Source organism: Grus americana, chromosome 11 (genome assembly GCF_028858705.1).
Source record: "Grus americana isolate bGruAme1 chromosome 11, bGruAme1.mat, whole genome shotgun sequence".
Lineage (NCBI taxonomy): Eukaryota > Metazoa > Chordata > Aves > Gruiformes > Gruidae > Grus > Grus americana.
Genome location: NC_072862.1, coordinates 12332131 through 12404219, shown reverse-complemented (window position 1 = coordinate 12404219; position 72089 = coordinate 12332131). Strand labels below are relative to the sequence as shown.

Genomic DNA, 72089 nt, shown 5'->3' with positions numbered 1-72089 from the left:
TCAGCTGCCACACTCAGATACTTGCCCACTGTCCTTGACATGAGATCCAATCTCTCATAAGATGTAAGGGTGGCTGATTTTTTCCTCTGTGACCCTAGAGAAGGTTTCAGCACTCTGAGATTGATGCTGCCTACAGGACTGTACCTGCAGTGCAGTCACTGCACCTTGCACGCCCCTCCACTCTCATTTATAATAGCCAGTATGGACCATATTCCATTTTGGAGGGTTCCCTCAGGAGCGTCCTTGTGAGTCTGGGGCTATCCCGAAAATTGTCAGTGCTCCAAGTGCCAACAGTGGAGCTGGGGCAGGGTCGGGAGGAGGAGGGGATATCCCACGAACCATCCATTTGGAGGCAGGAGGAATCAATACCTTCCAGCCCCTAGGTGTTAGGGTGACAAGCTGTAACAAATGCAGCAGATGGGTATCTGGTAGAGAGTCTTTAGTAGGCTGGCTGAGTGCCTGACAAACCACAGGGAGAAAATCACAGTATTAAAAGAAGCCCCACACAGAAACGCACTGAAATACTGCCAGCAAAACATCCGACCAGCTCCCGAAAGGGCTTCCCGCACAGCGGAAGTCAAACCTGCTGTCTCTTGCATCCGCTTCCTCCTTTTTTCCCAACCCTGATGCCATGAAAGGGCCTTTGGTGAGCAGCTCACCAAAGCAGCTGTCTCCCACCGTGTCTCTCCTCATGTTCTAGCACCTGAGGGACAGAACAAGCAGCATCCAGGTTTTACATGGGCCACGTCTGGAAGTTTTTAAAAAGAGGAAGAGAGAGAGATTTCAGCAGAACATATCTGTTAACCAGCTTCTTCACCTAATTAGCTGTGGAAAAGTCACCAGATGGACACAGATTTTAATGATGGCTTCATTCAGAGTCTTGGAGGAGTGGGTTGGATATAAGAGATAATTATCTTGACTTTTAGATGTAAAAGGCTTCTATTTTATTCTGCTTTTCCCCCCTCTAGTTCATTTTTAATGAAAGAGAGGAACAGTGAAATTCAAAACATCAAATAAAAAAGGAAGGTTGACAATCCATCGTTTAATCTCTGCTTAGTGCCAGCCTGGAGTGACATTTCTAAGGATTGGTTTGATGGGAAGCTTGTTTGTTCATAAATTGCCACAAAATGGCATTCTGGGTTTAGCCAGGGACTTTACCCCTCCTCCTGTGCGCTGGGGGGGAAAGTTAAAGTGATCTGATTAAATGCTACAGGGAATGGTGGTGTGTTTTCATGACACAGAAAGAAATATGGATGGGAAATGCCTTTTTCACACCCATTCTCTTTCCTACCCTTCATGTACCTCTGCTTGTATGCTGTGTTCAATAAGGGGCATCAAGATGAGATCATGAAAGCCCATCCACCGGTGTATAGCTACCCCAAATGTTGATAAAGACCTCAGGGATGCTAACAGGACCCTCTGTTAGCACAGAGAGCAGAGCCTGTGTCTGCAGAGCAAGAGAGCTGTCACCACTGGTGAACCGGTGAGGGAGGATGGAGAAGGCAACCAGAAGAGATGGATAAGGTTACCAGAGGATAACTCCTCTTCACGGGTGCAGTGAACAAAGTTAACTTCCCTGCGTGCCATCTGGCTCCTGCAGCCTGTTTCTGTCTGGCTGCGGGTGGGAGAAAAGCCATGAGCGCCGAGCAGCTGTGGGCACGAGGGGCAGATTTGTAGAAGGTTTTCAGGAGCTGGGATTAAAGAAAAGTAAGTTGTACCGAATCAGCACCAGCCCACTGAAAATGTGTGCTTTAAATGAATGCTATGTATAGGTCTGAGGTATGCTCAGAGATAACATATATGGCATGCCTGTAGTCATATTGATTTGGGTTCAGTTGGAGCCTTGCAGCTGATGGCTAGAAGGGGATTTCAATGCAAACCTTATTAACGGCATGGGCACCCAGGCCTGAAAAGGGTGGACACCCACACATGTCCCAGGGAAATGCCTTTTCTGACCTCTGATCTGATTTTTTGAGGGAAAACTGTTCCTTTGCCAGCAAGTCCCTCTCTCATCTCCACCAGTATTCCCTGAGAATCTGATAGAAAAGTAGGAACAAAAACAAGAATCAAAACTTAGCAAATTCCCACATTTCTTTTGAAACCCCTTTGATGGCTGAGAATTTGCAGTATATGGCTATCAAATTTGGCTATTGTCATTCAAATTGTATGCAGTATCTAGGGACAAATTCTGCTCTCTAGTATCATAGTGAAGGGTGCGATAGTAGTGCACACTGATGGAATGCAGTATATATAAACGAATAGAGAAACAAAAGACAAAAAGCCTGTAGTTTCTGAGAACTTATACGGGCAGATGGATAAGTGGATCATGTTATCTGTAATTGAAATAACTGAGACCTCTGAAGCCCATAAAAAGAAAAAAACACTTGAGAACAACATTGTTGGAGGGGCTTTAGCATTCACTCCGCCTGGGTAGCCCACGAGACCAGCCTTTCACACAGTGCTCCAGCCCTCTCTGTGCAGCTTGATGTGCAGATGAGCAGAAGAAAGTCTGCAGAAGTAGAAGTTGATGGGGAAATTCAAAGGAAGCTACTCAGAGCTCTTGCTATGCCTCCCTTTCCTATCACATTTTCAGTAAAGAAGGAAAAATAAAAACAACTTCATTATTATTGTTACCGCTATTGTTGTTACCATCATTTTCCCAAGTTACCAGTAGTTTTGTTTGGAATGTGGTGCTCTGAAATATTCAGGTCTAAACTGTTTCTCCAAGCTTTTGCATTAACTTCACCTGAAAGTCTTCCTCCCAGCCGGAGAGGAAAGGGTTTGTGACAAAACCCTGTGTCCTTAGGTAAAAATGGCACAACCCCTTGACTCAGTGAGCTGCTCACGAATCACAAGAGAGGTCCTGGACCAGTTGTAGCTGTACCTAGATAGATAGATAGATGTAGATATGGACATATACATACACACTTGTGTATAAAGCTGTTTGACGGATGCTAGAAGGTACTAACATTACTTTAAAAGTGTACAGGAAAGCTGGGATAAGAAAACAACTACCCTGTAAAAGAAATTTCAGGGTGTAATTAGGGATGCAGAGTAGAATCAGCAAGTGTGGAGCTAAGCAGGGGCCCTTGGGCTTGTACAGCTCCTCCTATAAGAAGTGCCATGTTGAACATGGACCCTCACAAGCTGGTAGCCTCGGTGTGCCTCTCAACAGAAAGTTCTCCCTTTCACTAGCGTAGTGTTTCCTGGTGATTTACTGAGGACCTTAACACGAGGTCAGACACCATTTCCAAAACCATCAAATTATTTTGGCATCATGATGTGACTAGCTTTTTCATTCTAGTTTTCCCAGTGGCTCTGTTAAAGTGTGAAGCTGCTTTCTGCATTTCAGACAGAAGTAAGTGTGGTATTCATCATTTTGAGCTGCTAGTATTGAACGCTGCCTTTGCTTTCAGAGCACCCTGAAATTTCAGCTTGTTTGTGTATTTAACTAGCTGATTAAAAGCAGGTAGAAAAGTCTCTGTGTTGCAAAGCTCATTCAATATTTGGAGAGAATCTTAAAAAGAAAAAAATGCCCAATGTGGAACATATATGGCTTCAAGCTTTAAAAAAAGGAAACATTCAGAGGTTAGTGTGGGGTCTTTTCTGTTAAGTACTGAGCATTCTCTGGATTAATTCCTTGAATGATCAATACAGCCAAAGGAACTGGGTGTGCTGAGACCTTCCCTAGCAGTGCTCAGACTCTTGCAGGATCTGATCACACATTAGAAATGCCATGGTGAGGCCAGGGTGACCAAGCCATCATGAGGTTACAGCTATATTATTAGTGATGTCGCTTAAAGTGGGTGATGACCCAAGTACGTTCTTGTTTTAGCTGTGCTTTAATAATGCTCTTTTTTTCCTTACATCCCCTATTTATTTACATGGAGTGAGGCCATCGGAGTGACAAGCTGAGTTAACGAGACGGTTCATCATTTCCTCTCTCTGTAATTTTAATTCAGCAGATTGCTGCCTCGCATCTGCATGTGTGTCGGTGCGTCTCACGCTCCTCTGACACATCACCTTTCCAGGGCTATCATTTTTCATCTAAGATTATGGACAGGCATTTGGAAAGTGGTCTCAACCAGCGAGGCGAGGAGAAGTCGGATAATTTTTATGAACCAAGGGGTAGAGTGATCCATAAAATATATGTCAAGTTAGAACCAGCACTTCACTGTAAGACAGACACCAATTAATGAGTTCCATGGGTTTGGATTTAATAGAGCAGAAGATTTACCAGCCTTTAAACGCTTAATACCAACACCATTTATTGGGTGAAATCGTTTGTCAGTGGCTAAGAGTTTCCTTCCTGACTTCCCTAGCCCCTTGCACATGGCAGCAGTCCTAGCTATAGAGATTGACAGTGGTATGCTGTTCCTCATAAAAAGCTTCTTAACCTTTCCCATGGATGAAGCATGAGTGGAGATGCATTTTCTGCAGGGAATATGAAGAATTAAAACCAGCACAGATATGACTCTCTGCAGCTCTGACTGGCTCTCACTGAGCACGAATATGCTCCAATGAGCTCCAATGACCACCAGCAGTAGGATGAGCATCAGGTAATTTGTTTAGCTTTGTCAAGTGCTTCCTCCTCGTCCTGTTCTTCAGAAGTCTTTTCCCCAGGTTACCTGCTCTTGGTCATAACAGCTTAAACTGAGAGACAACCATCATCCTTAGTGCAGAACTATCATCTCACATGGGATATGGAAACACAACTGATGGTCCAGAACTACTGGATGAACCCTATAAAACTTGATAGGAACGGTGTTGAAAACCATAATTTCTTGTTTCCAGATAGATGCTTCAACTCCCCATGACTGCGACATGTCAATAGGGAAAGGGATTATGCCCAGGTGGCACAGAATTTATCCAGGTTTATATAAAAAATCTTTTTTCTTGGGTGTATGCAACAGTAAGAATGACTTATAGCAAGTCCATGAATGCGTCTTCACTATCACCATGACATAAAGTGCACTGAGCTTAAAAATTTATCATGTGTTCTCTAATCTTCATAAACAAAGGGATTTGCCATGCAAGATTATCTTAAGAGCATTCTTAAATTACTAGTTATTCCTTAACTGCATTATGTGTGTGAAAGGCATGACTATGTGGTTTCTCAGATAATATTATTCCAACATAAGAATGCAAAGAACTTTAAAAAAACCCAAAAAACAAAAAACAAACAAGCAAATGGAATGTAAATAAAAGAGAAGAGGAAAATATTTGGACTTCTGAAATTCCTCCAGGGTTGTTTTATGTGTTTTAGAATGCATTATATTTCTCCTGAAAAATTTCCCTTGCAAGCAAAAAAAAGGAGAATTTTCAAGGATCTGAGGCTGTGTAGGACTTTGAGCAAAGAAAATCATGGTCATAAAAACACTGTCTGTTTTGCAGTGACACACAGCTGGAGAAGACTCTTCCTTGGCACTTTCCTTTCCTGTCATTACTGTAACACCATACCAACTATCAAAGGAAAGGTTCAATATGAATTCAGACCACAGCAAAAGGTTATTAAAATAAATCTCTATCTGAGGTGACTCAAAGTCCAAATTTACAGCATTGCAGAACGAAAGATAATGCAGGGTGCTTCCATAGCCAATGATGTTTGTTTGCGGCAGATTCTACAAAACTTACCCAGCAAGTCTCCTTGTGCAGCAAGGTGTTTAAGTGCAGAGAGAGGAGAAGCTTGAGGTATCTCTGCATCAGTTCCTTTAACCCAGGAGGGATCTTTTGGGAAGAACCATAATGGAGATGAATCTTGTTGAATTTCATGTCTATGTTTGTGTAAACCCCACTGATGGAAATGAGAATGATGGCTCCTCCCTAGAGGACTTGAAAGCAGCATATCATGTTCAACATTGTTGTTCCTCAAAGAACTGTAGAAAATCAGTATTGTAATCTAATGAATTTGAGAGGATGTCTCCTGAAGGGGTAAATTACCATACAGAATGTGTTCTTTTATTATAAAGCTGTAATTTTATTTTACTGTTCTACTAATGATGTACAGTGAGCCGTGACTGGGGGAGCCCCAAGAAACATAATGATGGTTGTTTATTATAGCAATATTTAATATATTTCATTAATACAGAAATGTTTTCACTGAGAACAGTGGAAATTCTATTGTAGGGCACGATAAAAAGAAGCCATATCTATGCCATGGCTATGCTAAAATATACGCCATTAATTTCTTCTTGCTTTTTCAAAACCAGTCTCAATTCAAAAGGTTGGTTGATCTCCTCAGTAGATAAAGACGACTCTGAAATGTTTCTTAAGGGTTTGCTCTAAAGGACCAGAATATAACTTACTAAAGCACAATTGGAAGTAAGACATACTTTTTGAGGACTTGGTGGAAAGAAGCCTTTCAGTGAGGCTAGTGGTCCAGTGGAGAAGGTTTGACACTGAAGGATAAGGATGCCTTTCAGAGCTGCCTGGTGGCATTGACCTGCAGCACCATTTGGTCCTTCCATTTGACTTCATCTCTTGATGAGTGAATTGCTGCCAGGGAAGCTCACTCTGTGCCATGCTTTTCAGGAGCGAGGATGCTCTTGAATGATAGCTCTCTTCACTGTTCTTCATATTGTTTCACAGAGCTCTGCTCAAACTGAAACTCCCAAGGCCAATCCTACTCGCTGGCGACTGGAGGCGAGAAATGAAATATGTGATGAAAAAGCAGCAAGGGATGGGGCCAGCTTGGCCAGGCTACCAATCCCACAGGTCAGCTCTTCCTTCCAGCATCTCCAGCTCTGCTCTGGCAGTTGTGCCATAGTGGAGGTCCTGCTGTAACAGACCTCCTGCGGCTGTGGCACTGCCATTGTCCAGCCTTTCCAGCCCCCTCCATCTGTCTACCTGCCCTTCCCCCTCCCCAGAGGCAGCAGAGATTTTGGATTAAGAATTTCTGGGCTGGGAGAGTATTCAGCTTGCAGGAAGGGGTTGCTGGGTGGGTTGATGGCAGCCTATTCATTCCTTTTGGAGGAATGGCAGGACTGCAGGAAAAGGGGTGGCATCAGCGGGCTGTGCCCACCTCAAAGCAGTGGAAGGAAGGAATGGCACTGGCACATTGCAAGAAGCGGTGGTGCTGGAGTGGAGTTAGTTAGCAAGTGCTGTTAATAATGACAGCCACCTGTTTCATTAGACATGGTTTCGAACAGAAAGGATGTGGTATGCAAATTACCATGCAAAGCAGGCTGGCAATGACCAGACAGGGGCAGGGAGTTGCCAAAGGCTCTGATAGCAGCTGAAGCAACAGATGTGTTGCACCAAAGAGTGCCAGGAAGGGAACAAATGGCCATGGCTGCACTTTCCCCTGGGCAAAGGAGAACAGTGAAATTGCCATTTGGCAATATTTCGTTCAGGTCTTTATATGGGTAGTTGCCCTTGATTTGCAAGGCTGATACATTAGGTGCCCTCCAGTTGGCACCTGCCATATTAGCCAGCACCTAAAGACATGTCAGCATGAAGCTCAGACATAAAAATTTATCCCAGTCTAACTCACGGAAGGGACAGGAACTTATGGTGCACTAACATGTTACTTGCATAAATTGCATCTCATTGCTTTTTATAGCATACTTATATGCTATAAATTTTGTAAGAAGAGAGAGAAAGGGAGCTAAATAAGATTGAATAAATGCAGAAAAAGAAGTTCCTTTTCCTTCTAGCTGTACGAGAAGAGCAGTTGCTTCCTTTTGTCTGGAGGTATGAGCAGTAAGGATGAGCAGTGGATGAATTTCAAAAAATTCAAAGCCTTGGCTTGATTCAGATATGGCACCCCTCAGTCATATTGGCCAAGAAAATATGCAGAAGCCAGCCTGGCTGAATATCGTATGCCCCTGGAGCTCAGCTCTTAGTGAATGTGAACCGACTGTTGAAGGAATTTAGGATGAGACTTGACTGAACCTCTGCCAAGATTTGTCAAAGGCTGAGATTTGAAGAAGGATAGCCTTTTGAGATTAAGAATAGCTAGGCTGTGTTTCTGGCTCTGCCTCATACTCCTGGGGTGACCCTGGGCAAGGCGTTTAATCATGCAAAAAGGAATACCAGCTGTATCCTTACTTTACAGGGCTGCAGGGGTGTTGAAAGGACAGATTAATTAAAGTTTAGGAGAGGCTCGAACAGAACAATGACAAGCCCTACATAAATATCTTGTTGCTAGAGCTAATGGGAAATGCAAGCTGCAACCCTGTGTGAATTTCTGACATTACAACATTTGGTTTTGAACTGTTTGGTGCAAAATAGAAAGCTTTGGCAAAATAAAAAAATTAATAATTTCTATTAGGAAATATCAGCATGTTTCATTTTGGTTTATTTCAGGTACTTCCTGGTTTTTGAACTCCTTTTCCCAAGATAATCTATCATACCAGGGCTCTGAGGATGCCTTGTGTAGTCAGAGGAGAAACTCTATCTCATCCTGACAGAGGTAATTTGGCTACATATCTGTGTGGTAATATGCAGAGCTCCTGAACACTGTCTTTTTCAAATCACTACAGAAGTTCAGGCAAGAATCTGCTGCTTGTGAGATCAATTTAAAATTTAGATTTGATTCAGCAGATCATAATATTTGATTTGAGGTCCACCACCCTATCTCCTACAGGTTTTTCATTCTAAGTTTCCCACCTCAGTAAAATCAATGTATATTTAAAGATGGGGTTTTTTTTTGGAAACCATATGTTGCTGCTACAAGAACACATTGATGTCATATTGCTTGCTGGCAATATGTGTTATATAGTGACTACTTCCATTTTCCAATTCATGCTAAAACCCTTTATGCTGCTCTATCAGTATATTAGAATAGAAAACCATAGAATTCCTTATGAACCTAAGCTGATTTATAATATCACATAAAAGGTGAAATAGGAGGGGTTTTCTGCTTTCAATATAAACACGGCAAAAATTGTTAATTCAGCCAAGTATTCCACCGGCTCTGTAAATAAATCCCAAATCCCTCAATATAAAATGAAACGGATAGGTTGTTAATCCATTAGAAGAAAAATAATTGTCTTTTTTTTTTGTATCCACGACAGAAGTCTGAGGTTTGATAGATGCATGAGAATCATATTGTAGGAACTATTTTGCTCATCTGTAAGTTGGTTGGGGAAAGTGTGGTTAAAAAAATGTGCAGAGAAAAATAAAAGAGATTTGTGGAAAGATGAGGAAAGCAATGTTTCACATAGGAAAAAAAAATGGGTATTTTTCTACATTTGACAGTGACTTCCAAATTACTCTCAACTTTGCCATGACAAAATTACTCAATTTCCCCCCAAAATAAAAATTCAAATCCTTTTTGAAGGTAATTTACTATCCCATAAAAAAGCCCCAACTAACAAAATCACATTAGTAGGACCTTCTTGGAAAAAAATGATTTTTTTATGGACTGTCATCAAAATGCATAATATCAGGGGGAAATATGAACAGGAGAAATCAAAGAACTGAATGTTTTGAGTGAAGTAAGAGGAACTTTATGAGAATTTTCCCACAGTTTCTCTGAAACCCTGTGATCTATCCATTTGGTTGTCCATCCATCCTGAGTTTCCCATAAAAAAGCAGCAAGTTTTGGAGCTGCTACGTGTATTAAGCTAACCTCTGTCACATATTCTGGCAAAAAATTTGTTCTTTGTGGGAGAGGTACACTAAACTTTGTATGCACTACCCGCATTGCCACCACTTCTGCTCTTGAAAAGGTTCGGACAGAGCTGTGCGTGTATCAGAATTGGTAACGTTCCCAGAGCAAGAGCAAATCTGTCCTTATGAGATTATATGTTATTTGATGATTTTATCTTGCCCACATGTAGATCATTACCTGCATGTATATTAAAGGTAGTTTTCAGTGTTGCTCTTTCCCTTAACTCTTCTCTGAGACCCACCGTTAGCATGCCAGGCACGTGAAGGTGTATTTCAGCACTCCTGGATGGGTGCAGAAGCATGCATTGTCCGTGGAAGGATGGCCCGTGTGGCTGATGGGGACGGCAGCAGGAAACTCTGCGTGGCTGATCCATGCGAGACATGCTCTCGCTTCAGCTGAAGTTTTTACATCAAAAACGGCAAACAAGCCTCTTTTCTTCAGAGGTGATGGTGAAATTCACAGTGACTTTAATGGGACTGAATTTTCACCCTGCAAATGTTTTAGAGGTTACAATTTCTTCCTGGATGTGTCCTGTTTTTCACACTAAAACTCTTAAACCAGATTTCTCCTGGGAGGCCTCTGACTCCTACATTAGACTCTTTCTCAATCATAAGCTCCAAATCTTGCTTCTGACCCAAGACAGTATCTCATTTTTTAGCTGAGGATAGAGGGAAGCCTCCTTCTCCCCATATGCAGGGGCACAGGGATGCCTTCCCGGTCTCTGCAAAACTGCACAGCTCCCAACACAAGAGACACCAGCCTCATTTACATGCCAAAATGATAAGAAGAATCAATAGAAATCACAGCAGGGCTTGGTTTTCTGTTCTGACAGGCCAGAACCTACAACAACATCCCAGGGTGGTGGGAATAATATTTGATCACCCTCCTCTCCCACCTGTGACAGCATTCATCCGCACATCTGGCGAGCCTGCCGCAGAGACGTAGCACCTTCCACCAGCCTGGAAGACAGAAGCAAGGTGAGGCCCCGTCCCCCCACCCATGTCTGTGCTGACAGCGATTTCGGTGCTGCTGATGGTTGTCACATCTGCACCCTCTGCAGCTGATGCCTCGACTTCTCCCCTTCCACCCGGCTTCCCCCCTTCCCTGCTCAAACTCATCCGGAGATGGGAGGGAAGGTGATTGAAAATTCCCTTTGAAATCTTGTCTGTGAGGCAGGGATTTATCAAAGCAACAAGGTTGTGTGTGTGTGTGTGTGCACCAGCCCTGCTATCACATCAAACAGAACAAGAAGAAGGAGTTTCAAAGGGGCGCCCTCGTTCCCTCTTCCCTATTTCTACACGTGTACACACGCGTGCACACACATATTTTCCTTCCTTTAGAAACTACTGGGCTTCTTCTGGGGCTGCTCATTAAAGCCTGCGCTGGTGGGGGGAGATGCACAATCCCTCACCGCAGCCACAGCATTCAGGGGGTTAACCAGGTAAAGCACTGCACCAATTCCTGCTCTCGACCCGGAGACTAACGTGACAGCTGGATGCAGCACAAGCCAGTGGCTCAGAAATGGTCCCTTAAAAGGCCAGGATTACCCACAAAAGCACGTCAGCTCCCTGGCCTACAGACAAGAGGGTGTTGTCTTTAGTACATGTGACAGCTGATAAAACAGCCTTTCCCATGTGTTCAATAAAAGCAACAGGCTCGGAGACCCTTTCAACACCTTTATCCCGGCTGTCAGTTATGAAGCCTCCTGATACCGATAAGACACAAGTCAGGACAAATATTGCCCTGTTTTCTGAGGGGTGAAATAGTGGTGTATGCAGTGAAGTGACTCGAAGCCAGAGTGACAGGACAAACGCACCGCAGAGCTGGGAGCAGTGCTCCTGCGCGTATTCACAGAGGAACCTGAGTTTCTGGCTCAGAGAGACGGAGAGATGCCTGGCTTAATTTATGGGCTCTGAGTCGCTCCATGGCTGGGATCAGGTGGACTCTGGGTTCAGCCCTTCTACGGGGTGATTTGGCCCCATTCTGGATCTGCCTGCATTAGCAGTGGGTGACAGACGAGGTGACTCCAACACAAGTAGGCAATGATACCAACATTAGGAAGTGACAGAGGCCATATTTGTAATACTAATATCATGTTCCCGGTCTTGATGATGCTCTGCCTCTGGCAGCCTCCATCCCTCCTCCCAGAGCTAGGGCAGTGCTATGCCCACCCCCACACTGTTCCAGGAGTGGTGAGGGAATGTGGGAAGCAATTCATGGTCCTCCTCAGCCTTCTGCCTGAGCACTCCTTCCGTGCAGGAGCAAAGCATTGGTGCAGAGCTGCTGGACATATGGGGTGAACAGCAGGTGTGCTGAGAGGGAGAGGGGTCTGATAACCCCTGGGAGGGAGTCCTCTGTGTCTTACCCCAAACTGGGCTCCGTACTGCCTGCTGATCCACTGACTTAAGAACATCAGGCTATTTAGTGCTGGTATTGCAAAAGACCAAAGTAATACCAGGATGCTTAGGGCTCTAATCTCAGCCCATGTGGCTGTGCTGAGCTAGCTTCACCTCACAGTGAAAGCCTAACTGATAGCTGCAAAGTGGCAGTAGATCAAACTGCCCTGGCCAGCTGGTGCCCAGGGTATTTACCCAGGAGCTCCGGCCAGCGCTGCTCAGTGTCCCATACCCAAACATGAGGACAGTATTTCTGCAAAGCTGCAATCACAGCCCTAATTGCAGGGGGATGTACCCACAGAGAGGTGGTACGTAAATCCTTAGAAAGATACTCTGCCCTGGAGAGCTCTGGCTCTCTTTAGAAGAGGTAGGCAAAGTGCACTTCATTAAATGGGGCACTCGGCCTCTGAGCTGGTGACACAAGGTCACAGAAGAGGTATGTGACAGGGTAGCAATCCAAACCTCCCTGCCCTGAGCCTCAACCACAACTTCCCTGATGCTTTCTTTGATAACTTATTATCTTACTAGAAGAAATACAAGTTCATCTCCCTCCTGCTTTCCTACAGCTGAATACTTGCTGGTTTTGGAGTTTTTCACCATGGCCGTTTGGGAAAGCACTGGTTTAAACAGGCTCTGCCCTGTCAGCAGTGCTTGGCTCTGTGGCAGATGCACCCGCCCCGACAAATCCCGCCGGAAAACCCTCCCGCCGCAGTTTGACCTATGCCCGCAGGGCAATGGCGGCTTCAGCTGACGGGAGACAAAGCTGAGGTCGTCGGCCAATAGGGACCTACGTGACCATATATGACCGCAGGTCAGAGGCGAATGGGGTAAAATGGAGTCCCGTGAGGAGCCATTTTGGGTCGGTCTCCCTCAGGGCAGTGGGTCTGGGGTTCTCCCCGTGTGTTGGGACATCACCTGCAGTTCATCTTCTGTATGGATTGAGAGGCCTCATCTTACACGGGTGAGTGATTTTGTGCATTTTGGGTCATCAACCACAAACCTTAGGAGCTCTTAAGTCAGCAATGTGGTACTAATTTCCCAAATGATATCCTGAACCTGTGGATTGTTAATGTCTGTTGGAGCCAGAGTGGTTTCAGTTAGAACAAAACTTAGTTTTTCCCCCTTCCATCTTGTAAAATAAATATTTCTGATTGTTTGTTTGTTAACTGGACTTGCCTAGTTCGTGTGGTTCTGTGACAGGCTCGGCCTGAGCAGGTTTGGAAAAACTGTGCTGAACTCCTGCATCACTTTGTCCCAGAGGCCCCATTGTGTGAGACTTATGGGAGACAATGCTGCCTTCCAGCCAGAGTATCTCCTGCTGGGGGCACAAGGAGGAGTAAATGGGTACCACATGTCCTGTGTTCTGACTTTGAAGACCTCTCCCTGTGTGCAGCAAATTTTAGCACTTTCCTAGGCAAATAGATAATGCCTAAGGTGAGTCAGATGTCCACATATCCCTTGCCCCAGCTTTCTCTACTAAAGCAAAAAGAAAATACCTTTGGTAACTCCTTTGCTGCAACTCTGAAAGAGCTAAATAAAGAGGGTGTGTGTTGAATTTTGATGGGTGGTAAAGTCTAGAGGGCCATAAGGTAAGGTCTGCCTGAATTGTACCTGATGATGATTCTTTTTCCTGCTAGCATACCAAACTGTTTCATGGATGATGGCTGGTGCATCTGCAGATGCATAGACATAGCAAGGCTGAAAAGCAGCAGCCAGTGGGACTACTGCTGTCATGGCCAGGATCTTCCTTGGCTTTGCCCTGTGGCCTTTTGGTGAACCTGCTTGCTCTGTTCTCCGGCCTCTTCAAAGTTTTTCATCTAGCTCATTAACTGGGCTTGGTGAAGGGGGTCTGGAACTGCTTGAATAGAGAAAAGAACTTTGTGTGTTAACCTGCACAGCATTTGTATTGCATGAGTGTAAATCAGTAACATGTATTTGGGGCAGCACTGGGCTTCAGTTTACAGAGATAGCTTTCTCTCTATTGTGCATAATGCTCATAGAAATTTATTGACAGGTCCGCAAGACACTCTGAGCCTCTTAACAGAATCAGAGGCCTCTTTTTATAAATGTATCTCATTTTTATTTTTACGTGTTTGAGTGAATTTCCAGCTTATAAAAGTGAAGACCTTCTCTTCAAAGTTCACAAACACACTCACTAAAGCACAAAACTGCAGTTTCATTCCCCTCAGGAATGAAAGGCTCAGACTGCTGTCTTTCCTGTCCTTCATCACTCATCGCCACCTCTTAAACTCTGCTGATCAGTCCTGATCTCTGACTTCTCGGCTAATGCCTTCCTGGGTCTCTCCCCTCTGCTGTGTGCAGTCCTGCCACACTGCAGGACTCTCCTGTTGTGAGTCAGACTGAATGCACCAGCTCAGTTCCTAAACAGGGTCCAGTTCAGAACCACCCATTTATACACATATAGGAATAATAGAAGGAAAACCTGGCTCAGTGTGGGTAGGGAAAACTTCTCAGAGTGGGAATAAGGCAAGGATGTGAGTCTCAGGTAGCAATAAGTAGCAATAAGCAGATGTTTCCCTTTAGGACCCAATGGTTTCAGTCTCTCCAGGGTTCGTCATTGTGTCTTAGTTTCTGCCGTGCCCATTATCTTTGAAAGACATATCTATCTGGGAATGTTCCTCTTCTCTTCAATCCTCATTTTTCTTCCTGGGCGTGGGCATCCTCCCTTAAACTTCAAGCACCTCTCCTTAGACCTCAGTTTCCTAACTAAGATTATTTATTGATAGCTTCTTTCTTTTCTTTTTTCTTTTTCCCTTTTGGCTCCATGGCTCATCAATTAACTGGAGAGGGTATCGATCAGTAATTGTGTCAGGTTTCCCAAAGCTTTCTGGGAAATGCGGCGGCTGCTGCTGTTTCAGATGATTGCATATGCTCTGTCTTTGATTCACAGAGCACAGCCAGAGAGAATTCTCACTCAATGTGACTTAAACGAGCAATGAGCTCACAATTTACCCTTAGGAGGGTATTATTTGCAGCTCTCACTGGATGGGTGTTTGACATTAAAAAGAAAACAGAAGAAGCCAGAACCTAACAATTAATTCCCACCGAGCCAAATGGAAACTTTAAATTGAGGTTCTATGGCAATCTGACATATGTTAGCTTATAGCACTAGGCTACCTGGCTGGAAGGATATTTGTATCTGGCAAACTAAACTTACAGTAGTAACATGATTTGTACCACACTCTGATTTCACCTTCCTCCTTCTAAAGACTCAGTAAATTAAGTTCATGTTGGTGGCACTCTGTGCTGTAAAACTGCTGCTGTAATCTCTACTGGGTCTCCCACTGCTAGCACAGCTCCTAAATTTCAAAATTGTTTGCTTAAAGAGAACAGGTATTGATTAATAAGGGAGTCTTTTTTGAGTATTCATTTGCTTTTCTACATGGTGGATAATTCTGCCCTAGCAAGCTTGTAATCCCCAAGCCTGGGATTGGGAAGATGGTGTTGGCCTGTTCAACATGGACATGTGCAGGTGCTCACCTCCTTTCCTATGCTGAAATCCTATTGATTGGAGTTGAGGAGAAAACAACATGACATTGCCTTTACTTCTAGGATGATGTACATGGCCTTACACACCACAATACATCTCTGGCCTGAAAGACATAGTATCCATCTCACTGACAAATGCCAGTGTGTGTTTCAAAGCAGTTAAGAGTGGGTGGGTAACGGAGATGACACCATTGACCTATCAGCAAATAGCCTGAGAAAGAGCTGCTTTATATATCTGAATACAGTAGATATTTCACTAGTGCCTCATTTGCATTATACGGTGATCAGCTGCCTCCTGCTTGCTACTATGTCAATAAGTTCAGCTGCATTGAGCTCTTCAGTGGTGTTCCAGGGAGGGCTGGGCTGCCTGAACAGTGATGGGAGGTCTGGTACCTTGGGGAGTCATGATGGCTAGTTAAGAAGGTCCATTCCCCCAGACAGTCTGGAGTTCCTGCTGTCTCTGGCTGGTAGGTGATGTGATGCTGCAGAAGGGGGCTAAAGAGAAGATGCAATTTTTTGAATGCCAGTATTTTGGCAGGTAGAAGAAGAATTGCTTTGGGTGCTCCTACCCAGCCTGCCTTCTGCCAACAGGAGAGCTTCATGAAGTCTTTCCTCACCTGTGTTCCTTGCTAAACATCCCTGAGTGTTCCTGCTGACTTAGGATGAGACTTTGCCACATAGTTCTATGTCTAAGACCAACCTTCTTGCTCTTCAGGAAACTACTTCAGCAAGAGGGACTGTTCCAGCTACTCAGACTTTGGTCTTTAGCCCCTTACATAAAACTTCAGGGAGCATGTGCTTGAAATAAGCTGCTGTCACCACTTGTGCAATGTTTCCACCCTGAAGGGTAAGGAAGAGGAAAGTGAAAGGGCTGCAGGAGGGGTTGGAGGGGGTTTGAGGATCTCATCCACAGTGAAAGCAGAGAGGCTAATGTGAGACCTGCATATTTTACTCTCTATCCCAAACCAGCTCTCCGTTCTCCTGTGTTTCTGATATTGCCTCCTAGGGCTGTTCAAGGGAAGGTGAATTCTTTGCTGAAGTCCAGGCCTAATTTCATACTTCAATGGGAGTAATAAAAAGCTTATCAGATGGAGCTTGTTTTCATAACACCCCCTGCAAGCATATGTCCAGCACACACACAAACACAAAGGCTTTCTCATTATCCCCAGCTTTGTACTATCCAACTTCTACCATTGTTTTTTTTCTCACTGTTTGTACATTGACCTGTATTCAATGCAGCATCCCTGCATGTGTTTTCTCACAGTAACTGTTGTACATGTACCCATACGGATTATGCATGCACCAGATCTTCACAATTCCTTTGCGCCTGGCACAAGTTCAAATGAGTTGAATTGGAAAGCGATGGCTTTTTCCCCTCTCATCACTACATGTAAATCTTCATCAGGTTGGTGACTTTCCAGCATATCACACCCACTGTTTGTGTTTTGTCTTGTTATTTTATTATCTATTAGCTCAGCAGATAATAAATCAGTCTTAGAAAGAATTAGCACTTTGCCATTCTGCCTCACAGAGCACCTTTTTTTGTTTTTATTATTAAAATGACTAGTATTTCTTTCCATGAAAGGTCAGCATGTGAATTTTCTAGCCACCAGCAAAGCGTCTTTTGTAATTCTGCACACTGAGCATCTTCACCAGCCTGTCAGCTGCTGCTTCTAGCTGCTCCTCTTGTGCTGTGGACTTTCACACTGCTCTGAGAAAGCTTCTCAGCCCAAAGATGCCACCTACTTCCTTGTGAACTACTCCAAAATCGCTTTTGAGCCCATCCTGTAGTATGAGTGGTTGTTGTGAGAGATAAACCAGCATAGAGGGTTAGGGATGTTAAGGGTGCCAACTGAATGAGGAGTCTCCTGATGAGGTGGGCTCAGTTTGGGCTCTTCTAACTGTGAAGGTTAACCCTTGGTTTTCAGACCTGATGCCATGTTCAGGCAGTATTTTCCAAAGTTCAGAGCTGCTGTCAATGGATTGAAAGGTAGTTTGAACAAAGAACTGAGTTCCAGCAAATAAGATATAGAAGGTTCAAAGTTGGCCTATGTAAAAATTTAGTCTGTAATTTTAAGACAAAAGCAGAATCACATTAAGAAGCTAAGCTGAAGAAGCAGCTTTATTTCTTCATAGCATCCTCGTATATATGCTGAAACACATTCCTCCCCCATCAATCACAGTAAAAAGCATATTTGCTTAAAGTAGTTGTGAATGAAAGAGATGTGATGAAATCACTGTCAATGGTCAGGCTGGGAATTCATCAAGATGTCTACTGATCCTCTTAAAAACGTATCATTGCCTATTGAATTGTGGAGCCTAATGGAAGGCAAATTAGTCGACAAAGTTGGTTTTATTTTCCCAGAGTTATAGACTTCATCGTATTTCCAATTCGCTGCTAAACAAAGCTATGAGCCTACCTTTTGTTCAATTCGAAGCATTTAATGACTTCATAAAAAAAACCCAGGCTGTTGAAATTTATATCCATAAGTTGTCATCTTTGCCTTATTTTCAATTTTCCTGTGAAGTTATTAAAACATTATGTGATCGTAATATATTTATGGGGAGGGGGAAATGAGGTGTAACTCTGAATGAGGCACAATGATTTGAGAAGAACTGTAAAGCATCAAGTGCCACTAACTTGTACAGGGGAAGTTCTGTGTGTGTCTATACACTGAGTGGAGTTTTGAGTACATATATTCCATACTTGTTGCACAGAGTTTCTGTTCTCCCAACCTATATAAATATTAATGAGACTCAAAGGTATCAAACTCTGCTCAACAAGTTGAACTTAGACTCCCTTTTGCCTTTGAACTGCTTTGCCTTTTTCTTTTGGATACTGCGTGACAGAGGATAGGAGTTTTGGAGCAAACTTGATGGTAGTGTTTTGCTGCTAACAAGCACAGAGCCCATTATTATTCCCTATGCCTTTATTCACAGGGGAGAAAAAAAGAAAACTATTAATGGACATAAGTAGCTTTCTAGGCTTCTGTTCTGCTCTGTCTTCTCTTAGGTTATACTGCACCTTCCCTGTGGTATCTGAACTTCTGGCCTGTTTTGTCAGCTGGGTGCAGAGCCAAACTTACCTTTGTAAGTAGGATGCTGAGCACATTGACTGTACCAGCTCTGGACAGGGATTTTCTTTCTGCTGCATATCTGCAGAGTGTTTTGTGCAGGGCTCCTCACCTAGGTCTCCTGTGGCTGTGTTAAGAGCTCCTAGTATGGCACCAAAGACAGACTTACTATTTAGAGAGACCGTTGCTCTCAGTCTCTAAGCTTTCTCTCCATAGAAAGAAGTCAGTGCAATGTCCAAGCTGAACACAGACAGGTCTGAAAGATGTCTGTATTGAAATAAAGAGACCCCAGTGTGGCACTATTTTGAACGTATTAATCATTTTAGGGAAAAGCTGGACCTGGTATAAATCAGAGTTAACCCATTGTCTTGAGCAGTGCTACTCCAGTCTCCAGCGGTCGAGAAACGGTCCAATCAACCTGATGGCATGTCAATATGAGTGATAGGAGGCGTATGTTTCTGTGTGCTAAAAGCAGCACAACACATTGCAAGGGATACGAAACTGGAGCGGTTCTGACAGAGTCACATATGGCTTCACATATATAATGTGCAAATTCATCAGTCAAAAATATTGAAACACTTCATAAGGATAAAGCTCTGCTCCTATAAGGGCTGCAATCCCACAGACTTAAGGGGAGCAGAGTGGAATCAGTGCCAAGTGCTTGCAAAATCCTCCCACAGTAGTGTCTTCAAGGGTGGTCACATGTGAGCAACTTTCATCTTGGGAGACCAGAATTCGTATCTGCCTTTAGTCATATCCAGCTGAGTGATTTTACCCATCTTCCTCTGTCATATGCATAATAGCTTCAAACCACCCTGGATCAGGAGAAGCTGTCCATGCTCAAGCATGGAGAGAGGCCTTTTGACAGGGTGCTATGGAGCTGATGTAAGGGACACCAAAGGTTGTTGAAAGCAAGCACAGAGGAGTATAGGCAGAGTTAAGCCTCTGTGCCAGAACAAGGGCATTTCAGGTCAGGAATGAAGAGCCTTGGCAGAGCTGTGTGGGGAATCCAGCAAGGTATCTGCCTTCAGGATTCCTGTCTCCAATCTGCACTAATATTTGGCGCTCTCAGGGCTGCTACATCCACTCATTAAAAAGATGCAAAGAAAATATATGCAGGAATTTTTCCCTGCTAGGTTTATCCCAGCACCATTAAGCTTCATGTTTGCACATCCAAACAGCTCTGCAGCACCAGGAAATGAGTGTCTGGGCCCACCAAAAGCCTATGTTTGTCTTTCTGGGACCAGCATATACCCTGTGCTTTGCAAGGCTTATTTCGATTCCTGATTTTGGGTTGACAAGACGCATGGGGCTCCAGAGTGTAGCTCACTGCATAGACCATGCTGAACTGACAGGACAGATATGTGGGGGCATTTGCTGGTGCATGGAAGAAACAACGAAAAACTTTAGCTACATTAGAACTATTTAAGATAATCCTGAGAGTCCTTCTTACAGACAGCTCTGCTCCTGCTGACTCTAACTGTGTAATGCTAGAGCAGAAAGCCAAGCCCAGCATGGCTGGTAGGAGAGGGGTTTAATTATTTTCATTCTCCATTTTCATTTCAGCATTCCTAGTAATTTGCGTTGTCTTTGTTACCAGAACAAGGGAGACAAAAGATATTTGCCTTGTAGATTCCTTTAAAAAGCAGTTCTTGTGCTAGTGAAAGCAGCCTGCCTGACAAGCTGCTGAAACTAAACCCCACGAATCCACGTAGGTTTAGCACGGACCCAGGGTGACTCTTCTGGACCACGACCCTCTAAGAGTGACAAAGGAATGCATTCCTCTGGACCAGTCCTTAGTCTATTTGATAGGGCTGCCAACAGCAAGGTCAACGCAAGCCTAGCCTCAGGCATGTATTATTTGCTGTTGTATACCATTCCCTGGCAGGAGCTGAGCTGGACCACTAACCTTTTTCCCCTGGATCACAAAAGATGCTTTTGATGGAGTTAGCTCATGGTGACGGCCACAGCAGCTGATTTGGAGGCAGGAGTTGCAGAGTGAACAGCTCTGTTCTGTTGCTGAGCCTTGGTGCTTGATAAAACTGCATCTGTATGTCGAAAAGGAAAGCACATTACTAACGCTAATGGAAGGGTGTATTGTTTGAGATAGTTCCAGACACCCAGGAGACCATCGTATTTTCCTGTTGGAGTTAAACTGATGGGTGTTGTTCCAGACTACACACATGGGAATGCTCTTTATTTTCATTTCCAGCTCAGAAAGCTTGTGCCTTCCATTTTCTCATTGGGAAATCACACTGTTTTCTGTACCTGCTTATCATAAAATAAGAGCCTGATTGCACAGCATAGCTTTTGTTCCAAACTGCCTGTAAACTTAAGAGTAGCAACTGCAAAACATAGTGGTACGTCTGTGTCCTAACTGTGTGTCCTTTCTGCCTATCCTCTGAGCTGGCCGTAAACAAACAGGCTACTTTCCAGAAAACCACATTACCAAGGAATTATTCCTTCAACAATATTGAGCAGTCACTGAGCCTTTGCTCAGAGATACAACCATGTCTGGGAGTGAGGAAAATAGGTAGGTCTCAAAATTGGCACAGAGGAGGTTCAGCATTTGGAGTAAGAGGTCATATAAGAATCCATGTGCATGTAGGTGAATTTACCTGTACCAGAAAAAAAAAAAAAAAAGAGGAGCCCCATCAGAACTGTTCAGAGATGGATCTCTTTTGTTAGAAAATACTAGGGGTTTAATGCAGAGTTTACAGCATTAGTCCGTTGCTGGAGACAAAATATGGCTGTATACATTAAAAATATTGAATATGGCTGGCTACTGAGTGGATACACACAACTGATGTAGTCAGAATACATTCATTATTCTGGAAACACAGGCAGATTTTGTGCTTTGCTGCAACTTGCTGATGCTCTGCTTTTCATTCCATTTGAACCTGTTTTCTTTCATATTATATATTTTTTGAGTAGAGTTGGCTCTGGTGTTTTTAATGCCCTTAGCAGAGTTTAGAGGTCACTGTAGCAGAGCAACTAGTGAAGACAGCAGAATTCCAGCAGCAATTGAACTGCTTCCATGAACTGTTCATCGTTATGTCCTCTGGACATCTGTTGTGCTTCCTTAATGGGGACTGTTGGCTTTGCTCTTCAGGGACAGAGCAAAATATTCCTGAGTTCAAAAATACTCTGAAGTGCTAGTTAAGTCAGATCTAAGCACAGATAACACAAGCAACAAAATAGTTTGTCATGCTTTGCAGTTCCTAACATTAGTGTATACCTACACCAGCGAAGAGGAAACTCTATACTGATTATTGACTGAAATTCCCTTTGCACCTCTCAAACAGTGTGAGTTTCGCATAACCTTAAATCCTCACAGTCCCAGGTGACAATGAGGAGGAAAAAGTGTTGGCAATGGGAAGGTGAGAGAGGAAGTCGGAAGGTTGTGTCAGGCAGGAGGTTTCTGTAGCATGGTGGAGCAGCTGTCTGCAGCACAGGGAAGGGCAAAAACTGGCTCTAGCTTGACTGCAAAAGCCAGAGCCTCTTCTGAGCAAAGAAGCATGGCAACGCCGGGGAAAAAATCTTCCTTGGTGAGGTCCCAGCAACAGCAGGTCAGTGTGTAAAGATGCTGGGTCCAGTGGCAGCCATGGAGCCACTATTTCATAGCCATGTCAGATGGGACCAGCCAAGATCTTTGTGTCTCTTGATACAAGGGAAATGTAGGAACACAGAGCAGTGATTTTGCCCAGCATCTTCTGCACATGCCCTTAGCCAGGCAGGAGGTAGTTTCTGGGGAAAGGACACTATTAATAGTGCTTTCCAGAAGTTTCCAGCAGCTCTCTGAGAGAGTGAGTTGGTCTTTCACAGGAATTTTCTGCTTGAAAATGTTAGAGGGTTTTTTTCCTACACCATGCTGCAGGCTCCTGCATGCTATGTTGTCATACTTGGCAGGAAGATGAGGGGTAAGGAAGTGTTAAGTTATAATGTAAATTGAGTTTATTGCTGTCTGGCAGAATATTTTGGCAGCCTTTTGTGACAAAGCCTCTGCCACAAACACTTTTTTATGTTTGGAACCAGGTCAAACCATTACTCTGGGTGTCTGCAGGGACATGTACAATACTACAGCAGCTCCTACTGTCAGAATACGGATGCATCCCTGGCTTCCCACTGAATGCACTCACTTCCGATAATGTTAGAGTCCACAGGCTTTGCTAGCAAGAAAGCTTATTGGGGAGGGAGGAGATGACTGATTCAAAAGGGTCCATGTTAAACAGCTGTTCAAACCATAATGTTTCCAGTTTCTCAGTGCTTCAGTATAGGCACCACATCTTTCTTGAGGCCATCAAAACTGTAGCATAGATAATTGCTAATCTGTCAGTCTGCTAACTTCAAAGCTATTGAGGAAATCTATCCCAGTCTGGCCTTCAGTAGTTCACATTTGGGACTCCTGTTGCCATAAGTCAAGTTTTGTGTCACAAACCATCACATAAAGCCCTAATGATGTGATACCCAAAGGGCACAAGGGGAGGATGGCCAGTGGGTCTAGCAAGAGGAAGGACTCATCCCACATGTCCTCCTAGAAGGGCTTTCCAGTTCAGCGTGTCTCTGTAGTGTCACGTGAAAACATCCATTAGGTTATAATGAGCGTTCCTGTCATGATCCATTCTCTGTCATTTCAGCTGAGGAAGGGAGGGACAGAAGGATGGTAGTGAACTGCATTTCTTCTTTTCTTTCTTTGGTCCCATGATAGTACCAGTTAAAATTAATGGAGCTATTGTGGGTGTGCAAGCGTAGGAAAGGATTTATTTGACAGAGCTGCAGATGGAAGGGTTAACTATATGCCTAAAATGGCTTCACTACTCAAATATTTTCTTGGAAAGCTTTGAAATGGTAAGCCTTTGTAGTTGTTGGGGTTTTTTTAATTAACATTGATCATTGGCTGTACCAATTAATGCAATTACTTGGTCCAAAATAAAACATCCTATCAGATCTGTATCATATGCTAGTCCTCTCAGAAAAACAATTTAGGCAGAGCCGACTGAAGAAGTGGATTAGCCAAAGAAAACATTTCTGTTAAAAGAAATTATCATTTGGGGTTTTTTTAGAAGAAATGATACATTGCCTGCATGCAGAGTCATAACCCATTTCCTTTTCAATAGGAACTAAATATGTTTAATCACTAGGCTGTCATATTAACTATTATTTTTATTTAAAAAACATGAAGGAAACAAATGTTAAAATACAGGAAATTGTTCCAACATTGACATTTTTCTCTTGGGATACAGGTAGGATTTGAAGTTTCAGCAACTTTGGAAGATGGGGGTTCTGCCATGTATTCACATCTAGTTTTTCCAGTTAATTTCAGTGATCAGAGAAGTTTATGGGTGCTGTTAGTTTCCCAGTTCTGCATCCAAAGGATACATTGGAACACAGAGACGTGACCTGAGCATAACCTCCCTCTGATCTATGAGCTATATTAATATGACAGTGGGTGGTGGGGATTTGTACGCTTGGATCCAATTTTTTTCCCTCTAAAGTGCTAATCCTTCACTTGGAACCCACATATAAAAGACTTGGCTTTTCAGGACCAGATCATGTGTTTTCCAGGACAGTGGATGCCTCAGTATATCTGCTGGTGGGAATTTGTTGCCATCAAACGTGAAATGAGAGCTTAATTCTGGGTTTGCCTGAGGGCCAAACCTTTTTCACAGTTCCAATCCACATCTGAATACCACCACTTTGATCTTCCCTGCTTCATGGACTCTAGTCTTTTATCCTTAAAAGAGGTTCAGCCAGGTTTGTGGTGGAGATTACACCTCACTTCTTTGTACCTCTATTGCACAAGCATCACATCCCACCATCTCCCATCTGTTCCCTCTCGCTGCTTGGTGGAGACCGTCCTAGGAGGGTGTCCCATCCCAGCCATGTGAGACGGTGCCCTCCAGGCAAACTCAGAGACAGCAGCAAAACAAAAATGAAGAGAGAGAAGACCTCCAGATTCAATCTCCACCCGACATTTCCCAGATTCATTAGCATCCCAACATGATGCCACACAACTTCTGAATGTTCCTCCAGCACAATAAGCACAGCATGCTCCTATCTCTACCCCTCACACAATGCAATGGACCTTCTCCAGAGCTGTTCCATTTTGCTGCTCCTCCTCCACTAATGGTGAAGGGCTGGCTTCTCCCAGGGCTTTGCCAGACACCATGTGTCTTGCTGCAGCTTCTCACAGACATGTGCCTGCTTGATGTGGTTACCCCTGCACCCAGATGAGGAAGCCCAGCAACATTTTTCAGGCCAGCACAGTGGTTTTCAGCCTAGAAGGGCACATCAGGTCAAGTGGAACACTGCAGATGTTGGCAAAACTGGAGGAAATTAATAAATAAAAGTAATTCCCTTTCCCTCCAGTTCTTCCTCAAAACACTAATTAAAAAAAGAAAAATTCTGGGGTTTATATATTCTTTTTACTGGTTTTAAAACATTAAATAAAGCTAAAAAAACAAAGTGAAATATTACTTTACATGTCAACTTTTCTATTCACCAAAGCTGCTATGAGAAAGAGGGGGATTGGAATGTATCTCCCAAACCTGTTCTATAAGTATTCTTCACTATTGTCAGTGAGCTGAAATACCATTTTTTTGCCACTGATCTTTAAAGATCACCTGCGTGATCCATACCCTGAGCTTTGGCATGGGACATAAAAAGATGGGTCTGAGGGGTTACCTGCGGTCTGTTTTCTAGGTCACCCCTCTGGGGCACGAGGCACAGAGGAGTTTGACTTCTGTCAAACATGCATTTGCATCCAAAGAGAGAGATCACAGAAGGAGCACAGACAAGAGGTGAGCTTTGTGCTGTGGGGCATTTGCAAGCAGATGAGTGGTGCCAGACCTAGAGGACAGAAAATTAGGGCACGCACTTGGCAAAAGGACTGCAACACAGAAAGCAAATGGCACCAGTTCAGCTGGAAGTCTCTGGGGTTGTGAGGAGTCCCAGGCTGCTATGTGACTCCTCCAGCAGCCACTGCCTCCAGGGGCTGGAAGCTGGGATCTTTAAAAGAATCAAAGTGAATTAGGGGGTCAAAATCAGTGGAAATGTGGTGTGAAGCAGACGCCTTTGGGGCTGCTTGCAGGCTATATGAGATCTATCTTTAATAGCTAGGAACTCCCCAGAGCACTGACCAGGCTGTTGCTCTGTTTGAGATGTGCTCTCCCTTGGGTATAAGTTGCAAAAGTACATGTCAGCAGCCGGGTCTGAATGCCACACTCAATACCTGCACCACACCATAAGAGAGAGAGTTTAAAAGTAGGTCACAGCTCACTGTAATGTAAACTCTTTCTTCTCAGGTGCATCAAGGCATTCTTTCATGTGCTACTGAGGCAGGAGCAGCAATTCCTGAGCATGTTGAGCATCTGTGATCCATCTCCCACAGTACCTGCTCTGGGGACTCTGGAGAGCTGGAGGCTGCTGCCTTTGCTGCACACGGCAGGGTCTGGCAGGAGAGGGAGGATAGCAGGTGCTACATGTCACGGCACACAGAGCTTGGGTGACAGTCAGTGGCATCAGATATATCAGCTTTCAGGTCTTAGGAAGCCTCTCCATGCTTTTAGCACTGCCTGGTGCTGGTGCGATATCCTGCAGCTCACAGAGCAACCCTGTGCTGCTTTACTTTCCGTGTCCTGGCTGCACTTTTATCTCTCTGCCCTCATCAGGTGCCTTCTGACTCAAGCACATGTGTTTTCCCATGGGAAAATGCACTTTTTCTTAGCAACAAAGGCAAGGTCTGAGATAAACCATCTCAGTACAGCGAGATTAGCAGGGAGGTTGAGAGAAAATAAATGTGTGGTCATCACCTAGTGTCAGAAGCTTCAAGCAGATAGGAAGTTGAGTGCTCAGTTCACCATTTTTCTAGACAAGAGGTGAAAAAGACAGAAGTTCCAGTTGTCCGTTACTTGAAGATACGAGTTCTTCACCTCATCCCTTTGTACCTGCAGTGAATGGATGATGAAACCGGGAGCTTCCCCTGCACCTCTGTCCTGGTTTTAGCTGAGAGGGTTGATTTTCTTCATAGTAGCTAGTGTGGGGATATGTTTTGGATTTGTGCTGGAGACAGTGTTGATAATATAGAGATGTTTTTTGTTCTATGGACTTATTGTTGAGCAGTGCTTACACAGTGCCAAGGCCTTTTCTGCTTCTTGCACTGCCCTGCCAGCGGGATGGCTGGGGGTGCACAAGAAGTTGGGAGGAGACACAGACAGGACAGGTGACCCAAACTGACCAAAGGGATATTCCATACCATATGACGTCATGCTCAGTTTATAAGGAGCTTGGGGGAAGAGGGAGAGGTGGGGCGGCGTTTGAGTGATGGCGGCGTTTGAGTGATGGCGTTTGTCTTCCCAAGTAACCGTTACGCGTGACAGAGCCCTGCTTTCCTGGAGATGGCTGAACACCTGCCTGCCCATGGGAAGTGGTGAATGAATTCCTTGCTTTGCTTTGCTTGTGCGCACGGCTTTTGCTTTACCTATTAAAATGTCTTTATCTCAACCCATGAGTTTTCTCACTTTAACTTTTCCAATTCTCTCCCCCATCCTGATGGGGGGGAGTGAGTGAGCGGCTGCGTGGTGCTCAGCTGCTGGCTGGGGTAAAACCACGACAACCTCTAGATAGAAATCCCACCCACTTTGCTTTCAATATCACCAAGGCCACTGATCTCGATGGTTCCCAATGTTCTTCCCTAAGAATATGGAAATTTGACCGTTACCTACATTGCTTCCCTGCAAAATTACAGCCAAGGGCTGAAACAAGCAGATCATGAATGAGAGGTGGAGTCATTAAAGCTCACCAGAAGAGGAGGCAAATTTGCCTGTTCTCCACATGATGAAAGAATGGAGCTGGTGTGAACATTTACCATTGAAACTGGCTTTCTGAAACAAACAGTTAGCACCTAAATAATTCTGTTCACAGGAAATATCTGCTTCTTATGGAAGATGTCAGTTTTCCAGATAGAGAAATACATAAAAATGTCAGATGTCAAAATACATCAAAGATATTTCCGCTGAACTAAAACTGAGGTGCGGTTGTTTGCGAAAATTCAAGCAGGGAGAAGTTAGACTTCCCTGACTCCATTGCTGAATAATACCTATCTCTCCTACAGCAGGCTTCATCCACAGAGTGTGTATAACTGTATCCTCTCCTTTATACATACAGGAAAAAAGCTGAGATATCAGAGTGATGAAATTAGAGTAGAAACAGACCTTGAGTATTCTGGATAAAGTCGTTACCATTCAGTTGGCTCTCTTGAGAGCCTTCGGCCCCAGTGAGATTGGCTGGCATCTCTTTCTCACTCTACAGACAATCAGCACTGTAGGCATCAGGATTATCCCGCTAAAGAAACACTTTCATTCAGCACACTGCTCATAGTAAATCTAGCAAGTGTTGCCCTTTCATTTTCCCAGCTGTAGGCACGTGTTGATCGTTCACCAGCTGCTGGTACCTGTGTGTGTTAGCATGGGGGCAGACAGAGAGCATTAAATGGGAGTCCTGCATGATGCTACACCAGAGAGGTTTCTTCTCTCCAGCTCCATGCCAGCTTCATGGAGCAGCACTGTGCTCACCGTCACCCCCAACCTCAGCCCCCTCCGAGGTGGCCTTGGAGATGGGTACCAACAGGAAGGATGCTCTGGGTTTCTCCAGGAAACCTGCCAAATCGCACAGGATGAATGCAACCTGGAAAAATCTGTTTACCATGATGTGTTCGTATAGCTGGAAGGATGGAGCTGCTATTTCCAGCAGGTCTTCCTGTAAATGTAAAGGGGCATCTCAAAATGCATTTCAATGCTCTGCTCTGTCTCATTTTCACCTGTGATGTGTCATCTCTTAAGTGACTCCAAGTTAGCAGACACCAGCACGAAATTTAGTTTGTGAATGCAACTTCTGCAGTTGCATATGCCAGTTAGCCACACAATGGCCAGCGGGACTGGTTTAAATACATTGGGGTATAATTCTGGCCCTAACTGATAGCAATGACAAAAACTGCCCTGGATATCATCTTGATCATCAGTGTGCACAGGTTCTCAGTCTGAGGCAGGGTGAGTTACAACACAGTAGGTTTATCACAGTCAGAGAAATCCTCCTCAAACCAGTGAATTGTTTCTGTCCTTCATACACAAAGGAAATAAACTTGCACCAAAGTCCCACTAGTTTGTCCAAGGTTCCGCTCTTAATACCTCTGCTGTATAACACCTGACAAGAGCTTCCCAAGTGGCTGCCTACCCAAAAAAAGAGAGGAGACATTAGCAAGTACATACCAACAGCTCCACAGATGGGTACTTGGATGCAGGTCTAAAGATTAGAGAAATAGCGTCATCCATAGTCGACCAGAATTTCTCTTTCACAGGCAATAAATATTGGATTATGTATTTTGCATCATGACTGCCTTCTCTTTTCCTCTCCTTTCTTTTTTTCTTTCTGTATGGTAAGGAAAAAGCATATGATGAGTGTGGTATATTATAACTGAATATTAATCTCTTCTATTCAGTCAGTGCATGCATTCATTTATATGGATGATTTGCTAGTTTTGTTTGAATACATACACACATTTAACAGTGAGGTTTATTATGAAAAATGCCATCAAATTAACTCTTTTAAAAGATGCCAATATTATTGGCAAGAATTGCATTTTATTTTCTTTGTAAATGTGCTGCTTCCTTAGACATTCATTTCTTTGGAAATCCAGTACTTTTCCAAATGCAAAGACACTGGTGATGAGCAACTGTCATTCCCACATTAAAAAGCAAAACCAAGCCTTGATCTTTCTACAGCAGATTAGGGAGTGAGATAAAAATGAGATGAAAGCCTCAAATGTCTGTTCCACTAGGTTCGAGGCATTCTTTTTGTTTTAGTTCCGCACTCTGCCTCTTTAATTCCCGCTGGCTCAAATGCCAATTTTCTGCTATGTTGGCATGACTGCCGAAGAATTGCTTCTGTTAATAAACTGCACAAAATAGCTGAGCAATTAGGCAATTAAACTGTTTTAAATTTAATTTAAAACCCTGGCATTTTGCTAGGAGTACTTTTTTTTTTCTTTAATCCCATCTTTTTCGTGTGGTAGGAGGTAAAGGGCAAGTTGGAGGGGTGGGAAGCCAGCGTGGTGACAAGGGAAGAGTCTGGTGTGATCAGAGTTTACTCTGCAGATAAGCTCCCACTGCAGATAAGCACAAGGGCTGTCTGCTTTGGGGAGCACATTTCAGCCCTTGCCCCTTATTAGAGCAAGTCATTTTTTCCCAAACATTTAACACACAAACAAGCTTAATCTGATTTCTGTCCTGATCCCAGATGGGTATCAGGGCTTGTAAGCAAATGATTTCAAGAGCTGCCTACCTGCTCTTGGCTGCTAATTCAAAATAAAAAGGAGCAGTGGAGAAAACACAGGAATTACTATGCCGAAGGGTAAGCAACCTGTTCTGCTCATCCCCATGTGTTCCCACTGCATTCAAGGGCACTTCTCCAAGTTACCTGAACCATAGGAAAGTTTGTCCTTTAGTTTATTTGACCTGTGCTTACAGAGATGCATTTTTTTGCTACAGATCAAGTTTGCATTTTGATAAATGCTCTCTCACTGACTTGCTATCGATGATGGCAAGGGGATTTATACTTGCTGGAGATGGCCCAAGAGGAGAATGGTGAGAAAACTTCCTCCATCATGCCGTGGCTGCAGTCCTGAGCCCAGCATCAGCTGCCTTTCTCTGCTGCCAGCCAGAGCCCCTCCTGGGCCACTTGCACGCTACGGGCCACGCTTTGGCAGCCCATGCCCATCTTGCTACATCCTTACCCAGCCCAGCCCTCTACTCCTGGACCACCATCCAAAATCTGTTCATGTTTCTCTGTTCCAATCCACAGCCCCAACCCATCCCATTCATGGACCCAAGCAAAGTTCTAATCATAAATCTTCAACTACCCAGCAACATCCCATCCCTGTGCACTGCAACTGCTCTTCCACCCTCACTGCTTTGCACCATGCACCTCAGCTGATCCTCAATGCTCCTACATTTTTCAGAGCAATTTGTCCTCTTTACTTCTTAATGCATTAGATCTCTTTTCTTAGAATAGTGGCTGGAAGAAACAAAACATTCTCCTTAGTGCCCTGCTAAAACTTTCCCCTAATAAAAACCCACTATGTTTTCTGAGCCTTTTTGAACTACCTCCGTTTGGATGAATGATGCCACAGCTAAGCGAAATATAGCACAATGTTGTATACCCTGCAGTGCTGACTGTCTCCTCAAGGAAAGCTTATATTTCCGTGGTCACGTAATGGCTATTTTTAGTGAACCAGTCATTCTTGTTTTTTTCCTAGTCTTTGAAATTAAAAATAATGGAAAAAGAATTAAAAGAATTCTTCTAAAGGTTATAGTAGTCACACACTGTTTGCAAAATTCAAACTGAAACTTCCCCCTCTGAGCTAATTTGGGGATATCAACATTAACAATATTCACGTCATCATTGCAATCAGGCTCACATTATCATTTCCACTTAATACACCATGGGGACCAATCCTGTGGTAGCTGGGGAAATGTACGATAAGTGAATTCATTATTTCTGGTAAGATTCTATGCTTAATCGAGATCTCCTGTTCTGCACAATGAACGCACTTGTTACCCTGAGAACAGACGAGTCATTCCCAGGAAGTTCCTTGCTGCAGACCTGAATGTCTCTGCACCTTCGTGCTGTGGAGGAACTGTCAGCAGCGCAGGCTATGCTGGGGTGTTAATAGAGATACAAGGGCTGGAAGTGCTGGATGAGTTGGAGAAGTGAGACGTGCCATGGAAACAGGCTACTCGTGGCAGTGTTTTGTTAGTGCAATGCAGTGAATTGGGGCAGCAGCAAGACTTTCATTTTCTGCCTTTTGGACATCTCAGAGCACCATTTCAAAACCATTTCATTTTTTGTCTCCATATATTAGCATAGATTGCAATATTCATTTCTGTCCTCTCATCCCTCCTGACATTGACTTTCCACCACTAGCTCTTTGGCTGTCCAGTCTATTTTGACAGCAGGGTCTTCAGAACAGCATCTCCCTGTCTGTGTTTATACAGTGCCAAATACAAAGGGAAACTGATTTTTTGCTGGACCTTTAGCTGCTACTGTAATGTACATAATAATAATATTACATCTTTAAACTATCTGTCCTGTTTCAACGCATCTGACAACCTTCTAAGAAAAAAAGAGGTATGTATTATGCAAATGTGAACAAGCTCTAACATCAAGTGGACAGCACATAATTCCAGATCATCTTCTGAGTGTCACAAAAAAATGAACTGTCACTGGCATGACATAGGGAGGGATAATTAAGATAATGGCTTGGTCAGTATGTTTGTACATCACTTAGCAGCCATCAACAGAATTACTGCTCAAGGTAGACCCCATATCACTCCTCAAGTCTCCTTGCCAGCAACATGTAGTCAGGACTGTGGAATAAGAGAGTCTAGGCTTTAGCATTGTACATAAGACAAGATTTTTCAGGCACTGTAACTCTTAGAAGGCAAGCATCAACTTTCCTGATCCTACAGGCAGCATCCTAAAATCTTTGGGTGGCCAACACCACAGAAGGAGAGCCATGGTCTGGCAGTGGCTCACAGGTGGGAGGTGACAACAGTTCTCCATGGGGTACCAGCACCTTGCTGGGTTGGACTGGACACATTGCTGCACCCTTGGGTATGACAATGATGCCATCCTCAGTGATTAGTACTGGTTTATTTCTACCAAGCTTCGGGATTACTCAGCAGGGCCTTTCTTTTGGTCAGGGGACTCAGCTCTGATGTGTTTCAAGAGCCACATGTTGGTCACGAACCACACATTGGCCATTTCTGCTTTGTTTTGTAATATACTGACTAAAGGAAGTCCCAGGAATTTAGTTGTTTATTGTAGTTCCTACAAATACCAGCAGAGGTTGTATTGAAATGTAAGATAAACACGTATGCAAATAATACATTGACTCTGATTCAGTCACAATGACTTTGCCAATAAATATACAATCATTTTATAATACATTACATTTGTATATTTTAAACGACCTAATTGATAGGAGCATGAAAGCATTAAATTACCATATAGCAAGACAACTACACCACACTAGACATCTATTAACATACTACATGTCAATCAGTGTTTTACCAATTAATGGCTATCTAATTATCTTGCTATAATGAGCTTGTTAAATGCCAATTAAATGGCAAGATGTCTGAATGCATTAATAAGAATGTAATTACACAGTTATTGGTGACATAATTTTCACATCATTAACTAGTAACTTATCCTTATTGAGTTTAATAAGTATATTCTTTTAATTTCCCATTGATCCTGAATCAGGATACAATCACTGGTCAGTTAAGACTGAATGAGATGGCTATAATTATCAGGATCATTATTGGAAAAGTTTCATGTCTCCAATGTTATAAATAAGCAATAACTGAATAATGCATTGGAGGAAAAATCAACTGAAAGTGTAACTACACTCTGTGCAAACAGAGAATAACCTATGATAGAGAATCTTCTTCTTCCAGACAAGAAATGCACCACTGATAAAGGACCAGCTTCTGAACCTGGACATTGCAGTTTGTTTGGACAGCAGAAGGTCTATTTTCCCCTATCAAACTTTGCTACTAGTGTGCTCTAACTGAAAAGAAACCACGAGGAAGGCTGAGTCCTAACCTGGCATGTCGTCCCCAGGTGAGGACACTCCGGGACACCCCAGGAGCTTGTGGGATGGGATGATGTCACCTTGCTTGCTCTGTATTACTCTCAGGGAAATGGTTTCTGCTGCCTTTTGGTGTAGCTAGGGAGGATGAGGTGCAACAAGAAACACACAATGTGCTCCTGCATGGAGAAGGGCAGTACAGCCTGGTGAGACCAGCACTCTGCTGGGACTCAGGAGACGGTGGAGTCATTCCCAGCTCCACCTCATACCTACCCTGAAGTTTGGACAGGTGACTTAATCTACCCTATCCTCTCGTTTTCTGGGACCTGTGAGAGTAAAATGATCACCAGTGATACTGAGGTATCCAAATCCTCCAGGTCAGGGGCTGCACAAACACTGGTGTCAGCAGCAGCTCCCCACAGAGCAGGTATTAGAGCAAGTTAAAGCTGTCCACAGGAAGCTGAACTGAGATCTTCTCTTCAACCATTAGGGTGTAATAGCTTGTATGAAAGAAAATAGCCATTCTTCCATCCCAAATCTTTTGTTTATGAAAAGGAAATAAATCACCCAGTGCATTTCCACACCAGGAAAAGCTATTTAACCAAGCGAGCATGTGTGAGCCATGGCAAATGCACAAATAGTTCTGAGTTAATCTCTTCCTTCTCCCTCTCATCCCATTTTTGCAAAAGATTTGGCTCATACCATATCTACTGTATTTAAAATAAAGAAAGAGATTGACTGTCAGTTACAGAATTAGGCACTGAGTTATGTGTATAACTAACTCAGCCCTTGACTGCAGTGACTTAACTAGCCACCCCTCATTAACCTTGACAAGTGCCACAGGTCCCAGGGCAGCCCAGCATGTGTCCTGCATCCCCAGCTATGTGTGCATGGTGCGTCTCCAGTGGAGCTTTGCCAGTATTTCCTAGACACCAGGAGACAAGAAGACGCTCAGTGGTCCATCACAGCTCGGCAGAGCGCTGCAGCCCGCACGTTTAAGTGTTTTTCTGAACTGGGGCCAGTGGAACTACCTCATCTTTCCTAAGGATGTAACCTAGCCCTCTTATAACATTTCTTCTTTCTCTTTTCATCTATCTTTCTGACTCCTTCAGTATTTTATTAAGAGAACCGGGGAGGTCTGCTGAATTCCCCTGCCTCCTGGGATTTATCTAACAGGAACGTGTTGTTCCTATCTTGGACAAGTAAGATGGGCAAATGCATACACAGACATCACAGTAACATCATCTTCTATTGATCTCTACTGGTCTAGGCATAGTGTGGATGTGCTTTGTTGGTTTAAAGAGTTGTTTTCAGTGGATACTTGTCAGATTCCTTCCCTCCCTCATTTTCATCTCCTTATGAGAGCGACGGTTTTGTGTGAAAATACAGAGGTGCTCTCCTTTTCCTCAACAAAACAAAAATAAGAAAAAAAAAGAGAAACTCTCCAACCCCTATGCAGCATTTTTGGTTTTTGCCCTGAAAGCAATATGAAATTGCACTGAGCAGGTATGGTAATAATCAGCACTGACTGGAGTAATGATGTGTCTCCTGCACTGAAGCTCCTGACAGCAAAATCATGACCTGCTCCCCACAGGTATCAAAGTCACTAATTACCCATCATGCACTCAGGATCGGCATTCATTAGAGGAACTGACACTGTGTTATTCAGTCAAGGGGAATCTCTTTCAAGTCCCTGCACTTTTCCCTTGGATAGAAAGAGACTGCATCAGCACAGGCGCCACGTTTGCCTTCTGTCATTGGGCACCATGCTGCACCTCGCTGGCTGCTGTGTTGCACGGTGCATGAGACTCGAAACCGAGGATCCAGCAAGAACAGCTGAAGGATCTGCTCTTGGCAGTGCCTGGAAAACTTTTAGTACCAGAGCATGGACAAGCACATTTCTAAGTTCTGCTGCTGCTGCCCACCTGGTTGAGCAAAGCCAAAGGGTCTAAATCTCTTCTCAGCAATGTCCCAAGTGCTGCCATCTAGATCCAGGTGTCTCCTTTGCCTCTCAGATGAACAGACCACCTAAAGAAAATGGGTTGTTCCAGATGTTTTTTCAGGGCTAAGCTAATCAAGAGAGTTCTGTTCTAATGCATACGTAGGCTAATGAGATGACTGATAGGGTCCATCTTACTAAATTTACATCCAAAGGTCCTTGATCTCTGCACGGACCAGATTTGCTTGGAGCCCTGTTTCAGACCCATCTGTGATGGGATTTATACTTCTGCCTCATACCCATTTCCCCATTACAGCCTTTCTCCTTACCTTCCAATTTTTTTTTTCTAGGTTGCTATTTGCTTTTACCCTGTGTCTTTGAAACTGAAAATGGTAGTTAGCAATTAAGACTAATTATTTTATTGGCATATTATCTCTACAGTGGCACTCACCAGAAGAAAATAATAAGGAGTCAGCACTGGTAATGTTAAACAATTTATAGGTTACGTAGTTCGGAGAGACACTAGAGCCCTTCTTTACACTGAAATATCCAGCACTGATCACTGTTATAGCCAGACTATCTTGCTTGGGTGAACCATTAGTGTATTGTAGCATAGAAATCCCTATAGTGGCTATAAAACATATTTATATATCTATAAAACCAGGATGCTTTGGTCTACTGAAAGCACTTAGATACTTTGATCAAGAACATATAGAAGCTGGATGTATGGCGAAAAGAAAGAAGACATGCTCACGTTTTGAGATCGGTGTTTATTTTCAGTTGTCTGTGAGGAAAGCCCATCAGTTCGATGATTATCTGAATGTATGTGGAACATTTGTAAAAAGCTGAGAGAATTCCATTATGTGTAAGCTGCTTAAAAAAGTGGCTCGCTTAAGGTTATTACATTGCTGCTTTGGGTTATTTTTGTTTAATTCAAACTCTGCAGTGGGCGAGACTCAATTTCAGTTTAAACAATCACTTCAGTGCCTTATCTTTCTCATCATCTTCTGTACCTACAAAATTTTCAGTGTGGGATTCAGATAAATAAATACATGATTACACACACACACTCCCTCATCATTTTCTCCATGACATTCTGTTTTCTGTGAATAAAGAAAATGTCTTTCAGGGTGTTTTTTTCCTTCTCCTTTTAAGTGAATGTTTTCCAAAGGGCCTGTCTGTCCAGAAGAGATTAACTCTCTTGCCTTAGAATGAGGCCAAAGCATAATTTTTACTGTCAGAAGCTCAGTTTTGAATCCACAGAAGTTTCAGTTCAGAAATCTAAGAATACACTTACAAAGAGGCTTCTCTAACCTGCTCCATCTGAAGAAAGAATTAAAATATTTACCCATTGACCCAAGAAGGTGCTTCAAACAAACAGCCCTATTGATGAAATGAATAAGATAATGGGGACTGTGATTTTGCCCCACACTCTTGCCCATAAGAAAATGCACATTTGATAGCTTTGGAATTAGCTTTGCCTCAGTCTGAGTCCCCGCTGAAAAGGCTGCATGATGTTTCCAGGCGTACCAAATGCAAACTCCGAGCATCCAAAGGAAATACTGCAGCAACATTCTCTCTGGAAAAACTGTTCCACCAGAAGAGTCAGTTAAACCCTTTCATCTGAAAGGACACCCAACCACATAATACCAAATCGATAGTAATCAAATGTGAACAAAAAAAGAGCTTTCAGAATGAATATTCTTTTCAAAGTACAGAAAACAGAGTATTAAAAGACGTGAAAAAAGAGCCCAGTCTTTCCCTCAGGAGAGCCTTCATGGAGGAACCTACTTCTGGGAATATGTTTCTTTCATCATTCTATTTTCATATTCATATTCTTAAGATTTCCTAAGTCCATGTTAAAAGAAAGTGACCTTTTCTGTAGATCTCTTTCAAACAACAGCTTTCCTATCAGTCCTGCGAACTCACTCTTTCCACTTAGGGCAAAGCGAGTGCCTGGCAATTAAAATTCAGCCCAAGCCACCCAGTTTCAGGTCCTTTGCAATGTCATGGCAAAAGTCTCCAGCCACTGTGGTGTGTATATTTCCTTTCTTCATGATACATCTTTCCATTTGAGGGTGGCAAATGGCTGGGGTCTGTGAAACAACACAAAATTGTTCTCTCAGGCATGTTCTTCATTCCCCAAATTAAAGGGGAAGTGCAAAAGTTTAATTGTACTTCCCTCTGCGTCCCTCCTTGCAGAGCGGTGGATTGGGGTAAATTGTGAATGCACTTTAATTCTGCCTCTTATAAGCTTATCACAAGTCTAGTAGCTCATTACGCCCTCTGTTTTTTCTCCCGAGATGCTATAGAAATACAACAGTGTAACTAACACTTCTCCTCATTTAGAACCGCAGGTGGTGAAGGTACGTGTGATTTCATTGTCTTTACTTGGTAATTACAGGTCTGTTCCTATTCCCACTGTCTCAGCAGGGTGCTTGTATGGTACATGTAGTTAAGTCCTTTCAGGTGCTTGCAAGGTGGATTAACACGGAATATTGTATCACTGCAGAACGGTAGCTGCTCTGGTGTGCCTGTGACTGCTGTGTGTGGAAGGGATGCTGGCACACAGGCTGGTCTGACTGCTTGCATTGACACAATGGTGGTGTAAAGCCTGGCTCAGCCAAAAGTCATCCCAGGAGGGTGAGGATAGCTGGCACTCGGGTGGTCCACCTTGCAGAGCATATCTCCACATCCATGTACATAGTGCCTTGGGCAGGGGGAGCAAAATGCACTGAGTCCTGGCTATTGCCGACCCCGCAGCATGCACACATCAATTCATTGCACTAACTTCCCTGCATTCTGTATATTTGTTCGTTTCCTCAGCTAAAGATGTCTGAGAATGTGAGATGTGATGAGCTATGGGGCAATGGCTGCACGATTGACGCAGCCTGTGATTTAATACACATGGCAGGTCCATTTAAAAATGTAAATATTATTATCCTTTGATTTCAGCTTCTGATTCCTCCAGACGTTTCTGGTTGATAAGTCAGGCTCCCTTCAGGTTCTGCCACCTTTCATCATGGCATATTATGTTTATCAGACAGAAATCAATGTGTAGTAGGAAGGCACATTGTATATACATCCAATGAATGTGCCTGTATGTTAACTGTATGTTAATATACCACATTCATGTTATACTTTGAAAAATACCATAGCCGGAGCCAGTGCTGCTGACAGAGCAGATCCTTTCTGAACTTCTCTTTGAATTCCCTTTTTCTCTTTGAATTGGGATATTTGCATAAGGCTGGAAGCCCTGTCTTTCTCCTGTTAAAGCACTGGTGATCTTTGCCTTTCCTCCATTGGAATAGGCTTGTGAGTTCAAGGACTGAATTCAGCAGAGTTTATAAGTATATGCTTAAACTGATAGGATTAAATCTTGGGTAAGGCAATGAAGCTTGGAGCATGTGTTTATCCTTAAGCACAGGCTTAGATGCTCTGCTGAGTAAGGGCTGCAGTAGGTTTGAAGCAACCCAAAGACCTTCTTCCCTGGAGCCCTCCTACTCCACTGCTGTGTGTTGGTTAAACGAAGCCAAAGGTTGCCTGTGCAGCACACGGAGGAATGTCAGGCTGCAGAGGTGTAGACGCCCTGATGTCTCCAAGGCACTGCTGTAGGTGCACAAAGCTATTCCAAGGCATCTGGAAATGATGAGGACTTTGTCTTCAATTCTTATATGGAAAGAGAGAGAAAACCCAGAGCTGTATAGGCTAAAATAGGATCCCCAAAAGAATATGTTTCCAACAGGATGCTCACAGGAAAGGCTGACAATATGGGGTGCCAAGGGGCTGTCATCTTTGTATTAGTACATTAAATGTGACAGATGGTCAAAAGTCAGAATCCAAGGTGCAGATACCTCTGTTTATTGGGAGAAGATCTTTTAACCCCACCACATGCTTTGGACACCACCAGTTCCATACACCATTTAATGTTCAGGAGCCATGTAAGAAAGAAGTAACAGCTATGGTTTTTACCTCCCATTCCCTAAATGCCCAAAAAGCAACCAAAACCAGAGGTAATTCATGGAAAATTGTCACATTAGCCATAGTGGAAGGTTTTTTTGTTTGTCTTTAGTAATAGCTTACTCTTCTGTCTCTATAAATCCAATTGCCTCAACAATCTTTGGCATCAGTCTGTATTAGCTCAGTAGTAGCTTCAATGGGGATCTCAAAAGCTCACTGTTTCCAAACAATGGCTTAAAATTCAGTTACAATTGTTATCTTTCCATCTGAAAGATAACTAGCTAGAAAGATGCCTGGATGACAGTCTCACCACAACAGATCCTGAGGAGTTCATGGACCATGAGACTGAACTCTCCTTTTCCTGCTGGATTTCTTGGCCCATGGCAGGGCACGTGCATGATGCTCACAAGAGCTGCAGTCAGCCGGAGCACTTTGCAGTGTTCACCAGTCCCTCCTCCCATTTAAAGGCAGCTGAATACCTGAAGATGCATTTTGGCCCTCCACCTGCTTTCTGTTTGCAGTGCAAGAGCAAAATGAAGAGACCCATTTTTCTCCAGGGGAATGTAGGAAATGCTGTATATAATAGAAATCACGCTCCATAGTCCTCTCTCCATCAATAAATAGGTCCAGTGTGCCCCAGCCCACCTCATAGTCTCCTCCTCCTGATTTTTCATCTTTCTTCTATATTTTCTATATTTGTGCTATATATTTGCTTATAAATATTACCATTTAAGAAGGGAACACTTGAGGGATATTCACCTGAGGTCTGAAATGACATTTTTTTGTATTATGAGTATTGGAGAAGGATGCACAAGGCATCAGCAGAATGTTGCAACATGGATTATAGATTGCTGCTCAGCAGTTGGTGGGTTGGCTATTTCTTTTAATTGCTGATACTGTATTTTCAGACAGTGCTGATCTTATGACAAATTCTTTGCCTACTTTTCTGCAATTAAGCAATTTAGCTGACAGTTTAAAAAGTTGGGGTTTTTTTCCAGAAAATAAATACTCTATTGTACAGATATACATATGCCTGTATATGTATCAATATGCATATACACACGCATGCACACACAAGCTCGCACATGAAAAAAGACATGTGTGTATATCTTACAGCAGTTCTGAAAAGGAAGATTTCCTTCCGCATAACTTTAAAGCTTTTCTTGTACTAACTGATCACCCTAGATTTTGCTTTCACAGACAGTTCTTGTTTGTGAGGAGGTACTTTCCAATATTTTCTTTTAGTTGAAAAACCCAAATATCCAGTGAAAAGCTGCTTCAGTGAAAACTTTATGTGTGTGCATGTGTGTGCACCATTTTCAACCTCAGTGTGCATGTCCCGATTTCAGCTCCTGAACTCTGAATAAACTGGGCTCCCCTCCAAGAGTTACGGCTTTAAGGAATATAGGTAATTGCACCATTACCCTTTTTATTTGGTTTTTTTTTTTCCTTCAGCTTGTGCTGTTAGTTTATCATACATGTGGTCTAATTAAAGTTTCCTGCAGGACATTTCATCCAGAATAAATAATGACATTGCTCAGAAGGGCTCTAGTTACTTTTTTTTTCCTTCCAACTGTGCTTAAAGGGAGGTTGCTGTCTAAAAAAAACTGTGCCTGGGCGGAAGAGACAGTTTTATAATTGCATTTCCAGTCGTCTTTGTATTCTTTTGTGTTATATGCTTGTACAAGGAGAAACTGGACAGGCCTGTTGGATAGCAGCCAGGCAGAATTGTCAGAGAGAGAGAGAGAACAGATTGAAAATGAAATAGGAAGGGGGGGAGAGAAATAAAAAATATCAGGAGGATCTCTCGGAACAATGACTTAAGAAAGTGAAAGTGGAGGAGAAGAGAGCAATTTCATTTTGTGTCAACTTCTGAGGTTTGAAAATTGTCTTTTGCTTTCTGTTTTGGGGTTTTTTTCCCAATTGTGACAGAGAAAACTCAAAGTATGGAGGATGTGTTTCAGAAATGGAACTGGGACAGAACATTTGTTTTCTGACTCAAACCCAAGTGCTGAGAAACCAGGGTGCTGAAGAAAGAGATGGCCAGGGCTTGGAAGTTGAGGCTCTGGTGCCTCATGGTCATATTCCTACTCTGGGTGAGAGCACCATTCCTTGGTTTGGGATTTCTATAAAATCATTCCTTCATTAATTAATCAGTAAATACATATTCTATATTGCTGTGAACCAGGCAGAGACAGGATCAGCGTACCCAAATCTAGGGACAGTACCTTGAGTTTCATGCTGCTGAGCATGAAGGGCTCTTCTGATTTTCCCTCTTCTCATCTTTTCTAAGTGCCTGCAGGTTTCAGTTTCCCAGGTTCACGTACTGGAAAGTTGGTAGCAAGCAGATGAGCTCTGCTTTGAGCTGGGGTGGGACTAGGTGACCTCCAGAGATCCCATCCAACCTGACTTTTTCTGTGATTCTGTTAAAGTCAATCACGAAAGCATCCATCTACAAGCACTAGCTAGCTATGCTTTGTTCCAGAAAGCCCACAAGTCATGGTCAGCCAGCCTTCGCAACTGGTAAACAAAGAAAAGAAAGAATAAAAGGGAGGCAAAAAACCCCCTTTGAGCCTTGGGATGTGATTATTTGTGCAGGGGCAGATGGAGAACAACTGAAATGAAAGGAGAGGAGTAAATGTGGATCCGTGAGAAGCTGAATGGTGAGCACGTCTCTTCCACGCTTTCCTTGAAGGCACAGTGTGTAGATGTACTTTATTCATAATGACAATATGATGTGATTCATTGCAATTGCTTCTTCCCAGTAAATTATTCTAAGATGCGTTGTTGTGCCACATTGCAATGGCACAAATGAATGATGTTAAAATACTGAGCAGACAAAATGATAACACCTGTTACAGAGCCACTTATAAACCAGAGTGCACGGAGGCATTTGTAACTGTCTCTATCACACATTGTGAGTTACACATCTTAGGATGGTTTATGAAGGAGAAGGCAATTTCTGTTATTCTGTATTAAAACATTTCTCAGTGTTCCCTTAATTTACAGACATCCTCTCTCTGTTTACTTGACATCAGCTCCTGCTCTCTGGCAGATAGTGTAGGAGAGAATTCACAACTGGCTCAGCACTCAGATTTCCTACCCAGGTCAGGTCTGGGAGGAACAGAGTAACAATTTCTCTACCTGTACATCAGTGTTTTTAATCCTGCCCCACAGTAGCACATAACACAGGCTCTCACCAACATCAAAAGACTGATGTTTATGGCAGAGCAGCCAAAACTGAGCCCATGACAGCCTGTGGCTTTTCTTGAGGGATAGCCAGACAGCACTGGTTCCCAGCCCTCAGCTTCCAGGCACACGACCATCCAGTGAAAGCATTGCTGTTGGGAGGTCCTCTTGTGCCACACTGTTTTCACAGCACAGTGCTGTCACCATGGAGGAGCACTGGAGGGTTAACTCCTTACACTGCACAGTGCACATCTACCTTCAAAGGCAAAGCCAGGAGCACAGTCAGATTTTTATTTATTTTTTTTATTTTTATTTGGAGGGTGGGGAGAAGGTGGAACAGCTTTTCTCTGATTTCTAGAGAAACTGGTCACCTGTCAGCTATCTCCCATGGAAACGGAGCCCTAGCCCAACCAGCATTACTGGGGTTTCTGGGACAGTTTCTAGCCTTGCAAGTGAGACACTAAGCTTAATTTCTTCTTTTCATTTTCCTCTCCTCCTTGTTCTTTTTCCTTGATGCGGCATTTGGGCTTTATTAAGATGCTACCTACAGGATTCTCTCCTAATGCTCACAAGTGCCTCTTCCATCCAGAGGCAGCTGGAGAAATTGCTCCTCTAAGCACCAGACACTTAATTAACAATGAGACGAACTCTTCAGTTTGCTTGCTTTCGTACTCATTCATCCTCTTTCATGCTGTCTAGCTCAGTGAGAAAGCGTGTAGCAAGGTCTTGACCAAACACTTTGAACTGCAATCATCTTGGGATACCCAAGGAAGCTAATTACCAGCTTTGTTTCTCTCTCCCTTACCCCTTCTTCCCTCTGATGACAAGGGGATGAAGTGGATACTCAGCATATCTTCCCATAGACAGAAAGGCCCAGATTTCCCTCTCTCTTTCCGCGCTAAGGAGTCCCCTGTGAGATACATTCCGTGCCCTCCGATGACAGCACTGACGTTTCTCCTCTTAACTAGTCTAGCCCCTCTGGGAAGCACTGGGGAAGTAATTTGGCTCCCATGAAACTTTGAAGTTCAGGTTGTTGCAGGAAGGTTTGTCAGCACAGAGACAGACAGCAGGCCCCCAGGTCAGATACCTGGCTTTGCCATGGAAAAAGACAAGCCAAGAAGCTTTTAAAAGCCTAATATTGTTGTGCTCTGCCCCTGTGCTGTCTGCTCACCACAGCTGTGAGCTGCAGCATCCAACTGGAGCCATGCCATGGGTGTGTAGGGCAGACCACTGCATTGCCCCAGGGGCAAGGGAAATGCATACGCCATCGTGGAAGACCACCACTGCCTCTTTTATTGTGATAATTTCTGCTTTAAGACACAGCCATTACTGTTTATCATCAAACCTGGCCCACTTTCCCAAATACCAGCAGGCAGTAAGGGGTTCCTTGTTTTTATGGAAGGTGAAGGGTAATTAATTCCATAATGGAGTGGGCATTAGTTGTGACAACTGCTGCCTAGAGGGATTCCCATCCTGTTCAGAGGTGTCTGTCTCTGATTTGCTAGCTGTGGAGCCGGCAGGAGAGGCGTAGCACAGACCTGGCCAGGTAGCAGCTCAAGGAGGGGACCCTGGCATACCCTGGGGAGGGCTGACTGCTGGGGGGGCAGCAATGAACCTTTCCCCTTGCAACCCCACCATGGCTGAGCAAGGGCTGCCTCCATACCAGCCCTCAAGAGGGGGTTTTGCCCCAGGAGAAAGCAGTGAGGGGGGGACCTGAACAGTGGTGCTGAAGGAGGCTGTGGAGGGAGGAGGGGGAAAAGGCAAACAGGCTTTCAGTGAGAGCTGAGAAGGTTCCTTCTGGCCAGTACAAGAGTTGTGAACAGCCCTGAAGCTTTCTTATAGATCTACCTGCATCTCTTCCCAAATACGTCCATCAGCAGCAACAGCTCCCTCCCATCCATGTGTGCACAGGGCGCTGTCTGTGTACCAGATTGCAAAAGCTTGAATGGGGTTAGTGTCCATGTTACAGAGACCAGAAAGTCCTGGTACAGCTCCTCCAACATCTCTTCTGAACCAGACTCAGTACGTCCTAGGTCCTGCAGCACCTAGAAAGCATTGGCTGTTTCCAAAGATGTAGCAAACCTGCTCTGTGACCTGAAGAGTGAGGTCTTGAAGAGACATTTCAGCTTCATTTAGACTCTTCCTGCAAAGCTGGATAAGAGGACAGGTCCGGCTCTGCAGCCAGCAGGCTAAGACCCTGTTTGCCAACATACTCTTTTTTTTACCTGCAGATCACTGTACAGTAGTGAAAGCCTAGTTAAACCAAGCTCTTGACATGTTTAAAGCTCTGTGCAAATATTAGCTAATCAATCCTCAAAAATCCCTTCTCTGTACGGAGCAAGTAAATGTTGCTGGGCCTGATTCAGTCATACAGTGCAACACAGCCTCAGCAGTCCCAAGTGGGAGCAGGTCAAACAGGAGCAAGCACACAGTCTCACTGGCTCAGAGCAGGCAGGCTTTCCAGCATCCATTTCAGCACTTCTAGTGCCTAAAAAAAGCTGTTGGCACAGTGTTGCTTTAGATTCGTGTGCCTAAGACTGTTTTGCCCCTAGCACTCTAATTTCCCTGTAGTCCAGTATCAAATCTCCGCCTCCTCCAGCCCTGTGCAAGACTTGGTCCTTTCCCCTGTTAACCTTGCTGCAGCCACCACCTGATCTTACAAACTGGTTTCTTGGACTCCGACTATATCTCCCTTACTTCTCTGGTTTTTGACTGTGCCCTTGCCTTGCCCTTTGGACTGGCACACCTCTGGCTTTCCTTGGCTCCTGCCCAAGGAAGTTGATTCCTGTCTTAGTTTCACTCACTCCACTCCTTGGGTCTATAACTTACTCCAGCCTGGTCAAGCTCATTTACACAAGTCATTTCCCAATAGTGTCCTTTAGCACCTCAGCTAGGCAGGGAAGTTGAAGTATTTGGACAGGGTCCTGGGACCCAAGTGGTCCCTTCTCTGGAGATGACTGATAGCAGTGGTGGAGCCCAGAGCTCAGCTGGGGAGGAGTGCACTTACAGCCCCCTTCTCATACACTGCATTCATTGCTCTGAAAATGTTTGAGACCCATTTTCTGAGAAAGCTCCTACCTTTTTTTTTTTTTTAACTATATGCACTGAAGATTCACATACCCTTAAGTTAGTGTCCTGGACCTGCTTCTGTCTGCCTGCCCTGGGCAGGTCTGGTTTTGTTTTAGGACCCTGCTTTTGCCATCATCTTCTAATCCTCCCTGCGGCTGTTACCCTCCAAGTGGCTGTAATCCCACAGCATTATCCCTGCTGGAGGGAACCTTGTGCATTATCAAGTGTGCATTTGCAACCTCTTCAGTCCTGGTAAGTTGGGCTGTCTGTACAGCAAGGAGAGTTGAGGGAGATTTCACTACCAAGCTTACGTAAACAGCACAGCCCTCAACTTACATGATTTCTCAACAGCAGTGAGCTTTATACACAGATCTCTTTTGGACTCTACATTACAAATGCTTTATTGATGCCAGCTGTATCAACAGCTGGGTTCCTCATCTGCAATGGCTTTGTATAGCCTGAAGTCTTTAGGTTTGCCTTCATGGACCGGAGATCATTAGCAGTGAGAATCCTTCAAATGTTGACTTGGCTAATTTGTCTGTCAATGGGGCCTGTGTTGCAATTTAATACGAAGCTGAGAATGTGAAAGTGAGTAACTGTTGCATTATCCCATAGGGATGGCCTTGGTGCTAGTTCCACAAGAAGGAGTTTTTGCTTTTCAGAACAACTGAAGGTCACCAGGCCACCAAGGTCAGGATGAAGACAGGACTGTATCCCATCCTCTTCTGAGAGGCCATCTGCGTTGAAAGTTTAGAAAATCACTTGTTGGTTGGCTGCTCCCTTGTTATGTGTAGGCTGGGCTGTGGGAAATTATGAGTCTCTGAAGCAAACTTACGGTTTTCTGGTGTCTGAGCACCAGACACTCCCTTCTCTGCAGAAAATGAAGGTGGCCATGAGCACTGGCCAAGAAAAATTTGCATCAGTGGGTGTTGCAGTTTTGGTTCAGCATTTTATCTCATTTACTCAGCCTCCAGCAGAGCTAGGCAGATAGATACTGCAAAAAGAACAGGAAAACAATTCTCCCCTCCAACATCTGCTCATATGCAGAAGTAAATTCATTTTATGCTTCTCCGTTGTTGAAAGCTCAGAGTGAAAGAACAGTGATGCTGCTGGCTTGGCCATCTGTCTGGGGCTGGGATCTGAGGGCACTCCCCAGTCCTGCCACAGGTTTCTTGCTTTGCCTCAAATTAGACAAATAAACTATTTGTGTCTCAGCTTTTAAGCTGTAAAATGGGGATACTACTTCTCTGTTCCCCAGGGATACCTTCTCCCAGTCAGCATGGGAGCTGGTTACTGTGGCCATCTGGGATCCCAAAGAAAAATGCTGCTAGGTATGCCCAGCCATCCTAGCATGAAGAGAGGTACCCACAGTGAACAACACCTTCTCCAGTGTCTGTTGAGACCAGTTCTAGGACATGGCTCTGTTGTTTGCACAACTGCTTCTCCATGCAGTCCATAGACCCACTGAAACTAAAGCACTGAAGATGTCCAGCAACACCATGATGACTCATTTACCATCCTGGCTACTCGCATGTTAAAACAATCTCCTGATATTGCATGTGTTTATTATCAAAATAGATAAGTGCATAAAATGCAGAAAAGAAATAAAGGGAAAGGGTTTGTTGCAGGGAGTTCCCCCTTGAAGCCTCTATCTCCTCCTACAGAGTCTACATAAAAGCATCTCGAGGAAGATAATAGAATAACAAGCCAGGCTACTAAAGTAGGGAACAATCAGGAATCAAGTAAGATGGAAAGTGGAAAAAATAGTAATAATAAAAACAAGAATTAAAATGATATTTCAACAGTACTAGTGCTGAACAGATCACAGTTTTTAAGCCAAAAGTGTGGTTTGCAGATGGTAATAAAAATAATTAACTTAAAGACTCTTCCTTATTCTTCCACCCTTTGCTCCCACCTACAGAATCTCACAGGATCCTTTGATACAGAAGCAAATTTCATCATGTTGGTTTTATTCTCTGCAGTTTAATACCCCAGTTTTAAGGCGTGGGCTGTGGACTTCATGAATGAGTGGTTAGTTTGGCTGAGGACTAGGGTCTACAGGGACCCTCCTTTCCTTCCATTCTCTTCACAAAGACTTACTGGAAAAATCTATATTTTGAAATATGACCCTTCAGCTCATGCAACGGTAATTCCCAGGTCTCTACCTCTTGTTCTCTGGTACTAGTGGATAGGATGGTTTTGGTCTAGCTTTGCTCCTGCCTAGAGGAAGGGAAGTGGGTTTTTTTACAAGGATTACTTATTTCAAACCGATCAGCCTTTTTAATCCTCCCCTTTGTGCCTGCCACAAGTCCCATCCACTGGGGTGAGACTGGGAAACACATTTCACATCCTCACAGGGACAGTGTTTCTATGCCCCAGCCGCTATCAGTGTCCCTCTCGTGGGGTGCTAGGGCTCTTGCACCAAGCCAGGATCGGTCATGCCAGACCAGAAGGGTCAAGCTTCTCAAATGCAGTGCCGGAGTGGGATTTTGAGAGAAATGCTTTGAAGAAAGGCTTTCTGAAGTAGCGTAGTCCCCTGCTTCTCTGCTGCTGGAGTGTGTGTCTAAAGCAGGAAGGTCAAAGTCTAAATTTTGGGCTGAATCATTGTTAGGGCTTAAAATCTGTGCATCCAGGGGACTGGCAACTGCTGGCATGGCTGGGTCAGATTTTTGCTATGCTTTGGCCGAAGAACTCAGCCAATAATCTGTCTCTTGGAAACTGTTTCTTTTGCAGATTTTGACAATGGAGCCAGGTGTTTCTTTGACAAGTGATTTTATTTCTTTACAAAGCATGTTTGAAATCCAGGTTCCCAGAACGTGGTCAGCATTGAGCAGTTTCCTTGCTTACAGCTCCCAAAACTGCCTTTTCCAGAAAGTCCTTTGCCCTAAAGAGCATCTTCACCTGCTATTTCACACCCCACATGGGATCCACTCATTTTTTGGTTCTCCCCAACATGCCCCACCACCAAAATCTCTCTGCAAGTCTTTGCAAGCTCCATCAGTCTCCCAACAAATGATTCAGTTGAGCTGTGACTTGTACCAGGCCATACCTTACGCAGCATCTTCTACTGTTTCAGATCTCTTGCTCCTGATTGCTCGTGACTATACTAGAATTTTAAGCAAGATCTCTGGTGACACATCTACTGGCATCTACCTTTGAACATAACATATAATGACTCAGCTAAGTGTTGCAACACAGAGCCAACGCATTTATTTGAAAAAATAAATTATAAAAATAGGTTGGTTTTCTTTAAATATCTGATCTACTCTAGTCATTTATCCTTATTGCATCGCTGCACTAGCAAACGCTAGCACTTACTGATTTGCAAGCATGCTGTCCATGTTTTGCACGTAGTCTTTGGGGAATCTCATCTCTGCCTGAGAGGAAAATGCCTTGTTATAAAGGCCAAGCTCCAAGTGAGACAGGGAGGGAAAGGAGAGTTGGGTGGGAGGGGGAGTTATCCACTTCCTTCCTCCTGACTTAATTCAGCAGAGCGTGTCCAGGGAGTGGGGCTTGGATTTCACAGCTCAACGGCAAACACTGTGTAAATCTGGCAGTGTTTCTGCTTCTGATGCACTCAGGTGGAGCTAGCAACATGTGCTGCTGTTTGGGGCCACTGTTTTTTAAATTTGTCTCCCTCAAGTACTCCCCAGACCCCCTTTTCCATAACTGAGGTTGTTTTTGCAGGACCCTCAGCCACACGCCACTGAGGGAATGTACCTACGGGGATGGCAGAGCAGAGGGCTCATCCTCCTGGCTGCCGTAATGGGTTAAATGTGGTGAGATGTGGAGGGACAGGAGATCCCAGCTGCTGTGTGACCCAGGCATGGGGCTAGTTAGCTATGCAGAGTTTTCAGGGCTCCCTTCCACTGCAAAAACTAAAAAAGGAACAGCAAAATTCAAAAATGCCTTGAGCTGAGCTCCCAATCAGCACAGGCCTGCCAGTTCGTACCTACAGAAAAATACCCAACTGGCTTGGCCTTGTTTGCACCATCACCAGTAATTTGGTACAGCCAGAGGATAGCTGCGTCAGCCCCAAAACAAAATTTTTGGCGTGACCCTTAAATGCTTTTGCTTGGTATTTTGCCTTTAAAACAGAGAGAGCATTAAAAAAAAGTACTTTTCCCTCGGGCACCATCAGATGCTAATAAAATCTTTAATTAATTCAGATTCGGATGGGCTCACATTTCTCTCGCTAGCTCACAACTTCAATCAAGTTTTTTTTCTTTTTGTGACGCTGCTTTCATGCCACTTTTCACTGCATTTCTGATTTATCTGGAATTGTGCTATACGGGCATATTGGCAGGAAAGGCTGGGATAAAAGAAGTCTAGGATGAGAGAAATCATTAGCACAGGATATATTTTCTGAGGTTTTTTTTCTTTTTTGGAAGAAAACCCAAAAGGTCCTATTGCTGTTATGAATCCCCCAGGAACTCTTTAAATTACAGACAATTTGCTTGATTGGACTGCACTGGTCTTAAGCATGAGAGAGAGACAAATCACTCTTAACAAACGTTAAATCAAATAAGATAGACAGAAATCTTGATAATGTGAAATGAGTTCTGTAAAATTAAGACATCTGCTGAATGCTCACTCCATAATAAAGCAATAATCTCCCTGAAATGGGGCCTGTCTCATTATCAGTTTGATGACTGGTGTGAATGATCTTATCTAATACTGGTTAACTGAAAAGAAGTAAGTGATACATTTTCTTTTCTGGCCCCAGTAAGTAAGGCCTCTGTCTGCCAAGCTGTCAGTCCTTCCAGGGTCAATCTCCCTGTTCACTTGCCATCTTTTGGATAAAAGATTTACTGTACAGGGTACAGAAATTGTTCCAAGATTGTCAGAGAGAAGCATTTCAGATGCCTTCCTCCAAGGGCAGCCAAAGCAGTTTTCTCTGGAGCTTCCTTCAGAGCTGCTGGTGTAAAGATGGAGGCAGGGAGGAGATGTCTTCCAGCCCACAGACAGGCTGCACAACCGAAGACCTGCTCCCCAGGGCTCCCAGCCCCAGCTCTGCTTGCCAGGGTGAGCAGAGCAGGCTGCTGGCCAGGATGGACACTGCATGCAAGGTGGAGGAGGGCACTTAGGAAGGGCTGATTTCATTTATATACTTTCATTTCCCTTCCTACATCAGCTCCTTTCTGGAATGATCTTAGAGGATAACCTGACCTGGAGTCTCTTCTCCTACTTTGTGCTCTTAAATGGTTGATCAGTAAACCCAGGAAGGAAGAAACAACCATGCGCTTGAATTTCCTTAAAATACACATGTAGACATGTACAGCAACTAGGGATTGAATTCAGTGCTCAGAAGACTGAGGAGCATTTACAACTGCTTCTCTCCCATGACGCTTGCCCGTGCCCCCTGCTCCTGAGCTGCCCCTGCAGGAACGTGTCCGTGACTCCACGCTTCTGCAAGGAATTGTAGTCTTTCTCTCTCTTTTTCTTCCAGGCTCTTAGCACAACTTCTGTATGGAAAAGAGGGATTTAATTGAAAGAGAAACACCATTCTCCCCTGACGCCTTCGGGATCATGCCTCTGAATGCACCTTCACTTGATTTGCTGGGAATTAGCACGAGGTGATCTACCCCGCATGTGCCTTGCAATCTTGCTGCAGATCACAGAGCACTGCCTACTGCATAAATAAAGTGCCATGGCCTGGGGCAATATTATAATTGAATAGATATAACAGATTATTATCTGTTTGATGTACAGCACGGAGCTGCAGCACTCCCTATCATATTCCAGCAGACCGAAGCCAGGGACTCTTTCTAAAGCATCCATGCAACCAGGGAATGTAAGCAAAAGGCTCTCGAAATAGTAATAATAACACAACATATCTCTAGGGCTGACAAGTGTGTTGAGTACTGCAGTTTCGCCCGTAATCTGTCATAAAGTTAGACAGTTCTATCAATGGGGAAATAAACAGTCAGGATAATAAAAGGTGAGTGCTGAATAGCAACCCTTCAGCTCCCTCCAGGCTTTATTAGGATAATTGATTTTGGAACATTAATAGGGATATTGATTAGCTTTAAGGAATTGAAACTCAGGGTGAGGGAGGGAGCAGGGGAGGAGTGAGCTGTTGCTCTTGGCTACGGACTCATGGTGGGAGCAGGAGCCCTGTTATGAAGAGTCGATCAGCTGTGCCAGGGGATTAACTTTTATCTTCGACATGAATTAGGAAAGTGGTTTCTGCAAGTGTGCCATCCACATGATGAGGACCTGAGAAATTACAGAGTGCTTCAAAGGCCACGAGGCTCGTCTTATCATTTGTAACCTCACAGGTAGTTTCCATTTCGTGATTCAGCATTGCGAAGTAGGCAGAGCGATGGTTCGACCACAGCTAGTTTAGGGGGGGAAAAGTCAAACAGGAGGTCTACATGGAGGAGGTTTCCATGTGGCAAGGAACTGATTAGATCAGGAGTGTAATCAGCTCCCTGAACTTGCAAAGTGAGGTTTCACTGATCAGTGAATTTCCAGGCTAAAAGAGAACTCTCATAAATATGGAATTTCACTTTCTTTCTTTTCAAGATCAAGTGGTTCACATGATTGTTTTTTTGCCTTCAAAAATCTAAAGTACTGACTTGCTGACACATTTTAGAAGAAGGCAATTGTTTCCATCCATGGAGTGAACAAAGTCATGGGCATCATGTTCACTCTTCTAGTAGAATAATAGCTTTGAGTAATGCTATAGCATGTGGCAAAATGAGAGTGAGCTTGCATTTTAGATACTGCTGTGACTTAACAGAAGTGTCAGGTGGTTTCTCAGGGTCTTGTTTTGATTGATTTAAAGATGAACCTGGACCTGAACGTGGCTGCTGGCCAGGTTTTCCATATCATAGCTTGAACTTGCAAGTTGTTACACTCAGTGCTCTACACAAACACATGTACACGTTTAAAGGAGTTTCATATAACTGGAAGGGATGCGGAATGAAATAAATTTAGAGGTAGAAGCTCCAAGGACCATCTAAATCCTTGCGCACACCAGAATTTGAACATCCTGTTTAATGCGTCTCCGGTGATTGCAAGATAATAATTTTCGAGTGTGAAGTTTTCGCTAGTTTCTTATTATGCATAGTTAGTTTATATGGTTCCACTGGAGTACCCAGTGAACCTAACAGAGACACTACCATGCAAAAAAAAGAGGTCTGCTATTAAATTCAGGTACATCTTGACCCAAGAGCTTACTGGGAAATGCCTAACAATTCATTAAATTCAAAGACAGCAAACAGCTGCAGCCAAATCTGCCTGTTTCTGAATTAAGATATTGTATTTCAACCTTTTAGCCACACATCACCTGGTCACCCAAGGTAGCCAAACGCTTGCTATGCAAGGTGAACAGACCAAAGAGGTCTGTTAATGGGAGTTATGCTCCAACTTTAGTCTTTTGGAGGGTCATTCCAGGATTTTCAGCATTTCTTCCTAGTACTCCACCTTCAAATGCCCAGCACAGCTGTGGGAGACCCTTGTGCTCTCTGACCATTCACAAGAAGTGAGATCTGAGCGTTTTTCCTGCTCCACCATTCATTCCCTTTGTGCTTCAGAAACAAGGGAGGTGCTTTTATCAAATTGCTGCATGTGGGCATGCAGAGCATCACTAGGGCAGTAGGGGCTCATGACACATGGCTTGACTGTTTTGCCTCAGCTCCTGAGCGGCAGTTGCGTCCGTGCAGCACGCACAAAGAGTAACTGATGTCCGCATTTTTTTTCCTTCCCTCAGCTTGTCTTATATCTTGGCCCCCAAAAGTAGATAGCAAGTGGAATATTTGGAAGAATGAGGCAATGGATAAAGATTATAATAGACAGGTAATTACAATAAAGAAAGAATTATTAGATAACTGGATAGATAACTGGACGGATAGATGTGGATAGAGATCTGATAGGGTTTTTTCTCTTTTGCAGAAGCCCTAAAATAAAGGAACTCTTGCACATACATAAATCATCTAGCTCCGGGATAGGAGCAAAGACAAGTTCCCATAGCAACAAGATCTATGCTGTAAAGCTGCGCTGCCCTTTGTTATGTATCTTTGTGATATTTCTCTCAGACATGTCATTGGCAATTACCCACAGAAGGAGAGCTCAAATTGTTCAGGAGCCCAGCAGATCCACCTTACATTATTTTCTGTAATTAATGAGATTATTGAATTTCCACGCTAATAAAGCGTGGCAAGGAGTCTGAAAACAACTCCTCTCTGAGCCAATTTAGGGTGATTCCTTGGCACTGCACCCCCCAACCCTCCGCACGCACACACCTCTGCGCAGACCTTGGTGCAGAAGGAAAAAATAGCGTGAGCCTTCTGTAAAGCTCTCCTGCTCTGCTATGAGTCAGCTTGCCGGAGCAGCATTGACGTTTCTGTGTTGCCAGGAGGTGAAACCCTGTGTAAATGTTCCTAAAAGCAGTCTTCAAGCTATTCATCTTTGATAACATTGTTTCTTTATGAATGCTTGAGCTTCACTTAGCTGCCTATGCATCACTTTTTGACAGGTCTCCATCTATTCTGCTGCTGCCTGCATGCAGAAAGCACTCTTTTTTTTTAAAGAAGAGGCACTTGCTTGAGTCAAATCCCTCTGAAGCTTTTTTCCGACGAAGTTTCCTTTCCAGGTGGGCTCTATCCTGCCATGGATGCCAGCAGATTACACCCTCTTGCAGTGGGGCAGGAGAGGAGCAGGACATGATGGCACTGGAGGCTCTTGCTGCACTGGGAAAGCCAGCTCAGGTCCTTCACAAATCAGGATGTCATTTGTGCATTGAGCAGCAATGATTTTGTACCTGCTGTTCGGCTCTTGAGGGACATAGAGAGACAGGGCTTTTCCCTCCTCTGTCCCCTTCCCCCAGCCTCTCTCTGTTCTTATTTTCTATCTTTAATTATACTTTAATATATGAGGAGAAAGAAGTATGTGGCAGGAGGCAATTTCAGAGTAAGTACCCAGAAGGGGGCTCCAAAAAAAACCCACGCAGTGGGGTCTGGTTCTTGTGTTATTGAGTGCACGGAGAATAACCTTTGCCTCATTGTGCCTCCTGCAGACAGAGGGGTCAGCATCCCCACGAGGCCACGGTACTAACCCTGCATCCACTTGTAAACACTTTAAGATCTTCTAATGCTACATTGATAGATCGTGAGATGAAACACAGAGGACTTGTGCTAGCATATTGGAGAGTATTGAAGAGTCATTACCTCATTTTGCAGCTGTTTTTTCTGCAGTAATGCAGTTGTGGGTCTTTTAGAGATGCTTCCTGTTATTCATCTCCTTCAAAGGTTTCTAACTTGCATCTGCCTCCCCGGCTCCTGGAAGCATTTTGAAATTCTCCCACGACATGTGCTTTCTGGAGGCAGAATGTTACTAAGATCACTGCAAAGTCCTTTCCCTGCCTGTTCCCTTCCTTGCAATAGCAATAATTTATTGGGAAGGTGTTTGCCAGGCCCTCAGCATCATGTGGGAGATGCATTGAGATGAGGCCCCAAGGACTTGACATTCTCCGTAGACGGCAGCAGTTCAGGCAGAAAGTGCAATGGACGGCTGGGGGATGATCCGTCTTCAAGCACAGCAACTTATCTTTCTGCGGTGAGTCGGCGGTGGCAGTTCCCCACCGCTCTCCCTCCAGATGAGTTACCGTGTTGGGCTTCCAGAGAGCAGTTTCACAAAGAAATATTTTGCCTGTTTTGCTGTGGAGCGCTCCCATCTTCTAAATGTGCTCGATGCCGTCTCGTAGAGCACTGTGGGGCTGAGCAACACAGCCAGAACATCTTGATCCTGCTCCTAATTTGAGCACTGGCCTTTTGAGTAACCATTTTTCTCCTCCTGCCTAGCAGCTTTCCTTGTAGAGAAAACCATTATGTCTTTTTTTTTTTAAGTGCTCTGAGTTCTAACAGAGGAAATCCCTGAAATGGCATTTACCTTTTATTTCACTACCCTAATTTTTCTCTTGCTTCTGTTCAGATTTCTTTCTATTCCTTTCTCTCTACCTACCCACCTATCTACCTATCGAGGCTGTCTAATCTCTCCATGGTAATTCTCTCCATGTTTCCAAGACAAAAGTGGTTATGTTCTCATGTTCAAATGTGTTCTCTGTTCAAACTCAATTGCAAACCTGTCGTTATTTCTCACGGGTTTTCCAGCTACCTGCGCTCCTGATAATGATCAGATAAATATCTATGCTCAACATTTCACCATTCCTCTTGCTGCAGTTGCCAACTAATTGAAGAGCATCCTGTTTCCATGTGAATATATATTGAAAAGCTCAGCTAGTAACCTAGCCAGCAGCAAACTGCTGTATCTATAGCTTGGCTAAGCCTGCTTTTCCTGAATTATTGGCAAGTATCAGGATCAGAAGAACCAATGCTACTTTCTTTAAAGCTGAGCGGAAATGTCAAATTCTGCTGCTTAAGAGCTGCATAATGTTGAATTTCTGTTGATACGACAGAATATCCTGGGAAATTGCGTAAAACATCTTAGAAATATAGTACACAGCTTCCAAAATGAGTACCCATTCACAGGGAACACCATCACGATGAATTGGCAAGTCACATCCTTAAGTTCACTGAAAGCAGATCTTTTTAAGGCTTCTTTCTAATTTCTAAGATTAATTGTTGTTGTCACATGTACATGTCTTTGTCAAACATGAGCACAAACAACTCTGCAATGCTGCTTGCAGACCTTAGGGCAATGCTGTCCTGGCTGAGGAAAACATTTTCCTGACCATCTCACTGCAATTCCAGGCTTAATACACTTGTGTTAGGAGGAAATTGTTCACAGCAAGAAGAGTTTAGAGTTTGACTATAGATTTAAGGCGGGTTAAGTATCAATCACATCCCAAAGAGGAAAATGGGAGCACTAGTTGCTCCAGCCCACAATGAAATCTACTTCATAAATCCCCCTAGGGCATCAGCTCTGTGGGAGAGAGGGGTGTAGTTCAGCACTAAGGATCACCTGAATTCCATTCCTTCAGAAATAGTTTCTGTATTGATCATGTTTCTCCCAGTTGAGGCCTGGGAGGGAAGCGTGATCTGCCAGGCTTGGAGATGACAACAGCCTTCTCAGCTCTGACTCAGCCTCACTGCCATCCTCTGCCCCTGCGCCGGTGGGGGAAGAACTGCTGCTGCAGCTCACTATTGCTCACGCTTGCGTGTTAAGCCTAACAGGTCTGGTGTCAATCTTGGGAACACTCAGAGGATGGCAAGGAGGCTGTTTGTTCACAGTAACTTCAACCACGTACAAACTCGCAATTACTGAGGCTGTGGCTGAAAGCAGACCACAAGGCTCATGCAGAGAACCATAGCTTCGTGCTGCCCATGCTCCCAAAGCTCTGCAGGTACATCAGCACCATGCCCAGACTTCCCAAACTGCTCCTCCTCAGCACTGAAGTCCTCAGAGCCTCACAGAAGTTCTCTATTAGCTGCTGGCTTTCCATTAGATCCCAATTTTTAAATAACATGTGAAACAATGAAACAAGAAATCCCTAAAGGGCTCATTGTCAGGGCTAACTTTATATGATTGGAAAAATCATTCTAGCCAGGAATTGCTTTTTATCTCCTTTCTCTGGAAAACGCATTCTGTTGGCCACTGTTGGGACAGGATTCTGGGTTAGGTAGACCTCTGGTCTGAACAGAGCAACAGACATTATGTTAAACAAAATATCAATCAAAATGGAAAAAAAAACTCCTTTAATGTGAGGGTAGTTTGCTCTTGAGACCAACCTGGAAAGAAGGTCAGACCTAGCAGCTGCCTCCTCCTGTCTTGCTCCACACAGAGACCTTTGCTGGATGAACGATGGAAATTGTGCTTTGCCCAGCATTGTCTTTTTTTAGCTTTGCTTCCAGCCTGGCTTAAAACCAAGCATGGAAAGCTACATCATTCTTTGCAATAGAAAACATACCCCAGGGATTCATTTAGGATTATTTTAAACTTTCTAGATCAGCAGTGTTTGTTTTGATATTCATTGTTATTTTATGGACACACTATTAAGTCATTTCAATTAGAAAAATTGAACTAAATGAAAATTAACTTAGAGAAGAAAAATAAAAATGTGTTATTTCCAATGGTATTTTTTCAATGCTAGCATTCATCCCCTCTCCTTTCCTTTCCCCCCAAACAAAATTTGGGCAAAAATTGGCATAATTCAGGAAAGCATTTCAGTCTTGACAAAGCTGCGTTCCCAGATTTTAAGTGGTTTTGTCAAAGTTCTTCCAAATTCTTCTACCTTCAATTTACCTCTAGCCTTTACTGTTTTACCCCCTCCCTTGGCTCCTGTAAACTATTACTTCAAAAAGAAAACACATATAGATGACAATTTTCTATGAACCTTTCTGTTCAGACCTTCTAGTCACCTTTCCCTTTGTACATAAAAACACCAATAAAATAGAATCTCCTACTGGAATCCTGCAGAGATTTGTTCCCTTTTTGACCTAATACACAGGTTTTAGCCCGACCATGTTTCATTTACTGTTTACCTTTGTTTTCTTTTCTCTCTTCTCACCAGGCTGGTCAGAAAAATCCTGAAAATTCATCCAAATTATAAACATTTCTGGCATATTTTGCCAATTGTCTGTTAGCGTGTTTAGGCTATTGTGTGAGGAGAAGGAGGCAAGAGCCTGTGAAAGAAAGAGTGCAGTGAAATATTAGGCTGATAAGTGATAATGTTCCCTCCAGGTACCGCAAGTGTAGAGATATTCTTACACATGATGCTTCCTGCTTCTTGTTAATAAACTTAGTTTCCTGCTGAGCCTCGCTGAATGTCTCTAATACAGCTTCCTCTCAGCGAGGAACCTAATGGTGCAGTTTTCACGGGTAATCGGTCAGGCTGAGGCCACGGACTCGAAGGCAAGTGGGTTCCTGGCTGGCCGAGCGGGTTTTTAAGCAGGAAGGGGGGAGAAGCTGTGCTGATGTGCTGGCAGAGATAGACGTGGCTGGGAAGTGGGTCTTGCTGGCTGGTGGCTTTGCTTCAGCAAAGAGGCATGGTGGATAGACGGGAATGGGCTTGGTAAATCATTCTGCCATCAGAAGTTGGCATTCGTGAAAAAGTGAGAAACTGAACGTAAAAACCCTAATCTTTCTTCTTGTTGCTGTTCTCAGTGCCCTCTTCCTAATGGGTCAGTCCATCACCCCCTTGGCCAGGGTTAGGCTTGTGGTAAAGAGACCTTACTCCATAACCTGCCATGTGACAGTGTTTACATGTTTTATAAGTATTTCAGGAAAAATCTTTCTGGATGTGACATCCATAAACACCCACGACCCTGCAAAAATAATGAGCGTGTTGACTGTTTGAAAGCTGAGAAGCACTAACATTTATGGATTTTTACTGCTTGACACAAACAGGGAGCAAACTTTTACTGATAAGTGAAGCAGGCAAGGAGTCTCTTTAATCTCTGGTTTTGATAGTTTTGCCATATAGTCAAGATGCAGTTCAAACATTGCTACAGCAATCTGCCATGCTTTTGCATTAATGCAGAAATTGAAGGTGTGCCATCAAGTGTGGCATCATTCATCATCGTTGCCATTATTATCCCGGTCCTCTCTTCAAGATGACACGGGAATAATGCAAAACTTTCTAAACTTTTAGGAGTTTTTTGCAACCCACAGCACAGTAGGGTGAGAATCTCTGTTCTTGGATGTGCATTAGAAAATATTCATTGAATTGCAAATGTTTTTCAACAAGGAACCCACAAATTGCTTGTTTCTTCATTTTTTCTGCTTGTAATTCATCTTTTGCAGCTGGCTATCTATGGACTATTTTTTCTGCTCTCTGATGGCCTGGCTAAATAAAGGTGTATCGGCAGAGCAGCTAACTCAATACTGCACTATAGCCCACCTAAACGTGATTGTGAAATGAATGTACGAATTGGGCTAAAATACATGAAGCTTTGGGGAGATTTGCAAATAACATCCAGATATTTGCAAATAGCAAATAATCTGATCCTGAGAATAGAAATAAGCCAAACTCAGTCCTTTCCTTTTCAAACAGAATCATGCATCATAGTACAGGAGCAGGAGTCTTTTTATTTGATGATGGATTTTTTTCCCTAACCCAACTGGCTATAATCATTTGCATCCCACAGGCTTTTTTTTTCCCTCCCCTCCTTCTCTTTCCTGATCCAGCATGGGTCAGAGAAGCTTTCTAAAATGTAAAATGCTTTTTAGCTGTAATTCTTTCCTTACAATTTCATATTTTAGAGATTAAGCCAGCATGTCCAATGTGATTTCATCCCGAAGTCTGATTGCCACATTTCTATTCCCAGCACATTGAGAGACAGGCCTCATGGTAACTGTGAGGTTTTTATTCTGGACACCTAGTCTTTGATCTTCATAGCACAAAGCATGGAGTGCTGCTCAGGTAAGTTCATGGAAAAACTGCTGAGCAGGACAGAGCGTGTGGGGAAACATGAGCCGTGACACTGACAGCTCTGCTATCCGGCCACCAGCTTTCTCCTGCTCAGCATCTACTGGGAGAGGGGAACGTCTCTGCAGTTTACACAAGGACAAGGACAGGCAAGTCCCCACAATGTACCTGTTACCTTGCCAGGCATTACTCTTCCTTAGCTTGTTGTTTTGGAGGTGGAAAGGGGCAGATTTAGAGGCCACTGCTTCCAGCAGAATAATACGTGGTGAGCATCACCTTTTTGGTGCCTTCACAGTCTCTGCTCCCACCCTTGCTCTCCTGGCTGTGTGAGATCCCTGCAGGATCAAGATCTTTGAAAAATAGCCCTGAAAGAAGATAGGACTTGAGTATTTTGGATACTAGCCTTCAAGAAGTCATCTTTCTGCCTGACCCTAGGGAAGTGGATAAATCTATTCTGTGCCTAAGTGCCCAATCCATATAATGGCATCGTATTGTCTCCCTTCAGGGGCATGGTAGTGGTAATGTCTATTAATGACCGTAGTAATGTCTATTAGTGACTGTCAAGTTTGCAGATACCATGGTAAGGGAAAGTCTGCCCACTAAAAGGCAGAGTTAAGGGAGCACAGTGAATACTGACAGTTTTATTTCAGCTCAAACTTATCATGTTAAACACCAGGAGGATGGGCTGGACTACATGGGCAATACAATCATGAATATAAATTTCAAGTAGGATATTTATACAGGTGAGATGAAACCGCTGATAAGATTATACATCTGATCTTGTTCTTCCACAATATCAGCATAGGGCTTAAGGAGGCACTGGCCTCTTAGATGTCAAAGCATTGGAAGTAGGAGCTATGCACATGGGGCACTTAATGCCCTGAAGTGCTGATTTTTTATGTGAATCTTCTAAAGGACCACCAAAAAAATGAGCAAAGTCCTTCAGGGCATCTGCAGTGCTCCAGCAGTTTCCCTTCATGCAAGTCTTCATGCACAACTTCTTTCAGGATGAGTTTGACCTTGAGAGAGAAACTTTTCGCTAGACAAACAATGCTGTTGTTTGGAAGATGACAGAGGGGTCTATTACACTTGCATAAGGTTGAATCTGAGTATACAAACCACTCCGATTTACATCCTTTGCTCTGCTTAACCACAGCCGAGTACCCTTCAGTGGTGAGGCTGGTATCCCTTCATGTATTTGGTATCATCTTAATCTCCCTCCCTCCTCCCCTTGTGCTACATCTTTGTCGATACCCGGTCCTAGAAGCAGACAGCACAACTGTAAACACATTTATTACACCCTTGAATCCCACACTTTCCCTCCTCATATCTCCTTTTACTGCGTGGCACCTGTGTTTTGTTTTCATTTCCTCAGAACAAGCAATAAAGCCTTAATTTCATTCAAGGAACAGGGAGGAGAGCTCATGCCACCAACCTCCCAAGTTTTCTGGCAGAAGCCACAGAGGGAATGCAGGCAGCCTGGGTAGCTGTGATACCATCACCCCACACCAGCGAGGGAAGATCCCACATGAAGTTTTATCTGCTGATAGATATGGTGTGTTTTCCACCATCGGAAAGGTTGCCGTTAGTCTTGGATGGCTTTTATGAAATTATCATCTAGTTGTGGGGTGTTGAGCTGCAATTTGCATACCCTGGGATAGGGATGGAGGGTCCAAAGGCCTCTGCTGGAAAAGTAGTCAGGATCCCCAAAGTAAAAATGATGGAAAATCACTGTCTAGTTAATCACAGCTTGATGCAGGAAGGAAATCCTTTGGTCACACAAGTCCCCATAATAAAGCACTTGAATCTCTAACAAAGGGCTACTCGTTAACAATTTGAGGCACTGTAGTCCAAATAAATGCTAATCTTCCATGTGGAAACTGTAGGCTTTTGTTTTCAGTTGAGGTTCTGTCTTGTGTAGCAAACAAAAGAGCAGCACTTCAGAGATACATGACATTCTTTCTGTGAAGAGAAAATCTTGGAGAGTTTGAGGTACTAAAGAAAGGCCCAGCAAGAAAAAATAGCCTAACCTAAATTCCAGGCAACTAAGTGGGAATAGGGCAGTAATAGCTGTCATTCACTTTTGCAGACAAGGGAAGGGGTAGACTCTGAGGCCATAACTGTTCCCATATCAAGACCAGAGGCATCCTCAGCCTAGGACAAGTCTTTGCTGTGAAGAACAAGGTATCTGGGTGTAACTGGGTAACAGTTTTGGCATACTGGCATGCAGCATGCATGTCTTCATGGTCTCCTCCAGCCATAATTCTGTTAGCCAAGAAAAAACAGTTACTAGTATCTCTAAAATGCTTTTTTTTTTTTAAATTGTGGTGATAAAAATCTCATTTCCAGTTGGAAGCCAGCTTCAAGAACAAAATCTAACTGTGCCTTCTGCTCGAGAGAAGACCTTTCATAGTTAATCTCCTACTACTTCCGAAAGCAGTAATTCAGACATGTTGCTACAGGAAAGGAGTTTTACATGAGGGACTGGTCCCTGCTGAGGCTGGAGCTCACCACGCTTGCTGCAGGAGCATCCTGCCTGGCACAGCAAGCACCGTATGCCGTGTACTCTTTCCCCAAAACCCTCACAGAGCATTTTCTTAGGCAAGGTTTCCACAGAGATGGAAAGGTACAAAAAGTACCTTTGTTCACTTTGCTGGAAAGCAAATTGGCGTAGATGACAAAACACACCACCAGCCAATACGTGGTGTTTCAGATGGTGTCAAAGGCTTTACCTCCTCTGCTGTAACAGCTCCCTCCCCAAGGGCTGTGTCAGGCTCAGGAATGTGTTGTCCATGGTGTACGTGTCCTTCAGGCCGCTCCTGAGGACTCATGGCTGTTTGGCCCATTGGGGATGCTCCTTGATCTGCTCACAGTTTTCTCCAACGCCCTCTCGAAGGCACATCAAAGCTTTCATCTCCTTGTTCTTACATACTCCTAGTGCCACACGAGACCACGTGTCCTGCAAATTGGAATTACTCTGAGGATTTATTTGGCTTAAGAAGATTTGCAGCAATAAGATTAAGGTATATATGCATCCTATAGAGAAGGACATGGAGGTGCCTAAAGGGTGAGCATGATCACCCCTGAAGGGTGAGTGAGCATGGTGACTCTGAGTGAGGAGAGCTGCCACTCTGTTCAAAATTACTTCCAGCTAGGAACCAAATTTAAAAGCAATGTGAGATTGAGGGCCTGTGCTAGTATTGCAAAAATGCATGAGAGATTTCTACCACCCTGCTGCAAACTCACACCTTGATCAGCTTTGACTTTTATTGGCCAACAATTCATATGACCTATTTTGTCTTAAACATTTCTCCAGTGCCTTTTAAATGGTGGTATTTACGCTGGACTCCTGAGCACCAAACATACAAACACAGGCCACTTAATTAACTGCACGTCCTCACAACATCTCCGGTACTAACGTGATGGCATCAGGGTATGTTTCAGTATTTTTAAAGGCTGCAGGCTGTCACCTAGGGCAAGTGACACTGATTGCCAGCAATATACTCCACCACACTCAAGCAGCTTTTCAGTAGCTTTTCCAGTTTCCTAGCAACGAGGCCAGCAAGAAGACCTAAAAGTCTTTCTTAACAAGCTATGTTTGTCCAGAATATGCACTTATCACTGCATTGCAAACAGCAAATGATCTCCCAGGCCAGCTGATTATTAATAGGGAGAAATGCAACAGAGAAGCATATTTCAGGAGGGACTATCCCTGCAAATTTGTTAGGCAGTCAAATATTTGTCAGTGTGGGGGGGATGTGGATTAGAGAGGGACACAGATCCCCTAAATTGAAAGCTTTGAGTTTCTCTGTTCCACTGGGCTTTTCTAACATGCTTCAGGGCTGTTTCTGTGAGGTTTTCCTGGGCCACTGTTTGGTTATAGGAGAGATGCTGCGTCCTCTGCACCCCCCACCAGGCCAGTTTACTGACTCCCGCTGAGTTTGGGGTGTAGCACAAGAACGCAGCAAGTGAGGAACTTGTGCATTATTAAACACATACATGTAAGAGCAAGGAAGCAGCCTCAGGATTTAAAGTGCATGTGAGTGTTAACTCATTTATTTATTCTTTCAGAGCTGACTTACACAGCTAATTAGCTGCTTTTCCTCCTTCTTCTTTTTTTTTTTTTTTTTCCCCAGAAACCCAACTGCCATATTTCTTTTCCTGGCAAATGGATGTGTTGAAAGACAGCCCTCCTCCACACAGATAGATTTTTTTTCACTACATCCACCTAACCATGATATGCTCTGGATGATATATGTAGCTCTGCCCCCCAAGCAATCATTTCCTTTTATGGCTCTGAAGGGACAAAACCAGGTGACACACTGAGAAAGTTAAATGCTGAAAGTTTCCAAGAAATGCTGGAGAAGTTGTGCCAACAATCAGAGACATATAGAAGTAGAAAACAGAGGGGTAGAGAGTGGCACATGATCATCTGCTGGTATTGGAAAAGAATAAACACCAAGGTAAAATAACAGGAACTTTTTCAGATGCTGTGAGAGGGCACAAGTGGTATCAGTATGCGGAAATAAATAGAGGAGCATGTTGCCTGAAGAGTGGGATGTGCTTCTGACCAGCCACCCAAATCCTAAACTCCCTGGTCACCGCTCCCCAAGGCAGGACTGCTGAAGTGTGCAGTGCTGGAAGTCAGAAAGGATTAAAGCCATGAGGATTTACCCGTATAAGAATATATAACGTTTGGAGAGCAGACAGAGATGTATTAGAGAGAGTTGGCTTGTGCTGCTTTTGCACTGCTTAGCACTGGAATAACTCCTTTCACTTTAATGCACTTATTCCCATTGATTTATGCAGGCATGAGAGGAGTCTAGCCTACAAAGCTCAAATAGATCTTTTAGACTGTATCGTTCTGCTAGGAAAAGTGGTAGAATCCCTCATATCTATAGGAATATATATGTATGCCTGTCAATGTGCATTTAATTTTTCCATTTGAGGATATTCATATCATCCTTCTTGGGTACCCTCTTAGAAAGGAATAGCACTTTGAGGTGTTCTCTGTTGACTAAAAGAGTGTGTTGGTGTCAAGATTAGGTACAAGACTACTAACTTTCAGATGAATCAAGAGAGGCACAGTCCTCCTGTGGTTATACACTTAAGTTTTGTTTCCTGAAAAACTTACCCAGCTGTCTAGCGGTTGTGAAAATAGCCAGAAGATAATAGCAGGAGTATTCTGCTAAGTGAAGGTGATACAATGCAGAGGCCTTTGTTAGTGACTGAAGCAAGCAGAAGATACTTCCCCCATTTTCTGTCGTTTCCACTAGCTCTCTGTAATTCTAGGTGTTGACTATACTCTGCAGGTGCTCATTTCTTTCCCCTGACTATAAAGGCAGCCAGGCTGGGGAGGCATTTCTGGGCTACGTGCACACGATTTTAAAAAATAAAACAGGAGGAAGAAACACACTTCATAAGATTTGATCAGAACAAGCAGGGAGGAGTAAGACAAAATCTCCCTCACCTCAGATGTGAATTTATTTTTCCTTGAAATAAAAGAACAGGATGTTCTGAGGAAGTTCACATCCCAAAACTTAAGTCTGGACAGTCCTTGAACAGCAAGTGATGGCAGAGTCAAGATCCAACGGCAGCTGCGTTTTGAGCTTGTCTCAGTACTTTGGAAACATCTGCATTCTTTATCAACATCCATAACCACTAAAAAGATGAAGCAGTATTTCTGCAGCTGCGATAGAGTGATGTAACTAGCATACATTTAATTTTATTTCAAGTTTTGGCTACCTCTCATGCAGTGCAATGGGGGATGTTACAGATGGCTAACATGCAGAAGTTACTCAGGGACTGTGGAGTGATGAGAACAGAGTTTTTCATGTTGCACAAGTTCAGAAACAGTAAAGAGAATGAGAGACAGAAAGCCCCTCACATAGGCATCCATCTGCAGTGGGAACCTAGCCGTGGTGTTCACTGGTAGAGGCTAAAGAACAAGGTTGTTGTATGTGGGGAACAGAGGAATTCTTGAGCATTTACTCCAGAAAAAATAAGAACGAACCCAAATACTGTGTCTAAACTTCAACTTGAACTATGAATGATTACTTTTATCGGAAAATATGTGACTGAGCATTAGAGTCTGCTTTATTTTCATGCAGCCAGGTTTTGGCTGTCCACGCTGAAATACTAGTAAGAGGGTTTGATCCCATGCTATTTCTTGCTTTGAGGTCAGGGAGATAGCCATACCACATGCTAAGCTCCTCTAAGCCATCAACCTTTTGAAGTTTGCCCATGCTGATTTATCTCTCAGTCCCAAAAAAGCTAGAAACACCATAGTACCTGGCACTCCAGTGATCCCCTTGATAGATATAATAATTTCTCATTTTATGAATGCATTTATTTAGGTGTCTGCTAACACAAAGATGGGACAACCATCTCTATATCATAGATTGCTTTGATGAGACTTTAAAGGACTTCTCCAAGCTCTCCAAAGACCAATTGTAATGAATGTTACAGTCCAATTCAGTATGAGATTTCTCCACAAGCCAGAAAAATAAGCAGTGCCCAGTTTATCAGACAGAAAGAAGGCTCCTTTCATTAGTAATTAGCCAGCCCTGTTCCTCTATTTTTCAGGGCAGGATGGCTTAAACTATTATGGGCACATGCTTCAAGAGGGAGAAACCTAGCACAGGACCAAACATACACATGATCCCTGTGCCTAAGTGTGCAAGTCTGATCAATGGATGTGTAGACTGCTAATGAGCCACCTCATTAGCTGCATGCAGGAATATTTACCCGCAAGTCAGGCGCCGTTGTGGTAACTGCATGCCGAAGCACAGCAGCAGGTTGGTGAGCTCTGAACCATCCTGACATCTACCAGTTGTAAACTTGCCCCCTTAATGCTGTTGCGTTAACACAGCAGCATGCCATCATGGTGTGATATTAACCTGGATCGTTTCCTCCTCCACCACCGACCTCAGCTACCTTGCAGCTGTGAAAACACAGGTCTTTGCAGCTCTTCGCTCCTGCATGTGCTGCTCTGTTTCTCCTCCCAAGTCCTTGTTGTAGCTCCGTGGCTTTTGGTCCTGGGAACACGATTATGTCAGGAGTGAGAGAGTTCTCCCAGCCTAACTTGGGTGCTTGGAGAAGATATATGTGTGCTTATTTTCAGAGGTTCACTACTCTAATGGTGAATCAGGTCTGATGTAGACTCTGGTGCACTGCAACTACTGATATGACTTGGCAAAGTAATACAGAAGAACCCATGCCTCCCATTGATTGAATTGCAGTCTGACCTCTCCTGCCTCTTCTCTGGCAAGACTTTTGTTCATCTTTTTCTGTTCAGTATTATCCTCCTCTGATAGCCCCTGTTCCAGTCTGCCAGCAGTATTTATTACCTTTTCCACAGTATGGCTGTTTTCAGTTTTCTTACATTTCCAATTATACTGCACAGTTACCATTGATCTGTTTTCTGTTAGCATGAAAATCAGAGCTGTGATCTGTATAATTTAAGACTCTACCTTTATTAACCTTCCTTTTGTTTTTAAGGCAGACTATTTAAATTGATCTTTATTAAATAAAATTACAAGAGCTATCAATCCTCATGCTTCACGGTGTAAGTTGATCAGTGGCTAACTCAGGAAGTAATTGCCAGAGGACCTCATTGTTAAGATACTGTACAATTAGATGTGTTCCAGCAGTTTAATTCCTTCCGAGGAGTATATGGCCACCATCAGGGACAGTATTCTGCATTTACTGGATCACTGGTTAATTTTGATGTAGAAGAAGAGAGCAACTGGATCAGATGGACTCTTGCTCTAGCAACTCACCTCTTAGCTGCCACAGTGACCAACACCTCGGTGCTGATGTATTGCCAGGGCCAGATCTTTCAGTGACATACATCAGCCCAGATCCATTGACCTGATGTGATACAAATATCCTCAGCTGGTGTAATTCAGCACAGCTCCACCAGTTTGAGTGGGGACCTCCTGTGATTTTGCCCTCTCCTGTTGCCAAACAGAGATGGGAGTGTGCATGATGAGGTTATTTATGAAAGCACTGTTCTCATCCCATTTCTCCAGGTGCGGACTGCAGCTATTGATTGTCGTGGTTCTACTTCGGTTTTGCACCAAATCAGAATCCTGTGCCATCCTAGGAAACAAAAAAGCTGAAGCTACAGGATGTCTGCATTCTCTAAGGTATCTCCTCCCTTGCTGTGGTTGTATGTATCCTAGCTTCTTAAATTGACTTTTCACATTGTCTAAACATATTTAGACATAAGATTTCACAATTACAGGAAAGTTGCTTTCAACATCCTCCTACTCTCATTCAGATCCATTCTCTTTTGCTCTCATGTTCTTATCATATTTAAGAATTCTGCGTAAATGAGCATTAATGAACCAATTTTAAATTATTTTTCTATGAGCAATTTCAGCTGCAAGCCGCTTGATTATGTGAATCCAAATGATGGGGATGGGGGGAGGGAGAGCGTAAAACGTGTCTTTGCTGCAGTAACCCGTGACCAATTTAAGTGCTGGAGCAAAGGTAAATGCGGAAGGGTTGAGCTGCCACCTGAATGCTGTCTGCACAGCACTGGATGGAGAGGAGATGGTGCAGGACTGTAAAAGTCAGGGAAATGCACATGATCACACAGAGGCAGGGGGAAAAAAATCTCTTCCTCTCCCTCTGTCTCTGTTGAAGCTCACCTCCCTGTGCTACCTCTGCAGGACATGGCATTGGTATGTGCAAGCCCATCTCCCTTCTTTGGATGGGGAAAACACCTAGTACTATCACCAGCTGGCAGAGAAATGAGCGTTAGGTGGTTTGTGGGATGGGTGCCAGCGTGGAGGAAGAGATGGGGGCACAGGGAGGTTGGGTGGATTTGTGTTACCACGCACAAGGTGCATCAATTCAGGGTCGGAAGAGAATTAATAGCCATGCCTGCAAGGCACAGCAGCAGGTAGGGACTAAGACAATATCTTAAAAACTTGTGTGCGGCAGCTGCGCGCACTAATATATTGTTTTCCAATGCCAGGTACATTCTATATTTTAGCTCTATAAATTTCAAAGTTAATCCAGAAACAAGTTATTCAGCAATAAAATGTGACTACCTTCTGTCAGCTTTGTTCTTTTCTTTCTTCCTGAGGCACAAGCGGAGAAGAGAGGCAGGTCTGCTGCAGAAACTAATAACCACAAGTTAAACCATGGGAGTTCAAAGGACTTGGTCCACGTCTTGTGGAAGCTGGTAAGAGTTTTCTACTACTCCGAAACCAAATGGGATCTGACTCGCAACAACTGGATGGCTGTGAGGGACAGAGGAGCCTGAAGGAGGCTGAATCATGGCTCCAGATGTCTTTGAGAAGGAAGATCTCAGTCTCTTTCCAAGTTTTGGGCGGTTTCCACTTTGTCTTCCAGCCTGAGGATAGGGTTTAATAGAGTGGTCATTGCTGACTTTGGGCTTTGATCACTCTGCAAGGGAGGGCTGTCTGGTGATTGCAGAAAAGGCACTGGTTTCAAAACTGCTGGTTCTTTTCCCCCAGCTCTGCTATTGACTTTCTCTCTGACCTTGGGCACATCAATTCTTCCACTGAAGTAAGTGGGAACTCAATTGCATTTTATGTTTCTTTATGAGTCAGATTCCCTTTCTGCAAAATGAGGATCATAACACTTAACTACCTCTCAGAAGTGCTCTGAGGCCTAACAACAAATTAATGTTTAAGATCCTTGGATTTTTTTAAGAAAAAACCTTTACAGATATGTGAATTTCAGTGAAAAATGTCAGTTTGTTGAAACTGAAAAGTTCTGCAGATGAGGATTGTTTTCAATGCATTTCTTGGCTTGAAAAAAAAAGAGATTTAAAGCATCATTTTGAAATGGTTGAAATGCCCTGTTTCAACACTTTGGAAGTGAAACATTTTTGGTTTTCATTTTGAAATTACTTTCCATTTATTTTTTTCATTATATTATGTGCTATAAATATGATACAAAATCAAGGGAAATTGAGGCATGACATCTCTGTTTGTTAAAAGTGAACTGTTTTGAATTACCTGGAACATTACTTTTTTTTTGTTTTTTTCAGACTGAGCATCTGGCCTGATTTCAAAATTCACCAGGAAATGGGATTTTTATCCTCAGAACCTGTGAGGCCATGAACACTCTGCGACACTGCCCCAAATGTCACACAGGGCTGCTATCCTGAGGAACTCTTTTGCTAAAATTAAAATACCTTATCAGAGAGATGCAAGGCCTTGGGAAGAAGGTGAAAGGCATGATCTGAAGATGACCAGTTAGATGTATTTGTGCCCACTGGACACCGATTTACGTAAAACTGCAGGTATTTAAGCACTGTAGCAGGCTACCTGCAATGGCTGCAGAGTCTCTGTCATGGAAACTTCAAAATTACATTAAGACATTTGTAGGAAAGGCATAAGTAAAGCTGACCCTGCATTGCGAGCAGGCTGAGGGATAGATGAATACCTGAGGTCTGCTTCAGCCCTGCATGTTTATGCCATCATTTGCTTGGGCAACGCATTGCTGGTACCAGGAGGTCCCCTGGGAAGGCAGAGGGACTACAGCAAGGAGAAAGGCAGGAAAAGAGAGGGAGAACGGAAGCCGGCTGCGATCACAAGGCACATCAGCCAAGGGAGGAAGCAGAAGATAACTCCAGAGGGGTCCAAACACAACAAATCCTAAAAGTAAAACTAAACTTGTCTGAAACATTTGCCCATAACGACCCTCATGCATTGGATGAATCATAATTTATAAAATAAATCAACTACTATCAGTTATGCTTCTCACAATGAAAACATCTTCTCGTGTCCTTTGCTTTCCACCCAAGCTACAACATCCCAGCCCTCACTCACATCCCAAGCATAGTTTTAATTTGGGCCCCCCTTCTACGTTTGTTTGTTTTTTCTCCTGTTCCAGCAGCACAACTGCCCCAGCCGTTCACCAGGCAGGATCAAACCAGGGCTATGACTGTGTCCCTTAGATGAGAGCTCTCCTGGGCAGACCACAGGGATGTTTGTCATAGCAAGTGGCCAGTCCAGCGGAGTTCAGTGGAGTTGGACAAGGACCAAGCTGCGAATTATGCCTCATCTTTTGTGATGCCAGCTGCCAAACATCTTAATAGCAAACAGCCCACTTTATCCTCTATTGCAGGGGAGGCAAAACGTTGCCTGAGAGATATGGCATGAGGTGGAAGAGGTGCAGCTCCAGTCCTCCTGTCTCAGCCTCTCTCTGTTTGTTCATACACCTTAGTAACGTCACATCAAACATTTCACACAAGTGCTGTGGCCAGAGACGTGTGACAAGGGTCTCCCTGCAGTGTAAAGGTCACTGGGCACCTGAAAACTGATTTTAGCTAGCTGAAATGTATCCTGCAGTTGCACAGTGGAGTTTTCTAACACCTAGGTAGAGCCAGCGCTGTAGTCGGCAGGCCAGCACGCCTGTGTCACCACTGCCCTCTCATCTCAGAGATAGGACATCTCAGTGGCCTCTGAGCCCTGTGACCTTTCTTACTGGGATTCTCCTGGAGATCAGATTAAAGGGAGCATGGTGATCTGAGCTCTATCTCTCCTGATACCCTGAATTCCCACTATTTATCAGCTTCTCTTTAAAAGGATTTCAGATTGCATTTCTGTATCTAGCATATGGAAACTTTCATTTATTTGACAGGTTGATTCTTTTATCAGACGTTTATAAGGATTTACAATACTAATGCACTCCGCATGCAGTACTGGATTTCACACAGAAAAAGTGCTGGCAAAGGGACGAGCCGTCCTCAGAGCCGTTTTCCCTTCTCTTTCCAGTCCCACCTTTCCTATGCTTTAGAGAGGCAGGTCAGTATGTCAAAGGCTGTGGTAACACTAATGCCCCTTCCAAGGATTTTCTGCTGGGACGGGTGATGACAGATGCAGGCTCATTAAAAGATCTGAGCACATGAGGCTCTTCTGTCCTTGCAGTTGTACTCAAGAGGAGGGGGATACAGGCAATAAGAAAACCCCTGCCAGCAGGCCGAGCAGTGAGAGGCAAAAGAGGAGAAAGGCACTGAACCCTGCAGGAGATCTGCAGAGAGGAGACAGATACTGGCTTTGCTTTAGACTGAGAGTTGTAAAATAAAATCCTCCAGGACAGAGTCCGCAGGGCAGGGATTTCTCCTTTTTGACAGCCTACAGCGAATGAAGCACAAAATAGCCTGCTGTCTCTGCAGACAGCAAGGATATTTGGAGATGTCAAACTGTAGCACAGAGGATGCACAAGAGGAATGGAGGCACAGCTAACTACCTCCCAGACTTTTGATTTCTTGTTCCAAGCGGGAGATCCTGAAATCATGCAAGTTTTTCTTGTGTTCCTGCTGGAATCAAAAATATATATTCTTTCTGCTTTGGGATAGCAGATGGA

The 72089-nt window shown here is 43.7% G+C and overlaps 1 long non-coding RNA gene across 1 annotated transcript; it reads left to right on the top strand.

Annotated features, from left to right (window-relative positions):
• Window positions 1–12842: 12842 nt before the first annotated feature.
• LOC129211402 (uncharacterized) lies at window positions 12843–70465 on the top strand. The gene is made up of 5 exons (XR_008578837.1): window positions 12843–12973; window positions 16787–16927; window positions 67769–67885; window positions 68833–68931; window positions 69766–70465. It is a non-coding gene; the product is annotated as an uncharacterized LOC129211402 (long non-coding RNA).
• Window positions 70466–72089: the final 1624 nt, after the last annotated feature.